Source organism: Pyrus communis, chromosome 10 (assembly GCF_041283825.1).
Source record: "Pyrus communis isolate YQ-2024b chromosome 10, ASM4128382v1, whole genome shotgun sequence".
NCBI lineage: Eukaryota > Viridiplantae > Streptophyta > Magnoliopsida > Rosales > Rosaceae > Pyrus > Pyrus communis.
In genome coordinates, this window is record NC_142574.1 from 22,846,141 (window position 1) to 22,918,229 (window position 72,089).

Sequence of the window (72,089 nt, forward strand, 5' to 3'; positions counted from 1 at the left end):
CATTAATCAATTAATTGATCATCTGTATATAAGAAAATGAATATAAACGTGATTATTATAGCCTGTTGATCCAAACTGGTGTAGAAAAGTCTTATGGAAAAATATTATTTTGTCCTAATTCACATGGAATTGGACTTAGTACGTAAATGGGTTTCACCGTTTATAATTTGATAAGGAGAATATTTTGGTGTTTTATGTGAATTCTAATAGGAGAATCATCTGGAATGTTTTGTATATATAATCACAAAAAATATTGGTTATTATTGGACCTAGGCCTATTGTAAGTCGAGCATATTGTTTCTGCAAGAGCTAAGAAGCTTACTATTGAAGCTGACTATGACTTCATCTTCTTTGTTTGTTAAAGGTTAGATTCATTTCTTTCATGCAGTATCAGAGCCTATGTTGAAAACTTTAATGATTTTATACACAAGCGTGCACATGTTTGTGCCACTTCAAGATTTTGGCTTTGTTTTTGAAGTGCGACACAATATGTAATAACGCCCATGAGTTGAGTCAAAGCATGAGCATCAAAGGAATTGACGGGAGCCCGCACAAACGGTGGAGCATGTGGTTTGATACGATGCAAAGCAAAGAACCTTACCAGGGCTTGACATGCTACGATTCCTCTTCAAAGAGAGGGGTGCCTCTAGGAGCGCATACATAGGTGGTGCATGGCTGTCTTTAGCTCGTGCTGTAGGGTGTTGGGTTAAGTATGACAACGAGTGAAACCCTTGTGTTTAGTTGCCACCATTGAGTTTGGAACCCTGAGTAGATTTTCTGTGATAAGCCAGAGGAAGTTAAGGATGACGTCAAGTCATCATGCCTCTTATGTCCTGGGCGACACACGTGCTACAATGGTTGGGACAAAGGGTCGTGATCCCATGAGGGTGAGCTAACTCCAAAAACCTGTCCTTAGTTCGGATTGTAGGTTTGACATGTATTGAAAAGGAATAGAACTCAATTATGTGCTTGTGTGAGTCTAGGCAGTTAAGTGCGATCAGATGTTGCTAACTATTATGTGTATTCATTCGATTCGATGACCAAAAATTAAAAATGTGTGTAAAAGATAAGAAGAGGTGTGTGGGTAGCATCACCCAATAGTTATAGCTGTTCTGTAATCTTAGAATCACAATGTTGATTATGCAAATTAGATATCAGTGATCTTAGAATCCGTTATGTATTATGTTTGCATCAATGGTTCTTTGATTCTACATTTTGAAATCTATTGCGTGAAGCCCCGTATTTTAAATTATATTTATTTACATTCAAGTTTTAATTGAAAAGTTTTACTAGTATATTTTAGGGGTTTTTGAACTTTAATCCTTCAAGAAGATTAAAATTTAATAAAAACCTGGTGTTAGATTGAATATTGATTTTAGTCACTTAATGTGTACTTAATTCAACTTCATATTATATTTTTGTTTTAATATTTAATAGATATCTTATTTAATGTCATTACATTAAATTTTAAATTTATTATTATACACATTTTAATTCATTAATTTTATTTAACTTCTTCTAATTAGTAGACCCAAACGTCCGTATCATAATATATTTTACTAATTTAGTGTACCGAAATGTCCGTACCTAAATATATTGTAGTGAATTGGTGGCACATAAGAAAATATGCAAAAACATAAGTGTACTAAAATGTTGGTACTTAAATATATTATACTAAACTAGTGTGCCAAAATGTTCGTACCTAAACATATTATACCAACCCAATGTACCGAAATGTTCGTACCTAAATATATTATAATGAATTAGTGGCACATAAAAAAATATGCAAAAACACAAGTATACCCAAAAATCTCTATGAAAATATTTTCTTATATAGGATACTCACGATAATGAGAATTAAAATTTATAATATTTTCATAAAATGTAATTTATGAACACCAATTATAAATAAAAAAGAAAGACCAGCTCCAACAACATGTGAATATTTACCAGTTAAGGTTTATCAATTTATTTCATTCCTGTTAATTATAGTGTTTATCTCTAGTTGCTTATGTGTTATCTTCCACTTGTCAACTTAGCTATCATCACTTTTCATTCCTTATTTTATAAAACGCCACCATGTCGCCTCAGTATTCACAGCTTCATATGTGTGTGGCCATGACCGCTTGGAGTTGGAAGTCTACTTGGATGAGGTGTTAGCTGGAGGTACGACGGTTTGAGAGCTCTTAAGCTGCTCATCACATATATATTTTGACACATCCGCATATGTATTCAAATGCTCAGCTATATCTACAAAGTTAATATTCATTCAAAAATATTTTATTGTTTGGCAAGACAAGGGATAGACGTGCTGAGTTTGTATTAAACGAGGATTTTAAAAATTTTATTATTTTTTATTTGCGCCTGGGCATGTGATTAATTATTTTCCATTGATCTTGGTCCAGGGTGTGACACATTGGCAGATTGTTTGTGATGATAAACTCTTTTGATGAAAAAGACTTAGTGATCACTTCTGTTATAATTTGAAAGTTGTTCTAGAAACATGGTTCATATTGAAAATAAATATGAAAATTATTGTTATAGCTAGTTGGTTCAAATTGGTGCAAAAAATATGAAAAGAGGATTATTTTGTCCTAATTTATATGAAATTGGACTTAGTATGTAAATTGGTTTTTACCACTTACAATTTGATAAGGAGATTATTTTGGTATTTTATGTGAACAACAATAGAAGAATCATATAGATTATTTGTCTATATAAATAGTAGTCACAACTTTCAATGAAAAATTGGCTCATTGTTGGACTTTAACATATTATCAATCAAAATATAAAGAAGTTTACTATTAAAGTCAGAGTATGACTTCGGCTTTTTCGCTTGTTAAAGATTAAATTTATTTCTTACACTATCTAATTAAGAAAAGATGTGTTGTCAAGTCACACCAAAGTAATGATCTAGAGTTAATCGATTCTCAAACAATGTTAGAATAACCTCTCATCGTTAATCCCTCTCTAGCCGTCGTAACTTTTGCCTAAAAACGTGAGCATGTGTGATCAAATCTTACCACTACACCAGCCAAAAACTGGCGCTTGCGAATCACAACACCAACACCAGGAAGCTCCATCTACAATATTCATCTTTAGGCTCCCCCTTGGCAGCTCGTAGATTTTAATTAACCTGTGAAAGGGGAGAAACAACTTGTAGAAATTCATGTAGCCTACTCATTTCTTTGATCTTTTAACATTAATGGTACTCTCATATTTTACCAATCTTACCATTGTTAAAAGAATACAATTTGCTCACTACTCTGAAATTTTTTTGCATGTCTTACGCGCACAATATGTGTGCAAATTTCTGATAGAGAGATTATGTCACACACCCCAAATTATTTTCCCCATTCTTTTAATTTTTTTAATATTTTCTACACACCACTAATGCTTGATAGAAGAATATTAAAAAATTAAAAGCGTGTGGGGAAAGTAAGTTGGGGCCGTAGGGATGCAATTTAACCCGTCAAATCCGATCCCCGCAAGTAATTGGTTCGGTTTCGTGCATAAAATTTCAGCTATTTTACGGTTATGGGTAACCGTAGGGTAAATTTTTCGATTTCGGGTTCAGTTATGGTTATTGGGGTATCCGCCCCAAACTCATACCCGAAACCGAACCATTTCATCTATGAATAAAAAAATATAAATATTTATTATATGAAAGGTTTGTTAATAATCATGCATTATTAAATATGAAATTAATTATTTACTTTTATATCATTAATAATAGAAATTATATGCATATAATTTTCAAGACTGTAAATGTTTTCTTAGTAATATAAAATTTTAATATTACTTATTAGATGCATCGTATCATTTGTATTAATAATATAAATAAATATATAAATATCATAATGGGGAAAACCATTCCCTGATCCCCGATCCCCGATCAAAAAATCTGTCACCCGATGGGTTTGGTTATGGAGAAAACCAGTTCGGGGATTCTATGGGTTCGGGTTCAGGAAAAATAAATGGGTTCGGATATGGGGATGGCACATCCAATCTCAATCCGCCCCGTTGCCATCCCTAGGGATGTGTGAATATAATCTCCTTTTCTGATATCGTATGATTGTTCTTTCTATACTTAGCACATTAATTACTGTGGTTGTCGGAAAATTATGCTTTAAAGTTTAAAAAATCCCAATATTTTCCTAATTCCTTTTTCTCAATTCTTTCGAAAGAGGTAGAACTTAATATTGGCCAACTCATTGTTGAGTGACTACAGTCCACTCAGTATTAACTATTAGGAGCATTTTTGTTCACCACCATAAACTTTGGTATATGCTCATTATACACCTAATTATTTGTTACATGTCATTTCATTTAAAGGAAAACTAATAAAAATAGCTTGAAAACTTTGAGTTTTAATGATAAGGACAAAATAAAGGGTAAAGTGAATAGTACTAGGACTGACTTTTTAATGTAAAAATGTAGTTTTTCGTTAAAGTGAACAGTACCGAGAGCTTTTCATTAAAGTACCCTTCATTTAATCTTGGTTAATATTTTACAAAATTGAAAATGTAACTTTTAATTTGAAAGTTAACTAAAGTTAAGTAAAAAGACACATGGGCAAATGATTAGTTGTATGGTAAGCATACACTATAATTACGGTGGTGAGAAAAAAAATGCTATGTTAACTATTATTAACTAGTATATATATTCTCTTTTAGTGACATTTAGATCTGGGTTCATAAAATTAACATGCTATTAGGTTAAGTTCAGTATTACATTTTCTTCGCTTTTATATTTTTATACTCATTACAATTTTGTTTTTGAACAAATACTCATTACATTTTTTAAATAGTAGATAACTAAAACCTTGTAATTTCATGCATTTTTTGTTTGCATTTTTTAATTTTGAATATTTGAATATTGGTTTTTTTTAATCTACCTAATATCTTCTAACAAAAAAAATAATACACTAACATAAGCCACCTGCATAATATACGACCTAACTCAAGGATCACATACATGAATGAATAATATACCTATAAGCGAGATATGAAACTCAACTAAAAGGTACAAAAACATAATATACCCATAAGCGAGACACATTAATTTGTGATACACGTTGATTATAAAGAATAATTTGTCATATAGGTAGATAAATACAATTAACCTTTAATATTAATGAGGTCTGGTCTCTATAGGAGGAAGAAGAAGAACAAATAACAAAAAAGAAAAAGAAATAGGAAATAAATTAAAGAAATAATTAGAAAGAGATTCTATTAGTAAATTTTATTATCAAAGAGATAATTATTGATAATAAAATAAATCCAAACTCAAATGGTCGAACTTGTTTTAATTAAATGGATATTCGTAAAATTGGCTAATTTTTTTTTCCTTGTATTAAGTTTTTTTAATACATTAATATATTTATACTAAGTAACGAGGATGAATAAATTGATATCGAACTTATCATTCATAAGATTGACACTAAGATTTTTCATTTATAAGTGAAAAAAAATATCACTAAATTGTAGTTAAGTGAAAAATTAAAGTGTGACATATATAGGGGTGTGTGTGTGTGTATCGTAAAGGAGCCCATTAACTTATGGAAGTAAATCTGAGTAAAAAGACAGTATGAAAGAGGGGGCCAAGGAAGTATTGGGGGCCAGAGAGGAATATCAAGCCGTCACTCATTCTCCAACATTATCCTCACCTAACAAAATTCCCTCATTGGAAATAAACCCTAACTCTAAAACTCACAATCATTTGTATTATCTTTCCTTGGATTTTTGGATGGATATTCATCATCATATATAATTCTTTTAAATAATCTTACACGTCACCCTCCTCATGACGTGTACCTCTGGTATGCGATTTCACATGTCTTCCGGATTCTCCCGTTAATTTAGGTCTAAGGTCATGATTAAGATTAAAATTAATTGCACTCGATATTTAGGATTTAACTAAATCAATTCCATCAGTCTACGTTTTGAGCAAGAAATGTCAGGTACCCAGCTTGACCCATCATTATCCTCTTTTTATTTATTTTTATTCCTACAAATATTGATCTTGATACCCTCTAAATATAATAATTTTCCACAAATTAACCCGTCCCTTGATCAAATAAATATAATATATTACAAAGTAAAACTCTTGACATTAAAAAAAAAAAGAAAAAAAAAAGAAAAGTAAAACTCAACATTAGTTTCTGTATTATTTCTTTTTATCAAAAAATGAATTTATTAATTTCGAATTGAAATGTTTACATACTTAGATAAGATATTGAAAAGAAACTCTGAGCCAATATGATCCCAGCTAAACTATCCTCCTTATTTTTCAATAAACACAACCACATAATATTATGGAGTGCATTTTTGCTCACCACCATTTAGTGTGGTGTATGCTCACCACCTTATTTATTACCGTTAGATGATTTTGAATTTTGAGATTTGTGCCTATCTACTACACGAATCTCAAAATTCAAACTCATCTAACGGTGATAAATAGAGTGATGAGCATACACCACACTAAATGATGGTGAGCAAAAATACTTCCTAATGTTATGCTTGGTTACCTTCCCTACAAGAGTAAACTCGAACGAAACAATCCCCACATCGTATACAAAAGCCCAGATGTAATGCACAATACTCTCCAATGAAGCCTCCACGCTAATCTCCTTTCTCCTTGTTCAACATCTGGATCACAGCAATCGCATCAGATATTATTCTTAATTATGTTGAATATAGTTTTAGCAACGGGTGATGTTATTTTGACATACAAGGATAGCGCACTCTCTAATACATTTGAACTCACATGCTGAAAAACATTTATTAGAAAGTGTTTTAACAAACATAAAAATTTTGTATGTCTAAATAATTTTATTGTAATTAATCACTATCTTCCCCCGACATGATCACAAATTTAAACACCGTTTTGGTGACTGTCAGCATCGTCTGTGCTTCCATGCCACATATGTGGGCAGAATATGACATATCATCTGCAGAGGTCCCATTTTCATGAGCAATATTATTTTTCTGCTATGGAATTTCAAACGGTACAATTGTCCCTTTAATTAACATAAATGTTCGATCCTAAGGTTTTTCAATCACGCTCACATTACAAAATTTGTAGTTCCATTATCCTTATTTGGACGTCATTGTGCTGGATAAAAAATCATATATATGTACATATGCTGATTGGTGACCCTAGTCCAGTCATCATCTTCAATATTATTAGCAGAACAATTATAATTAGAATGATACATGACAAAAACCCTTTTGTCCACACAAATTATTATTGGCTCTTTATACACTACTCACCCGAAGCAAAAATAACAAATCAAATTAATGGATTAAGATAAGCATAACTGCGTGTCAAATGGGCTATGTCCAGTAGCGGAGCTAACTTGGGATCAACGGCTAATTATGACCTCAACAGCTTCCTAATCTCATAGATATTTATTAGTAGATTTATCTTTGACTCCAATTAAGGAAAGAGTTAACAACATTGAACTATAACCTATTATTACTTCTTCTTTCTTTCCCGTGTCTTCCTTCTCTTTTTTCTTGTGTGCAACCCAATGGTGGGTACCGCATGCTCGACGTATGTAATGCTTCGCTCAAAAAGACTTGGCAGGCAAGTCTTGCCAGTCTGTTAGCCTAGACACACCTTTGCAGATGTAGATCAAAGAACACAACAACTAACCATAGATGTCATCACAAGCTTTCGGCGAATGTTGGTAGATTTTGATAGGTCTCTCCACCAAATACTCGACGAAATGGTACAATGAATTTTTTTGTTTGGTCGAATCATGACCCATTATTGTAAAATTCTTGCTCCGTCACTGCCTATGTCGGTCATAGATCATTTGATGGGTCCCACATCAAGGACAATCTTGTGACCCTACAATCACATGCATCCAAAAATATTCTTCTGTGACCGAAAATTGAACAGATGGAACTCTTCTGAGTTCATGATTCATGTAGTACAATATTATTCAATTTAAATTTTGTTTCCACTAGTTAATTAATCATATTTTCTCTTGATATGTCTATTTTCGATCCCTTATGAATGAAAGTGTTCACGTGCCTTCGGTAATTCGATTGGGGTTTAGCTGATTTGATCAAGAATTATATGTCACGTTATTATCAAAACTAGGTATAAATCCTAGTTGCATGGCCGGACCATTTTATTAATATTAGTTACCGTGATTATGATCAAACACTTGTTTCATATAAGATTATTAATAGTTAATGATAGTTCAATCATAGTAAGGCATGTTGTCCACAAACGTCACTAGCATTATACAATGCAGAAAAGCTTCATATTATATGCTTGTTACTAAGGAGGCATACAATAATGAAATGCTCTTGAACTTCAAGACTTAGAAGAGCTTGAATTTCCTACAAAATGAATTACTCAACTATCCCAAATTACTCAATTATTTCAAATTTAGCATTTTCAAATCGAGAAAATCACATACTCCTTACATATTATAGACCACATCTCTAACGAAAATTATCAGGTTTGCGGCAAACCTCTGTTTTATTTTATAACTAAAAAGTTAATTACAATGTTCTTTTAGACAAATATGTAGACAATTAACCCCATTTTATAATAAAAATAAAAAGGGGGATTTTGGAGGGTTTCGTATGAAATTGTTTGGCTCTTGGTCCATATATGTGGCATCTTGCTATAGTAACCTTGATCCCCCCACAACAAGATTTCTTGTAACTTTGGTGTTTCTTGAAACGTCTTACTATAACTAACTAGTTACAAAAGCATGACCTTTGCTATATAGGATGGTATTGTATTAAGAAATTCTAACCGGCAACAGAGACATCATCATCCTTATTAACCATATAAATATTTAGCCAACCTTTGGCCCTCTATAAATTAAATATTTCCAACAAGGGAATCAAAAGCCTCTTTTAAATTCCATCTCCCCACCACACATAACCTAATTTTTTCTTCCAAAGATCCAAGTATACTTCAATAGTTCAGAGAAGAACTAGTGCTTCTTTTCTGTTGCTAGCTACGAACCCAAATTATCCTTTATCTACAGATTTGAGCTCTCTCCTTATTAGTTAAAAAGGATTAATTTTATTTAATATGGGGCTGAGAGACATTGGAGCTACACTGCCTCCTGGGTTTCGGTTTTACCCCAGCGATGAGGAGCTGGTCTGCCATTATTTGTACAAAAAGATCACGAATGAAGAAGCTTTGAAGGGTACTTTGGTTGAAATTGACTTGCATACCTGCGAGCCATGGCAGCTTCCCGGTACATATATATTTCTTTGATTAATTACTATTTCTATATGTAATCACTTTACTAATCTCCTTGGTTTTTTCTTCTTCGTTTCTTGAATCTTTTCACTTCTCCTTCTTTATCTTTTCGCCCATCAAGATTCAAGTTGATGAGGACTGTCATGGTTTTTTAGTACTTTTCGGAAAAATAACATTGACCATTAAAAAGATCGATGAAATTAATCTTTTATTCCAATACAAAGATTTGTTTTCTTTTCCGGGTCGGAAATCGCAAAGATTTGTTTAAGTTGTGGTGTTTTTGTGTCATGGTGGATGACATGATGAATTTCGAAAAAGATCAGAGAGAAAGTTGATGACTGACTTTCGAAAAAGATCAGTGAGAAAAGAGACAACGGAATTTTCTTTCTTTCTATATTTTTATTTCCTTCAGTTCTTTTTATTGATTTCATTCTATATACATATGTATAGCCAACTTTTTTTTTTCCATAACATGGCCTTCAATTCATTACTAATTATACATAATTGCAAAAAAAAAAAAAAAAAAAAAGAGGGACTTGAATCCATAATATTTTCATCTTCAAACTTAAGCATATACCATGTGTGATTTTACTTCGATAAGGTTTTGCAGATGCCGCTTCGGTTTTATGTAAGTAATTATGTTTTTTTGAGTAATGAAATCCTACTTTGACCTAAAAAGAAGTTAATAACATCATACCATTACATGATCTCATCAATATTGAGACTAAACTAGAGTTCACAATTAAGGCATTTACATGTCTATACTTTTACAAATAATATGTATGAATTAAAAATATTATGTATACGTGTGTGTGTGTGTCAGTCAGGCCATGGCTGGGTAGATGCAACTTTTGAGGAAGAATGACTCCTGAAATATGTATGGCATCTCTAGCTATACCAGATGACATAGGGATTCCTACCTTTTCAACCAAGAGAATAATTAATTAATTACTAATACCTTTTTTCACATCTCTTCGATTTGCCACAAACAGTAAGCACTATGCATGCTTGTTTCATCCCTTGGTTTACTATAATTCAAGTTTTTATTATAAAAATAGCAGATATAGTTTCCATGTACGTAAGTATTCCGTATACCCTCCCTCTCTCTCTCTCTCTCCCCCCCCCCCCCCCCTGGCACACACACACACAGCTGTTTTCATGCAAATCGTGTGGCTATAATTGGATCATTTGATGCCTGCTGTCATGTGCAACAATCGTCCCCAGTTGCCCATACATATCGAAACCGTCCATTTGAAGTGGGACCTTTGCTTTGTTTATAAACGGGCCAGATGTTTTCATGACTAGCAAGCTAGATGTGATCGATCTTCTGTGCTTAGTGTATCATTAATAGCTACTAATTATAATTATCCTTATCCTTGTTATTTCACATAGGAATCACCCGTATGTCCCAATTATTGTCATATGGTTAATTTCCTTGGCCTGATCTGACAGGGTCTTCTAAACTATGTATTAATTGTGAGATACCTTGAATAGTAATTAGTTTTCTTTATCTTCAACCATCAGATAAGAAGGAATTAAATAGAAACTTTACGTTATTCTTAGGAGCAAATCTGCTTAATTTATAGCCTTTGTATATCCTTTCAGTCCATCCGTGTGTAATATAAGAGAGAGACACAAATAAATATATAACCAAAAATTGGTAGAAATTTCTTTTAACTTCTGAGCCAGAAATTTAAAGACAATCTATAGGTTACTTTAAATTTTATTTTAATTTTTTTAATAAACTAAATGGTTACTCATGGTTTTGCCTACAGTGAAAATATGACACGTGGCGTGCATTATAGTACTTCCCAATTCCTTTTTTTTTTTTTTTTTTTTTTTTTTTCAAGGCATGCATCACTTCAACACACAACTATTCATAAAAAATATCATCAAAGTTTCCATGTTCAGATAATCAGATTGATTTGTGCCTTTGAACCCTAATGGATATGGTCCTTATCTGTCACTCATCTCTTAGTCTCATCTTAGTTTCCTTAGACATAACTCGATCGTATGAAGATGATCTTGACTTGCCAACACATTTGGTAACTGAAAACAATAAGTTTATTGATCTTTTACGTGAAAAAAGAAGAAGATAAAATGAAGCAATGTTACTAACAAATGTCACTTTTCTTACTTTTGACCAATTTTCAGACCCTACTATTCTTTGATAGGACTTTCCTAAGTACTTTTTGTTTGGCCAGAAGTTAACTTCAATGACAAGAATATTGATGATGCTATATACCAAAATTCCTATTTAGCTAATTAGCATTGCATGCATATATATATATATATATATATATGTATGTATGTATGTATGTATGTATGTATAGCAAATGATGTAAGATTAATGATAATGGTGATTGTGAAACTTTTGTGATTCTATTTTGGTTACCGTAGAGGTGGCAAAGCTGAATGCCAATGAGTGGTACTTCTTCAGCTTCCGCGACCGTAAGTATGCGACGGGGTTCCGGACCAATCGGGCGACGACATCTGGATACTGGAAAGCCACGGGGAAAGATCGGATGGTGATGGAGCCAGGAACTGGGGAGATCGTAGGGATGAGAAAGACTTTGGTGTTCTATCGGAATAGAGCTCCTAATGGAATCAAAACTGGTTGGATTATGCATGAGTTCCGGCTGGAGACGCCACAGATGCCTCCTAAGGTAAATTCATTCCTAATACTGTTCATATATTATCTAATTTCCATATAATATAACTAATATATATATATATATATATATATGTGTATGTGTGTGTGTGTGTGTGTGTGTGTTATATCTTACATGCACACGCCACAAATATTCTTCACCTTAAGCTATAAAGTTTAATATTCAGTCACATGAAATTCATATCTGCACGTGAGAACAGACCCATCGTTTTATTGTTACACCAATGCAACATTCACTCCAGTGAACTGTCTTTGAGTGAGAGATCATCAATCACAGGAAACCGGAAGGACAGTATGGGGTTCATGCATCAGCATCATGCATGGAAAATTTTGTAACAGTCCAAAATTTGGTGGGAAAGTATGAGTTGATGTATCATGTATCTATAACTCATCATAGTAACATTCACACGATGTACGATATCTATTTCGTGCATGCATCTAATACACCACGTTGCATGTTAACATGATGCATCAATTAACTCAAGTTATATCACTTCTACATATACTAATTAATGAAACTGAGTTATAATCATTCACATATCGCAACTATATGTTGTAGCATTCTATATATTTCATTAAACATATGTATATTTGTTAATAATGTTTTTACATGTTTTAACTGCATTTTTGCGAATTGAGCTCACTATTATGTTGTTCTTTTGTTTCACAGGAAGACTGGGTTTTGTGCAGAGTTTTCCACAAAGGCAAGGGAGCAGAGAACAGCACTAAACTCAGCCCCCATGATCTTATGTTGGAGACCACACCATGCACTGTTCCTCTAAATTTAGCTCCATCTCCTCCAACTCATGACCAAACAATGCCTTGTGTGTGCAACCACAACCAAAGCAACTCTTTCCTGAATCTCCTACAGCTTTCTCATCAGGAGAAATACACCAACTCCTCCATCCCCGAATTAAACGCGAAAAACAACTGCGACTATGGGTTTCTATGGGACATGAATTTAGAAGACGGCAGCTTCGACAATGAGGTGGCCCCAAATTTGGACGAGATGAGATTTGAGGTGGATGAGAACAGTATGGTTTTGCTCTAAATGAAGAAACAGACATATTCCATACCTAATATTAGACAGCTACCCAATTTGTTGATTTGTGACATATATTTATATTTGTGGTCTATATATATGTATATGGCTTGATTGGAAACAGGTTTATGCATGCTTAGTCTTTGTGTCTAGGGTTTTTTTCTTTCTTTTCCTCTTGTATACAGTCCTGCAGCCATTTGTATAAAATATCATCAATAATATTATTCTTTATTTAGTGTCAGACACATTTATACTTCCAATATATCCTTTAAACAAGTGATAATGAAGCTCCATTTTAAACTGTCGTAGGCTTTGCAAGATCTATTCTTTGATTTTTAAAAAAATTAAGGTTCCACACTATAAAATTAATTGACACTAAGAGGAGTAACCAAAATTCTATGAACATGCAAATTAAATCCTTTAATTTCCCGACATATATAGAATTTACGTTCTCAACATTCTCTGATGACACGTGATACTGAAATCATATATCTTCATCAGTCCTTGCTGTATGCAGTAGTACATTATTCTTAATTCCTGGCACCATGGACCATAGCTGTATTGTCTGTTTATAATTATTGTTCGAAAACTTAAACCAATTTCCTTCTTTGTTCTATTGATTTTGACAGGACAATCATGAGTGTAGTCTACACAACGAAAGGTTTTATACCAAAATATACAAACAGATCATAAGTGGTAGGACAATGAAGAATACGTTTTATTTAAAAATTTATACATACTTGAAATCATGCATGTAATAAAAATAACTTTGAAGTGTAAACTATTGTTTCTTCTAATTTGGTATTGCTTTTTCCTTGGTGGTTAGCGTTCATTTTAGTCAAATTACATAGACATTATTCAATTATATGTATACAATATTATTAAGAATAATGATGAATTAATTAATCTGCTTACACGTAAATATATAGAAAGAAGAAAACCAGATTGAAGATGCATTGCAAATGACAAAAAATCCTAATGTCCGATATGACAAGGGGGATTAATCGTATGACTACCATGTAATGAATGTGTCCATCTTTGTTAAACCCTCAAGATTTCAGATTAACATACATATTTTCAACATTACACGTACACCAACAAATAATTATACATGATAGAACACCTTGTTTATCCCTTTGTATGATGTTAAGAAGGTTGATATGATTATACGCGTCACTTGTGCATTATGATAAGACTCACATCCAACGAGCAAGAATAAATTCTACGCACTCTCATGTACAACTAACCCTAGTAAATAATGTCAAAGAACGTTGTATCAAAATTTATAAAAGCATATATATATATATATATATATATTAGTTAGGCTAGTTGTCACATCCCGGTCCGGGGCAGAACCACTTTCCGGGCTCGCTCCACCACCGTAGCACGATATTGTCCACTTTGGGCTTACCATTCCCTCACGGTTTTGTTTTTTGGGAACTCACGAGCAACTTCCTAGTGGGTCACCCATCATGGGATTGCTCTAGCCCCCTTCTCGCTTAACTTCGGAGTTCCTACGGAATCCGAAGCCAGTGAGCTCCCAAAAGGCCTCGTGCTAGGTAGGGATGGGAATATACATTTAAGGATCACACCCCTGGGCGATGTGGGATGTCACACTAGTTGTTAAGACAATGTCCGTCCTCTTGCACATAAATTAATATGAATTCGCTGTATGGAGATTAGAATAGTTTAGGAAAGACCCATGACTTCAACATCGGTTGAGTTGAATTTACGTTACGTACAAGCCTATTAGAAAACTCGACAATTACAAGACTCTCATATAACGTGGCTATGTTAAAATTTAGATTGAACTAAGAGGGTTTTTTATAAATACATTCGATATTATCTACATTGGGGTGAGGGAGTGGGCTCAACTTCACAATGGGCTAGCCATAATACTTTTGTTCGAATTAGCCTTTAGCGAGAACCAAACTTAAGATCTCTTATTTACACGTAAAAAAGAATATCACTAAACCGTAACCGTAAAACTAAGTGACGGTTGAATTTAGAGTTACCCATACAGCCTTAGGTATACGGCCGTCCTCTTGGAATATTGATTTGTTAAAAGAATTCATAGAGAAAAGAAAAAGAAAAAAAAAAAAAAAAAAAAGTGAACAAACCCATCAGTCTTTATTTGGGCCACCAAAGAGTTAAACATGGTGTACTAAAATGATGAAAAGCCCATCGTGGAGCTACAAGATCCCGCATTGTGTGATCCAATTCAAGATCAGACGGCCATTCGGACTCGAGCACGTTTTCCTTTTCCATGGTCGTCTTCCTTTCGAGTTCATTTGCCCAGCCATAAAAAGAACCTGGATTTCAACAGAAGGACGAACAAATCCCGCCAATTTCAGCTTCTGGGTAAGCATTAATTTCAGCTCCCTGCAAAAAGTAGGAGTATTTTTTTTTTCTTGTTTTATTTTTCTTCCTTTTTTGGTGTATTTTGTGATGATACTGATGAAGAACTGCTGGGTGGTGCTAAGTGATTCTTTAAACTTCTGGGTTTTTAATTTTTATCAAATTGGAATAAACCCAATTTATATTTTTGCTGAGTGGTTTCATGGGTAGGGAAGATTTGTTCGCATGGATGGATGGGATTGATGATTCTGAATTGTTTGATTTTTCAGTCTAATTACATTTTTTGTTCTATTATCTGTTCAGTTTTATTCACTTTTTTTTCTCTCTATTTGTATATTTTTTACATTTTCCGCCGCACTTGTATATATTACTGAGCTAGATAACATTCAATTGTACCAATTAAATTACCACTTTTTAATTCTAATATATAAAAAAAATGCTAGTGAAAACAAAAGCATCACTGGAAATAAAAAAAGAGATGATGTAATCACAGGTTGTAATTGTAAACCGCAATCTCCTTATTTGTATGATTAGATCAATGCCTGTTTTCAGTTTTTGTCGTTGTGTTGTTGGATATCTTGAGATAATATGTTCTTGTTAGTTAGTTATCCTTTAGAATAGAACATGAGCAGCTTATGTGAACTGTTGAACAATGGTTACCACTTCGATGTTTTCTCAATACGCTGTTTTAGATTGTGAATAAATATATTCATCAATCATTTTCATTAGTGTGTGATTTTGTTTCAAGTGTTTTTTTTCATTTTTCACTTTTCTTTGCAGTACCGTTGGTTGTAGAATGCAACGACTTATCTACATTGTGAGAATATGGCACATAATTCAGTTCCGCCTGGTTTTGTGTGTCGTACATCCTTTGTGCTGAAGAGAGTAAAAACTGTTGAAGAAACCAAGAATGCTTTTGTTGATGCTTCTAATGAAGAGCCAGTCCAGATGGATACCATGTCTGACCTGACTGACATGGATAAGTTGAAAAGACAAAGGCCATGGATACTTTTCGACCAAAGTGATCTCAACTCAGAGGAGTCTGACTGTGAACAGTTTAATACGGTCTATTCCTCTCTTCCTGCTTTGTGTGTGTGCGTGTGTGCGCGCGTGTGAATATTTATTGGCTGCAGTTAAACCATATTACTGCCTCACACTTGAGTCTTAACTTGGTTATGTATGCTGATTAAGAGCTTGTATATATGTGTAGGGGGTAATAACTCCAGGTTACATGGTTCATCACCATCTTAACTACATAATAGAGTATTTATATGCTTTATATGATGATACCGAGACTTTTTTTTGGAATAAAAAAAGGACGAGATTTTAGTGCTTAGAAAAACGGAATATTATCTAAAGTGGAGAAGTTGTATGTACCTTCGTAGTATTTGTTCTTATACTGTTGAGTAGGTTTAAGTTTATGGCTAACATTTTCAAAGGGGTAATCAATGTTCTCAAATATGTACTTGAAAATATCGAGGTCTTTGAGCCTTATAACCTCCTTTCCGTTTAGGAATAGTGGTGAAGGGTGGGATTCAGTGCTCAATCCCCTGCTGGTGCATGTATTGTGTACTTATCAATTGTCAAAAGGAAAAATGTTGAGAGCTACTGTACGACAATTTCACTACGGTTTTATTCTAATCATTTCCTGAAGTTACATACATTTTCATTTTCAGGAACCCGCTACAAAATATTGCCTTCCGAAAGGTGTTACTTACGGATGTCCAGATTGCAGTGGCTGCCTGAAGGTTGATTTTCATTCACTAAGTTGATTCTCTTCCCTTTGAATTGTGTAGTTATTAGGTACTAGTTTCAACCTTTGCATTCGCCTTTGTTTTTTAAAAAATGTTTGTGAATTCTTGAAATAGGTGACTGGAAGGTGGCGGCCTGAAGATGCAAGAACAGATGTCCTTGAAGAAGCACCTCTTTTCTACCCTACAGAAGAGGTGATCCTTTTTCTGACTTTTACGACATTTTCATTTGTTTTGGGACTGACATATTCGCTGAATCCTTTGTTTTAAAATTTTAATGCTCAATTTTTTGCTTATAAAATTTCAATCCTTCAATTTCTAAAGGAGTTTGATTTTGTCCGGCAGGAATTTAAAGACACTCTTAAGTATGTTGCAAATATACGTGCAAGAGCAGAGCAATATGGTATCTGTCGTATTATTCCTCCTCCTTCCTGGAAACCTCCATGTCTTATTGAAGGAAACAAAATATGGAAAAGTTCTACATTTTCTACCCAAATTCAGCGAATTGATGGGATACGAAATCAGTATTCACCGAGTAAAATGGTTGGCTTAAATGAAAGCCCAAAAAAGAAGAGGAGAAGAATCTTGACAGTGGGATTGGACTGTGGATCTACCTCAAGTCCAGGTGAAACTGAACATTCTTATATCAAAGGTTTTGAAACAGAACCTGGACAAGAATTCACTCTTGAGAATTTTAAGAGTTATGCAGCTGATTTCAAGCGTCAGTATTTCCGCAAAAGTGAAGTCACTGGTGGTCAAGAGAAGTGGGTGCCATCGCTGGAGAATATTGACGCTGAATATAAACGTATAGCTGAAAACCCAACTGAAGAAATTGAGGTGCGTTCAGAAATTGGGACAATCGTTTTGTTACCTTCTGCTTTTCTATTGTGGAAGCTTGCTGTTAATTGTCATCTTGGTGTATTTTGAAGGTGCTTTTTGGTGATAATTTGGAGACTAAAGCTCTTGGAAGCGGATTTCCAACAGTATCCAGTGATTCCAATCCTTTGGAAAAGTCAGATTACCCTGAATATTTAGCTTCAGGTTGGAACCTAAATAATCTACCCAGATTACCCGGTTCTCTTCTTTCTTTTGAAAGCCATGACACTTGCCATATTTTGGCGCCTCGTACTCGTGTAGGAATGTGCTTTTCATCTTTTCATTGGGTAAGATTTGATAATTTCTATGGCTAATGTTGCATCTGTTGCTGAAACTGTTATCTTTTTAAAAAAAAGTAGGATAAAGTTTTCTTTTGGAACTTTATAGATAACGTAAGTGGTTGCCTTGTGTTGTTTTTAGTTTGTTGATCATGTTTTGAAATATAATCTATGAATTTTTAAACAGAAAGTTGAAGAGCACCGCTTATACTCACTGTCTTACTTGCATCTGGGTGCTCCTAAAATTTGGTATGGTGTCCCTGGTAAATACTATGTTAATTTCGAGGCAACCGTGAGGAGCTCCTTTCCAGATTCATCCAAACTAGAACACCCTGAATTGCATCATATGCTGGTGAGCTACTAGGATTATGATTCCCCCCTCCCATTTTTGTCAAAGTTCAACATTCAAAGTATCCAGTATTTTACAAGAGATGTTAACTTCTCTGTTGTTTTCTATTAGTATGTAGAGACCTTTCATGTCATGTAATTTTTGGTACAGGTTAAACAAATATCCCCGTCTGCATTGAAATCACAGGGCGTACCAGTCTTCCGTTGCATTCAGTCTCCCGGGGAGTTTGTTCTTGTCCTTCCAAGGGCTTATCATTCAGGATTTGATTCCGGTTTTAATTTTTCCGAGACAGCATGTGTTGCACCCTTGGACTGGTTGCCTCATGGACAGGATGCCGTTGAACTATACTGTGAACAGGGGAGGAGAACATCTATATCACATGATAAGCTGCTGCTCGGAGCAGCTAGAGAGGCTGTGAGGGCACAATGGGATTCACTGTTCAGGAAGAACGCTGCGGATAATATATTCTGGAAAGATGTCTGTGGAAAGGATGGGATCTTAACACATGCATTCAAGGTAATTCCTCAGATTCTATCGCATCATATTATAGTCAACTGCTGATCCTGAATGTATCCTACATATCCTACATGATTTTGAACATTATCGAACTGACACTATACAATCATGTCAGTTTTGCTTTTTGATTAAAGGGATTGTATTTTTAGGTCTTATACCTTTCCTTTTCTTTATCTGGTTTATATTTTACACCTAGTGAGACACGTTATGTGTCTCCAAACTTGATTCGATGACCTGATTTTGTTTTATCTGTAGTCGCGCCTCAAGTCTGAAGGCAGTAGAAGGAAATATCTCTTCAACTCTGCAAAATCAGAGAGGATGAAATCAAATTTTAATGTTACGAGAAAAAGGGAATGCAGCATTTGTCTCTGTGATCTGCATTTTTCTGCAGTGGTTTGTTCTTGTTGTGAAGGCAGATATTCGTGTCTGCTACACGCAAAGCAGCTCTGTTCTTGTGCTTGGAGTGACAAGATTTTCCTCTACCGTCATGAGATCTGTGATTTACAGCTACTTGTTGAAGCTTTGGAAGAAAAGTTTGACGCAGTCTACAAATGGGGCAAAGATGATCTCGGATTGACACTGCACGCGCATATTCCCAAGAACAGTCAAAATTCACCGGGGCATGTGGAGGGTGACTCTGACGCCAATAAACAGAAAGAGTCCATTTCTCGAATCAGGGAAGAAGTGAAGGCACGGATTCTGCGATCTACAACCTCAAACAAATCAAATTCAAATGATCACCGAACAGGATCCCTTGACTCTGCAACAGCCACTGGAAACGGTAAGAGTTCAGTCTCTAGCATCATGGATAAGGTGAAGGCGCATGCATTCCTCCGATCAACAATCTTCAATGAACTGAAAACAAAGGAGAATATAGTAGGACCTGCCATCGGCACAAACACAACAGGAAGCAATGCTACTCTTACGCCGAAAGGGGCTGCAGAGGGAACAACGAATAATGCTTCTCTTCTACCGAAAGAGGCGATAGACATGATGGAGGGGACATCCGATGTTTCATCTGCAAGTACAAGTGAAACAAGCTCCTCAGACTCCGACGATGTAATACCAGATCTTAACGTTCTTCTGCGCGGAAGACAAAAAGTTCCCTCACCTCCGGTGAAAAGCAGTGTTCCTCAAAAGCTACCGAATGGTGGTCGTCCGGCCGACAATTACAAGGCATCTTCTTCGAGCCATTTGGCTTCCAAGAATCAAACTCCGAGACAACCATGTCCTCAGAGTCCAATTCTTATTAGTGATGACAGCGATGGTTAGTTATGCAAATGGTGCTGAAATTGTACTTTGTATTGATAACATGTCGATGTGTTTTTTTCTGTTAATATGTTATTGACCATGATACAGTTTATCGATGCCATATTAACAATCTGCTTTGCAACGAAGAACGGGCGTTATTTCTAGAGAAGAACCTATAATCGTCACATTAAATCGTAGTACAAATGTAGTATACAAAGAATTATTAATTAATGCGTAATAACGAATTACAACGTGAAATAAAAATATCAAAAAAAATAAAAATTCACATCTTTCAGAGGCCAGCTGAAACTAATCCATGCAGAGTGACGATCCCAATCACTTGATTCTGGTCATTGATGACCGGCAAGAACTGAACCGGCGACGGCGGCGCTTCCATCTTCTGCATGGCCTCGACCGCCATAGCGTCGGGACCTATTGTTCTGGGACGTCTGTTGCACATTTCACCGACCGTGAGCTTGAAGATAGCTTCCCCACTGGCCTTGAGAGTCCGCCGCAGATCTCCGTCAGTGAACGTGCCGATCAGGCGGTGCTCGGCGTCGATCACAAGCAGGCAACCACATCCCTTGCTCGTCAGCTCCACCAGCTGCTCCATTATCAGGTCCCCTTCCTTGCAGACCGGAAGCTCGTCTTCCTTTTTCATCACGTCTTTCACCTGCAATTTTAGAAAATTAGGAGAAAAGAAAAACCCTAGAATTGGATTGAAGATGATTGAAATTGGAGCAAAGCAAGATCGGACCTTGAAGATGAGGGATTTGCCGATCCTGCCGGCGGGGTGATTGGCGGCGTATTGTTCCTTGGTGAGATTTTTGGCGCCCATGAGCGCGATCGCGACGGTGTCGCCGAAGACCATTTGGATGGCAGTGGAGGTGACCGGAGCCAAATCGAAGGGGCAGAGCTCTCGCTGCAAGGGCAAATGCACGTTCATGTCGCAGACGGAGGCGAGGGCATTGCCGTCAACGGAGGTGACGGAGATGAGGAAGGCACCTTTGGCCTTGGCACAGGGGACGAGGCGGAGGAGCTCCTCGGTGGTCCCGGACTTGCTGAAGAGGACCAAAACGTCGGTTTTGGAGAGTGCGCCGATGTCGCCGTGGAGGGCGTCGAGAGGGGAGAGGAAGCCTGAGCGGATGCCGAGGGAGACAAGAGTCTGGGAGATCTTGTGGGCGACGAAGCCGGACTTGCCGACACCTGAGAAAAATATAGTGGCGCCGACGGAAGATTGGAGAAGGAGGGTTTGGGTGAAAGCCAGTGTGCGGGGCAGGTCCAGGTGCTGGAAGAAGAAGTTGAGGTGGCTCTGTTGGGATTTGAACAGGTTTAGGAGGGTAGTTTCGTCCATGCAGGAGGGGGAGGCGGCGGAGGAGGACAATTGGGTTGTGGTGGTGGTTTTGGTATTGGGAGGAGAATGCGGATTGATGAAGTCTGCGGAAAAAGGTGGCAGAGAACCCATGATTCCTGCACTGCTCTTGCTTCTACAGAGAGGGAGGCGAAGGGAGGCGAAGGGAGAGAGATCTACGCGCCGTGTCGGTGGCGCTGAAATCTGAATAAATCAAGGGTAGCTCCTTCACACACTCATCTTTCAAATGTGACGCTCTTTTTAATTTCTGACGTGGAATGGATTAAAAAAATTAAAAGTGTGAGAAATAAAAATAAATGTGAAAACCACATCCTAATTCAATCAATCAATTTTCATATGGTCTTGGCCCGTCTATTAAAAATCAACATCAATTAATAATTTAACCCACAAAGTTTGAAGTAGAAAAAATATATTGGATTAAATCCTAAATTTTTTGTATTTTTTAAGTTTTAACTCAAGCGTTGTAGATGATTTTAAGGGATGTAGTTAATTTGAATTTTAGATTTAATAATTTTTTTTAAGTGACGAATTTCAAAAGATTTTAATAGCCTCTAGAATTTTATATAGAAATATTTTTCTATCAAGTGTTAGTGGTGTGTATAAAATATTAAAAATTAAAAGAGGGTGAGAGAAGTAATTTGAAGTGCGTGAATATAATCTTTTTTAATTTATAATAGCATGGTCATCAGTGAAGGAAATTTTGAGCTAGAATACGTTTATAAAATAAGCAAACGTATAGTTCAAAATACATAAACATTAACATACTTCAGCCAAGCTATATATTAGATAAAAGCACTAATCCGTTAGTATTATGAATGATATGTAAAAGTTTGTATATTAAACTCCTTGTATTATGCAATAGAATGCTTCATTTCAAATAGCATAAAAGTATGGTTGTTGTTTTGGGAAAATAGTAATCTCCAACCGAATTCCATTTGTCAAACCAATTTATAAAAGATAGTATCCCAACAATTGGTAAATTGATATCATATGTGCAGCCTTTTGAATATCATCTTTTATAACAAAATATATATAGCCAGTAGGAAACAATACCCAAATAAGCATACCGGTTCTTACGTGCTAAAATAGGGTTTAAGCATATGCATATTTTGGTTCTTCATATAAAATTGGTTTTGCACAAATAAACACAGCTGCATACGAAGCTTGCATATAAAGTAGTTTTGGATAATAGTAGCTAATCCAAGACAACAATAAGAAAGGAAACAACTATGGAGAGGATAAATGAAGTATGGAAATCGTTTACCCATACACAACGGGATACAGGTTGAGTCGAATGGACTCCACAGCCCTCTCTAAGTTCCAGTTTCTGGTTTATCTCTCCTTCTCTCTCTCTCTCTCTCTCACCACTTTCTCTAGCCCTTACTCGGTACACAGACTGCACCGCTCTACAGCCCTGGGTTTCTATTTATAGCTATACAAATTCGGCTAATTCTTCGATAGGAATGATGTAAAAGCCTTTTAATTGGCTATGGTTTTGGTCCAATTAGAATATAACAAACTGCTTAATAAAATAATGTAAAAGGGAAGAAAATGAATAATATGAACATATAGTTCAAATACTACCGTAATGGTGTACTGAACTTATTTGATTCAAAATAATAGTAAATTAGAGTATAAAAAAATGAAATAAAGGAATTAACGATTAAATAAGAAGTAATACAAAACTTTCTGAAATTAATAAGTATATACAACACATAATTATTAATTATATATAATTATTTTTGAAAATACAGGTCCTTACAGACCAATCGACCCCGATCGCAAATGCAAAAAGAATTGGAGATCCGTGCGTGTTCAGTTAGGGAGAAATATACCTCAGGGGCGTCGATGCCAGAAAAGTGAGTGAGGTCGAGATTGACTCGAGCGAGCGAAAGTGCGAGCCATGAGCTTCCCTTTCCGAGAGCCACAAGGGTGTAACTATAAAAGAAAGTTGAGGCTGGGGGCAGACAGTAATTTTGTAAAAAAGGAGGAAGAGTACGAAGGTGAAGTGACGCCAAGGACACTACAACAGCAGCCAACATTTTTTCCACTGGTGCCGAGTCCTCTGTATTTAATTTAGAATTTTGGTTTTGTGAGTTCACTAATCATGGAAAACGGATTTTATTTAAGAATTAGGGATTAGAACTTGCCAAAACCTAATAGTTGTTTGCGATTAGAATTTGAAAAAAAAAAAAAAAAAAAATCCATGATGGATGAGGATGAAGAAGATGTAGTCAAAGAGGACGATGAGATATGTTCCCAAGATAAGGAAGGTATAGATGAAGATGAAGGGGTTGGAAGGTAGGATTCTTGATAGCATATGGTATATATACCATTCACCTTCAAATTCATGAAAATCCCTCATCCATTAAAATCTTACCAAATTTTTTGCATTCTCACTGCTCCTAGATTTATATGTATTCTTTAAAATGTTAATCGACTAGTACCCCTATATTTAGATGTATTTTTAAAAATTCTCTTAAATTCTAATTTGACAACAACATGATTTCAAAATCTTTTCAAATCCTAATTTACTACGCCTTGATTTTAAAGTCTATTAAAGTTCTATCAAATCCTAATTTAGCTACATTGCCTAAGTTCAGTTTTTATTTGGCTCTTGGACAAGCCATTAAAACCAAATGAGAAATTTCATGGGAAAGTTTATTTGACTCATATAATCTATTTCTACACCCAACTAAGACTTTGAATGTGAAATGTCTTTATTAACATTTTGCATAACTACCATCAAGTATACGATAAAATTAACAATAAAAATAAAATTTATCAATAAACCCAAACCCTAATCATCACATAATTTTTTTCCTATGTTCTATGTTGATAAAAACCTAAGACGACCTTATAAAGAAAAACAAGCTCTTTTGATGGATGGATAGTGATATTGAAGTTTTGGCTAGCTCGCAATCAAATGTTGAATTTGGCTTCAGAAAATAGTAGCGACCTGAATTGGTTTTGCACACCGGTCATAATGCAACTTGGCTGGTCAATTAAACAGGTGGTGTGCCCATTAAGAGCAAATTCAGGAAACAAAACTCATCATTTATCTACTTGCAAGTGAAGGTTTTTTGGTTCCCTTCTTTGAGTACAAAATGAATTGATTTTTCTGCGTTTCTAAATTATTGAGTTTGAAGTCCTTTTCTAAGTGTAGTTTTTTTTGAAATCTTATGTGTGAAAAAAAAAAAAAAAAAAAAAAATCTTATATGGAGTTAAGGCATATTTTTGGCATCGCCCTGAGTCTCAAAAATATCAGAACTGGCCCTGCAAATAGAGCAGTTTTCATATCATTAGGACTTTGGAGGTTGCAATCAGTGCAGATAGAGCAGCTATGGAGTTCCTCCATGTGAGTAGAATCCCTTAATCTTTCGATGCTTAAATGATGATCTCTCCTTTGTTGGCGGAGATGAGAGCCATCCGGGATGAGTTGGTGCTTGCAAAGTCGTTGAGTGTGGAGGGTCTTCCCTATTTGGTCTTGGATCTGCCGTGAAGCACATTGGACCGCTGATTGCCTGACTAAGCTTGCCAGTAAGAACTTCTCTTGTGTTTGTCCTCTCATGAGCAAGGAGAGATTTTCAATGTGCCCAGAATATAGGTCAGTACGTCATACGTTATTATGCAAGTGGAGGAAATTTTTTTTTTCAAGTGTCATTCCACTCACTAAATGAAATTTCGCGTATGTGTTCGTATTTTGGACACATTGAAAATCTCTCTCATGCAAGGTCCTAATGACACTAGGCGCTGGTCGAGTGATAGACATAGGCCTAGCACGTAGGCAGGGTATAGGCGGTTTTTTCAGTTTTAATTAAATTTATTATACAACATATAAATAAATGTTTGCGTAAATTACAAAATAAATTTTTAATACATAATTGTATTAGATACATAAATTACAAAATAAAATGACATGTAGATTATAAAGTATTGGAGCATCTCCAAAGAAAATGTCAAATTTTGAACATAAAATTTAAAGTTGAAAGCTTATGCGGTGCTTTGATTTTTCTTAAAGTTATGTTTTCCACCCGATATATAAAATTGAACTATTATTTATTACATTATGTACTTTCCATAATGTGATAAATATTTTAGAACAAAAAACAATAGTAAAAATGATAATAAGCATTTATTAATCAATTAAAAATGGTTTGAAGTTGTCAAATTTAAGAGCAACCACTTTTGTTGCCACTCCATGTCATGTCACATAATTATTGACATTTCAATTGGAAACACTAATGTTGTCTTTTTTACTGTTATTGCTGATGTAGATCTTTTAACATTTTCTTTAAAGATGCTCTTAGAACATATTGAAAACATGAAGAACAAACATATAATGAGTATTCATCCAAGTATTTAACATGTCTCTTACAACTTATTGAAAAATAAAATGCAAAGTGAAAATTATATATTTTCTGACTAAGTGAAAGTCTTGACCTAAACATGTCTTGTCGGGTTAGGCAGACGCTTCGGCAATTATAGGGACCATTTCTTAATTTTGAAACGTCTAAAGATTAATTGAGAAGATGACTAATCGCATAAATGGACTAAACGGCGCTAGACGAAGATTTTTAAAACACTGCTTGCATGCCCACCCTTGGAAGTTACGCATGATGTTTTCTGCTGTTAGGTTTGCTGGCGACTATCCCATGTTGGGTGTGTCTTTCCAGTGTGTTTTCCATTCGGCCTTGCTGCCTGGTTTTGCCTTGCAGTATTGTTTGTGCCTTTGGGCTTTTATGAAAGTTCTTTTCTGACCAGAAAAAGTGAGGTAGCAGCCCGAGCAATCTAGTCCAAAGCGTCCGAAGCCTCTAAGCCGTTACAGAGGAGATTGAACTTGTACCCAGCTTTATCAAATCAACGTGTGGCTGAGGCCACTTGGCGGAATTGGACAACTTTATCACTTTCAGCCTTAATAATTTCTAGCAAACTGATGCTTTCCTGGAAAAAAAAAAATGATTTTGAAAAGGACAGGAGTAGGATGGCAAACAGCCCTTTTTGTTCGGTTTCCAGCGGAGGCCCAACCCTAATTGGAGCGGTGAGGAGGAGTGTAAACGGATACGGAGCTGGTTTGGGGATTCTTTAGAAAACTAGAGTCAGATATGTAGCGGTGATGATATGTTAGCATTTGACCTGAACCTGACCCGATAGAAGGTTTCTATGTTATAGCATGGAATGATAAAACATTCAACAGATTGAAGGTTGCTATGCTACTACAATTGTGTGAATTTTTTTTTAATGTTGTAACCATTTTATTAGCTTTTCTTGTTTACATACTTATATTAATTGATTACTTTATTCGAAGATCATCCTTGCAAAAAAATTAGTCAAATCAAATAACAATTAATCGTGTAACTATAGCAAAACAAATGGCAAAAACGATATGTCCTATAACTAATGAAAATTTTCACAAGAAAAATCAAACGGTAAAACGATTGCCAACTTGACTAATTTTTGGTAAGGATGATTTTGATGATGATCTTTAATAAGAGTGCAAGTTTGATTGGGTCTTCGATTTCTGATAGTAAAATTTTCGAATATGAATTTGAATATTTTCCAAAAATTTGAAACGGAAGTCTGAATGCATTTAGCAATTTCATAATTACGAATTTTTCCATAGTGTTCTGAACTTAATCCAAAAAAAAAAAAAAAAAAACTTTCAAAATATTCCAATTTCTATGGCTATTTACTTAAATTATGTAATTTGTTATCAACTTTCATATTTTATTACTAGTTTTGGATATATTTTGTTTATTGTTTTTATATTAAACATACTTCTATACCATAAAATGGATAACCATACTAGTATACCACAAAATTACTTGAATCTTTACATAAACATATACCGTATGTTTAGAAAGAACAATAAATTACATGTAAAAAAAAAATTGAGAATATTCAAAAACTTATAAAATATATGAGTTCCGAATTATGTTATGAAATTTCCAAGAGTATCCAAAATTTGAAAATTATGAAAATTTTTGAATTTGAAAATTGTGTCCCGCTCCGATCCTTCCGGAAAACACTCTTAAACATAAATTGAGTTTCCTACACTAATTAATCTTTGTACCGATGCAGTGAGAATTGTACACACACACACACACACACGTAAAGGCTAGACAACAAAACTTCTAGAGTGCTATAGAGTATTATTCTCCGAGTGTTTTTAACGTTAAATCTTAATTTTTGTATTTTTAAACTAAGCGGTTAAAACATTCAAAATATCTCATGCTCCAAAGTACCGTAAAAAATTATGAATATGACACTTCCTAACCCAGATATCCTAGTGATACCTGGATGACACGTGCTGGTTGACACTCAAGAGTGACGAAAGCCATAAATATATACATACGCAAGAATGTAAGAGAACCTATAATTCAAAAGTCATATAACAAAAACGATGATTTCTGAATATACGAATACTAGGAGACAATAATAAGATCCCGAATTAAACATGAGTGCAACGGAAGGTCCAATGATTACAAATCCGAAACAAAAGATGCACATATATGTCTAGAGCACACTACTACACGAAAGTACGAGTGCAAATAAGAAATCAAATTACAATTATCATAAGAGAATCATACACAAATGGAAGGTCGCAAAGTCACTGGTAGGGAAATGCCTCAATGCTCGGGTCGTACTCCTTGGTACTATGTCCTTAGGGGGAGCAAAACAAAAAAGGTGAGTGGACCATAATTTATATTAATACTAATAATATTCAAAACCCGAATTCTTTCTGAATATAATAACCTCCTGTTTTGAAAACATGTATAATACTACGTATAGGTTTTTCTAAAACTCTAGCATGCAAGAAATGTTCGTAGCCGTAAAATCATCTCTAAAAATGATATCGAAACGCCTGAAGGCAAATCCATAAATCTCATCAATACTATACTCTCTTGGGGTATCATAGTCGCCCGAAGGCAGTACCTGTCCATCACCCGAAGGTGAAGCTGTATGACACTGGGTTACGCCAATAAAGAAACATGGTAGGCCCCATCACTCGAAGGTGAAGTTGTACGACTCTGGGTTACGCTAGATAAAGAATATATCTATATATAACATAACACACCGACATTGGTTTCACCAGTGAAGCTGGGGGTATAACATAAGTATCCTCAACTGTGTCCTATGACCATAGACTAAATACATGTGTTGTGTGTCTGATAACCCACTAGATATTTACCGAAAACATATCTCAAAAACTCATGCCAAAACAACAGAGCTCAAAAGCTAAACACCTTGTCAAATAAATCCATGCTAATTCATATTCGTAAGTCCACCAAATTTCATACGTATAAAACCAATAGTTCATAACCTTCAGTAGAAGTAATTTCGATAAATCATTAATATAGAAATCCATAAAGCATAATATAAAACATGTTCAAATCCTGAAATATGAAATGCATGCTAGACTGATAGTTATAAAATATTCAATTTGACAAGGGGTCCACTCACGAATACTTCGCTCTTGGGGAGCTGCTTGAACTAGGGAGGACTGGATCACTTCCAATTGGTGCACCAATTTGAGGGTTGACCGAGGTTGGAGTTGGCCGTAAATTGTCTCGCGGGAAAATTTGGGTTTTGAGTTTCGAAGCTTGAAACTCTCGGCTCCAACGGTGGATCACTCAAATGGTGCTCCGATGATGCATGCAAGGATATATTCGAGTTCCTTGAGTCTCAGGGATTCCAAATATATGATTTTGGGGCTGGGTTTCTGAGAGAATCGAAGTGAGAGCAAGAGTGAAGCTCTCGGAGCTTAGAGAGAGAGAGAGAGAGAGAATGAGAGAATTTGAGAGTTAGAGAGAGGGAAGTTTGCAGAAGTAAGGAAGGAGAGATAGTTGTCACGTGTGAGGGAAAAACAAAAGAAAACTGTGGGCCGAGTTTTGGGTTTGAAAGTCACACGCCCAAAGATTTGGGCCGGAATGACAAAGCTTAACACGAGGGCATAATCGTAATTTGCTACTATTTTTAGAACGGGTTGTTACTGACTAGATAGATCCTCTCGACAGACGGACAACGAATCACACGTATAAGATAAAAAGTACTACTACTACTACTACTACTACATAGCAGAGGATCTTAATTCCAACGCGATCTAAATAATTTCGTTGTGATGGGTCTAGCTATATTAGCTAGCGACGAACTATACCTCTCTATGCGACAGAGGGAAAACCTAGCTAGAAATATATTTGACAATGCAAGCGTGGTGTCCTTTCGTCAAACTAGATCTCTGCATGCTTATATATGTCCAGTGACCTGAAGACCAAATTAATAGTTGGGTGGGGTTCGATCATGGAATGGATGCATGGTGGTCCTGATAAGCTGAGGTCATTTTAATGACTTCATTACTCTTTTATTATATTTATTATCTAGTCTTCGAGTATTGCAGAATTCAAAAAATCAATGGACAAAAATAAAAGAAGTACAAAAAGGAGAAAATGGGTGTGTAAAATACCTTCTTTTCTTATTATATCTTAAATTATCCAGTACATACGCATCGAAATAATAAAGAATTATTTATTTTAGTTTAAATACAGAATTGTTATATGTTGTGAAGATGTGAAGAATTGTCTTTACATTGGAAGTTTACCAAACCTTACATTTTCTTACAAAGAAGTTTGATTTCTTCCCATATTGCTAATTAGTTTACAGTGGAATCTCAACTTCCTTCGATTATTACTCTAAAACAATATTCATACATGGACATGTAATTTCAGTCGAATAAAAGTTCCAACAAATTAAATTTTGATCCACCAGGGCTTACGTGACGCACATCATGGATCTTAAGAATTGCACACATGACATATGACTCATTAAAACTAAATGAGTTATCAAAAGTGACACATGCCAGCATATGAAACCTCTGTCAAACAAATCAAATCAAGTACATAATGGGACACATTAATCATAATTTGATCACATTATATGAATTAGGGTTTAGTTCCTAATTAAAGATTCTGATTTAATTGGAGCTGAATTAAATAATTAGCTCAAATACGATCAAATCTAAAAATCAATCTCACAAATCACGGGATTCAAATTGGGGATTCTAAACGAAGACGTAACCTCTTGCCTATAAATTCTAGGCTCATTTTCAATAGATGAACCAGAAAGCTCTATGGCCAAAGCAAACACAAAACATCTTATGTTCTTCATCAAGCTCGTGGAGTATTAACAAGCTCAACAAACATGTGCTGATTCATGCGCCACTAGAGTTGAAGACCACCCACCACGTGAAACTCATGATGGTACAATTTCATTCAAGATGAAGCCTCAACGACATTTGAAGAAACCTCAAGCCCGGTTCAAGATCAAGTATTCATCACCCTTGAATCGAATACTATATTGGAGATCGAATCAGAGGAATATTAGAATAAACCACAAAGATTGTAACCCTAAACACTCATTAACACAAAATCATAATTTTGTACATGTATTCTTATTTCATTCATTGTAGGAATTTTATTGTTTACAATACTTTAGAACTTTCTTTATTTCAATGGGAATAACTGCATAATGACATGATAGAGTAGCAATAAAATTCAATTCATTTCCTCCCGTCAAGATTAAAGCCAAAGCACCCAAACTTTTTAAGGATAAATCATTTGTCCCCGAAAAAAAGAAAACTAAACACAATGAAATTCTTTTTATTCAAAAGCGCGTGTATACATTTCTTTAAATTCAAGCCTTTGTTGAAAAACTAGTACGTACGATGGCAACGGATTGAAGCTAAAGCACCAGAGCAGAGCTATGTGTGGGTTCACAGTTCACAGCTTTATCATAGCGATTTTGAACAAAAAGAAACTATACGAAGCATATAGAGGACACGACGGGCCCCCCCTCTCCTCTCTCAACGCATATCCCTGCAACTCCTTATTTACCATGGACATGGATTCTCTTTGTGGGAATCTAAAATCAATCGTGTTTATTTATCGTATATTATACGGCTAGTTTTCATTAGGTATCATTTATATTTAATTTTAAATAATTTCTAATCGTACGATGTATAATAAATTGACACGATTGATTGATCATCCAGAATAGGATCCGGAGAGGATCCTATTCCAAAAATGCAGCAAAGTATTTGATCAACTGCACTTAATATATTGATGACCAAGTCAATGTCAAATATAAAATCTTTAGTCAATTCAGTAATTATGTCCTACACATGTGGTATATGCACAGGCAAATAGCTAGGACGGCTAGATGAAATCGGTTAGTATCCGGATCCTATTCCAAAAATGCAGCAAAGTATTTGATCAACTGCACTTAATATATTGATGACCAAGTCAATGTCAAATATAAAATCTTTAGCCAATTCAGTAATTATGTCCTACACATGTGGTATATGCACAGGCAAATAGCTAGGACGGCTAGATGAAATCGGTTAGTATGTACCCATATATATACATGGGTATAAGATTTCACGTTTTGGAACTGTTTACAATATTTACATGTATTTATTACAATTATTATTTGACTGTTAAGATGATCATTGTATTAAATACATGTCAGCATTGTAGCTAAATCTCTAAGATTTTAGGTTATTTGCAATAATTGTGTTTAAATTACTCTATTCCTTTTCATATATTTCTTCTATTATTTTGTTGGTTTGAACTTGCAGTCCATCATATTCTTTATCTTTGTTCTTAATTTGTACATAGCCTCTCGAATTCTAATCAGACTAAGGGCTAGTTTGGTATTGTTGTGCTTTGAAAAAAACTGCTTAGTTGTGTTGTGAGAATAAGCTCATTTTTGCTATTTCACGTTTTTCAGCTTTTTTTTTTTTGTCATCCAAAACTATGAAAATAAGTTGTTTTTAAATGTTTACCAAACACTTTTTTTAGCTCAGTTTTTTTTATATCCACTTTTTATAAAAGCACCTCAGTACCAAACCAATACTAAGTAATGATCTAGAGATTACGGTTTTCAATCTTTCTCTTTCTGATTTAAGACTGTAGGATTTAACAAAACTGCATGCCCCCTATAGTGATCCAGTGATGTATGATATCATTTTAGGAATAGCGCAGACTGTTGCAGAATCAGAAAATCAGTTTTCAATATTGTTAGAGATGGTTAGAATAGTTAACTGTTCTCTTTCTCAATAACTATGTAATTTAATGAATAGAAAATATATATAATCAATCTATAGGACACCATGGTACATATTATTAGTTATTATATTTGAGTGTATATATGGTGTTGGGCTATAAATAAAGGCATGTGCTATCTACACACTTTAAATTATTTCTCACACATCCCTTGTTAATTTTTGTCCGTTGATTTTCTTTAATTCATCCGATCCGAAGGCCAAAAATTAGAAGGGTGTGTGAGAAGTAAAATAGGGTGTGTGGATATTACACCCCTAAATAAAAATAAGATCTGCTATGGGGTTTATGTATTTTTATTTACGCAAAAGTCCCACGACATTACCCCTATCAACTTCGAAACTCAAATCAGGGCTCGGACTACTATCTCATTTTTTTTTAACCTGTACGAGGGCTTGGACACGATTCTTTCCGAGGCGCGTTTGCCACGCAGACAATCGTAGCCCGGGAATATCTTGCTCCCTTAAATTCATACGTACTCATTAGCCGACATGCTGAGGTCACTACCGTTATTGTGAAATAATTACATTTTGTTTCTCGTTTGTGCAAGTTTGTAATCTTGACTCTACCATGAAATGATTACATTTTCTATGTAATTTTAGTTTCTATTTCGCTTTTTTTTTACTTTTTAGGAAGACATACATAGTTACATTGAATTTTAAGTCCTTGTTCACTCCAAGCACATAAAATAAATTAATTGAACCAACATCCCATGGGATGCACAATCATTTAGTTAAGATGCCAGATTTTCACGAAACTTTCACACACACTTGAATACAAACACTGTATGTTGGCAGCCTTGTTAGGTACCTCCAACGATGGCAAGCCTATTCTCTCTTTCTCTTAAGTCATCTTGTGGCGCTGAGACCGAAAGCAACACTCGAAAAAAACATGTGCTGAATCCAGTCCAAATTCCGTCCGAGTTTTGAAACCAACATATATAACATAAAATTTTAATTCTCTCACTGAATTCTCTATCTCCTCGCATTTACCTTTAACGTAACTTAGGAGATAAGGGCATAACTGAGGAAATAAAGTATACATGCATTTGTTATATACATTGTGCATGTAAGTCTCTCTCGACGAGGAGGTGTGCTCCAACCAGTGGTGGATCCAGGATTTCAAGATCAGGGGGTCCCAAGATAAAAGTTCAAAAAAAAAAAAAAACATATTAGACTAGTTTTGTTCCATATCACTATTTTTTTATTGAATTTGGTTCATTGAATAATCAAAATTAATCAACCACATTAAGTGGCCAAGTGGTAAGGGTGTGGATTTCAGCTCTCAAAATACAAAAAACAGGGAGGTCCAGGGTTCAAGGCTCCAAGCTGGTGAGTCTGTTTGATTGTGGCCAGAAGAAAGCTGAAATGCCCCCATGAGTCTTGCTGACCCCTAAAAGGGGTGGATAACCATGGCTTGCCACTAATTGTCCCTTTTTTTTTTTTTTATAAAAATAATAATAATCAAGATTTATCTCCAAGGTAATAAAACTAACAAATTCTTCTCAGCAATAGAACGCATCAATTAATGACTCTACAAAGATGAATTTGTTAATGTAACATATTTGGAAGAAATAACTTACATGAATTTGGAAGAAATAAAATTAGGCAACTAGAGGTGGTGGAACGGAAAATGGTGTTGGGGGATGGGGTAACTTGAGTTTAAAGTTGGGAGGTTGCGACGATTGGGGGTTGGGAGTTTTTAAATACAATTTGGGAATACTGGAAAAGACCGGGGTTCTCGGGCTTTGTATAAAAATAGAGATATTTTAGTTTTTAAATCTTTTATAATTACCTTGCTAAAAAACGCTATCGTTTCGGCTAGGTCTTTTAAAACAAAAATTAGAAACCTCTTCTTATTTGTTATAAGCACTGGCATGCACATCCATGGAGGCAACAATCCTCTCCACTGCATCTGCCCAAATTGTTAGAGGGTCCCAAAGTTCGATCACAAGTGTTTCTTCGGGTTTCCGGAGGGTCCCGTGACCTCCTGGGTCCCTATATGAATCCGCTCATGGCTCCAACAATATTTAAACTTCAAAGATTTTGGATAGTCACACTTATTTTACTTCCACACACCCTCGTTAATAATTTATTAATCTAACGACCAAAAAATAAAAAAAGTGTGAGAAATAAAAATATGTCTTTGATATCACTAATCCAAGATTTTTCATGATGTTAGAGAGTGTAATCAAATATTTACAAAGGCAGAATATCCGGTGTTTGCAGATACTGCAGTTACTTACTTCAACGCGACATGACATGTCTACCGAGTATCCGTACGCTGGAAAAGTCCAACACCACCGCTGGAAAAGAGAAGGAGGCCGTGGGACCCACAGTTGGGATTTTTGACTGATTGGGGCCCAACGGAACGCCAATAAACTTGTGATGGGGACGCGACAACAATCTCGTACAGTTCGCGGATCGAGGAAAGAGCGAACGAAGGGACCAGATGACGGCACGTCCTGCGTTCGGAGTGTGATTTGCGGTGGAGATCTAGGGTTTAGAAGAGGCGAAAACGAAGTACCATAAATGTCAGTAAAGCCAACATAAAAGACAGGTGCGCACATGACTTTGCACGGTTGGGCTGTCCTGATTGGGTGCCCTTTTTTGCGCAGAGTTCGAACGTCCAGTCAGAATTGACCGTAAATGCGGGATTCTCGTACTCAAAGAGTTCAGTCATATATGATCGTTTTCTTACCTCTCAAATTCATGAATTGTTTCTATATTTGATCGCCTTGATCATACTTGTTGCGTGTTTTAGATAAGTTGATCGATTTTACACTTGATTAGTTGGTTCAATAATGATAATTTCTTTTTTGCTGGAGATTTTAAATTTTACTCGCTTGAATACAATTGTTCGAAATTAATAACTGATGATTATGATCACGCTCGTCACATTATTAATAGACTAATAGTGTTTTTAGAAAGAGAGATTAGAGAATATGGTTATTAGTGGTTGTTCTGTACGAGATCTATTTAAATTCTCTATTACATTGTATGTGCAATCAAGTTCATATATACACTCTCAACGAAATCTCTCTCTCTCTCTCTCTCTCTCTCTCTCTCTCTCTCTCTCTCTCTCTCTCTCTCTCTCTCGTTTAACAAAGAACAATATATTTGTATAACAAGTCCGATATTACGTTGTGGTATATTTTGGCTTGTTGTAGATCGATTAACAACTCAATGTAGAATTTTTTTTTGTAATTGTCCTATCTTTTGTATATAAAAGGAAGACAACAATCGATTTTAAAGAGAAGACCTAATTGGATTAATAGTCCCCGTGGTGATAGGGTAGTTGGAAGATAGCTCATGTAGTGAAAAAACTAGGATTTAAGCCCCTGTGTTAAAGTCTATTAGGATTTATGCACTAAATTAAAAATTTTGTCAATTTTTTGTTAATTACTAGCACATGAGCCACACATACTACGCTAAAACAGAACTCTCCATACACATATTAGGCTAAAACGGACCTCTCCATTAATTGTTAACGCGTGGGGCTAGCTCACATGCTAATAATTAACAGAAAGTTGACGAAATTTTCAATTTTAGGCATAAATCTTAACAAACTTTACCACATTGGCTTAAATCCTAGTTTTTTTTTACTACATGAGCCATCTTCTAACTACCCTATCACTATGGGGACTATTAATCTTTTAAATGGAATATTTTTCTTGTTGTTACAGTGCATGCGTATCAATTGATATTTGCTTCACAATGTGACAACAATTCATAATTTTGAATTTAAAAATTACAAATAAGTCACAAGTTTGAAAAATCGAAAATCCACGTAAGGGAAGATTCCATGCAGATCGATGCAGATCAAATGAATTTGAGAGGAAGAGATCCAAATGCTTCACAATTATTATACTGTTTAGTTCCTGCCAAGTCAGTTCAACTTGATCAGCCGGAAATAATGCCCCGTAACATACGAGCCTATATTCTGCATGTTGAGAGGATAACGTGTGTAGGGGTGCAAGGGGTTAGTAATTTGAGTGGTTTTTAAATCATGCAATGGGAAGCTGAGAGGTACTGTTTGAACATTGGTGCATGAACTAGCTAGTTGTACTGCCTAATCCTTTCTCCATTGGAGGAGCTTTTTACTTTTCTCGAGTGAATTGGAATGGATATATCGATCACAGTGGCTTAAATTATGCAATGCATAGCAAGTTCTTGGGAAGGTAAATTTTTGGGCAGCCTTAGCTTTCTGCCAGAATTTTGGCCTCTATTGCCCGATTTGTTGGCGCCCAATGGCACACTTCTCTACCACTTCACAGTAAAATTACTTCAACTCAAAAACACAGATTACATCAAGTTTGCCAATGATTACTTAGATTAGGATGACTACAACCATTTGCGAGCATAAGTCCTTCCTATATATAACAGTCGTCGTGAACAGGCATCATAAGTAATATCCAATAAATCGACAAATATTTTATTGAGATTCTAGTTTAAATAACAAATTTAAAAAAAAAGAAAGAAAGTAAAATACATATTTTTAGTTTAGGTACTAGTTGAAAAGTCGAATTAAATTGGTGAACTTTTGTTTTAACAAACGATATTATTTATGCTAAGAGAGGTGAGTGGGTTTAGCCTCACAATGTGCTACAAGAATGTGATTCAATTTGCCTTTGGCGAGAATAGAACCTAAGATCTCTCATAAGTAATACCACTAGACCGTAGTACTAAATGACAATTTGGTAGTTAAAATAACAGTAATGCCCATACCATCATAAGGCATAGCCATCAATCTTCCCAATGAGTTGTGACTAACATGCATACGTACTACTTATTTTAGTGAAAAATAGTAATTTCACTATGTTAATCGCTTAGGGCGTAGGGCCCAAATTTGAAAGTTCATAAGTCGCTGCAATTGCTATTTCATTCCCTTCGCTTTGATCGTAAACACTCTTCTTGCCTTGACGTTGTTCTAAGACCTACACCATAAGCCCTAAGCTCCTCCCAAGAACATTCTAAAACCCTCAACCCAAAATGATCAACCCCAAATATTAATGACCTTCTAAAACCCTAAATCTTCAAAGCCATCCCCGACTCTAAAAGGACCTTATAAAACTGTAAAGGAAATAGGTCTGAGGACAAGATGGCAATCTCACATGTATTGATTTCGCCACAATTCATTGTGAAGGTATTTTTCCTAAAATATATAGTTGATCTTGGTATTTTTTCTAAGTATTGTATTTTTCTTTAAAACACATGCCCAACTTGATATTTAATATGAATTTATCTTATTTTTACGTAGTGCTAATCACACACTCATTTTTACTTTTCTCCAGGGCTGGCCCTAAAATATTGATGGCCCTAAGTGAGCTTTTGAGAAGGGGGCCCAAAGTTTCCAAGTCCTTCAATGTGTCACACAATCATATAGGTTTTTTCATTTTTTTTAAACAAACAAAATAAAGAGAAAAAGCCTCTAAACATCTAGTACACAAGAAGTATCGAGTTAAATTAAACAATTTGATGAGTACAAGTTGGTCATAAGAAAAATATAAAACATCAAACAAAATACATAATCAACACCAGAACTTATAACTGCATCAAAACATCACACAACCAAGTTTCTTTCCTACCTTTTTTCAATAAATAACATAACTATGACAATGCATCTCTATGGAAAGCATTACACTATTTGATTAATTTCAAATAAAAATTAAATTCATAGTCTGAAAATTAGATTACCTCAAATTACAATCTTCTAAACCCCTTGAGATAATTAATGTGCAAATATAGTGATATAGTGAAATAGTGATAGGGAGATGGAGCTATAGGGGAAGGGATTTGGATCCGCTCCAGACCTTAATGTGTCTAGAGCCTCCTCATCCATTAATCTGGGCTGGACAAATTGAATCCAACGATCTCCTTTAATTCATTTTCCTGGCCCATCACACACAACCAATGGCCCTGATTTGACTTGCACACCAATAAACGGCCCTGATTTGTGGATGAAGAGGCTTCAGACACAAAGGTCCGGAGTGGATCCAAATCCTAGGGGAAGGCTCAAAGAATTACAAAACCCTAGGCTAGGGCTTGAATGGAATATTTAACCAAAAAAAAAAAAAAAAAAAAAAAGCTCCAATAGAATAGCTTACTTTCTTAATTTTTTTTGGTTAAATGATGAAAGGATTAGAATGGATGGACTAAAAAACGGATGAAAAAGAAATAGAAAATAAGGAGAGAGAAATGCTTTTGGTGGGATCAAACTCCCACCCACGAAATAGGTTAGCCTCTAGTTTCATCACGCGGTAACCATCAATTTGGTTAAAGTTCTTGATTTTTTAATATTTATGACAAAAGAAATTTCGGGGCCCCTGCCGCTTGGGGGCTAGGCGGCCATCTCTTCTGGCTACCCTCAAGACCGGCCTTGCTTTTCTCACACCTCTTTCAGTTTTTGGTCCCGAATCGAATGAATTGAAGAAAATCAATGATGAAAAATTAACAAGCATGTATGAAAGGCAAAAATAAATGTGTGAATATCATTATTCTATTTTTATTGGGTTCAAATGAGAAATTCAAATTTTCAATTTGAGACTGCACACGTAAAGAGAAGGATATATATGGAGAGAGGGATATACAGAAAGATGTAAACCAAAGTAAATTGAGGTTTTAGAGTAGAGAGAGGTGTTCTTAGAGAGAGAGAGAGGGCTTTCTTGTGTATTAAGAAATGATTCACTTTCATTAATCTTGAGTAAATGATACAACCATTACAAATGACATATACTAATCTGTGTTAGCTTATATACTTATCTATGTTAGCTTACAAGCTAAGTTAACATTCTAACAACTTGCTACTTAGTACTACGGTCTAGAAGTATTCTTCTTTACTGGTAAGGGAGAGGCTTTAGATTCAATTCTCGCTGAAGACGAATCTAAACCACATTATTGTTAGCCTATTATGAAACTTAGCCTACTTTTCTATTCTTTTAATATAAATAATATCGTTTATTAAAAAAAAAAAACATTCTAACGACTTGTAACTAACTTCCTAATCTATTGACACTTGTCAACATCTTAACAACACATTCTTATACTCCTAACAGAAGATGGAGTGGTAGTTAAATTTATTATTTGAGTAATTTTCGTAGCTGGATTACTTTCCTTAGCAGAAAGAGAAGAAAATATTAATGAAGAACGGAACTACTTTTGAAACAGGCACATTATTGATTCACATCAAAATAATTAATAAGTTGCAGGTGCAGGAACATAATTCATGCATCTAAAATAATTACGATGTTTGTCCTTATGTCCACTACCTTTTTGCATACTTTTTACCTTCATGTGGCTGAAAAGAACTGTTTGTTCCATTTTATAATCTCACTTAAACATAATTGTTTTACCACTGTATTATCCCAGTTAACGAATCGTGGATAATTAGTAGTGCTAAACACTGATTATGTTAAATCAAATCAGAATTTAGAAAATTATTAAGTACTCAACAAAGTTTTAGTACGTACATTTCAATACACTATGTACTACCTCGTCTATGAAGACAGATATCTCTTTATGATAGTCATATCAGCCTAAGTTGTTAGAATGTTTGTTAGGTGGTTAGGTGATTTGTTAGTTAGTTAATTAGTTACTTTGTGCTTAAGTAAGCATGTACTGTTCAATATATAAGGTGCTTCAACTTACAAATGTAGTTGGTTAATCATTGTTAAAAATACAGAAATATATCTCTCTTTTCTCTCTGAAGGTTCTCTCTAATTCTTCATCTTTCTCAATTCTTCATTGTCCTTTGATTCTTTCACAATGTAGTTAACAGTCTAGAGGTAATTGTATCTGTCTACTTGGCTGGATCAGGTGTCGACTAACATAAATCTATATATGACATACATTTGTGAGTAGTATATATCTAGTTAAGGTTAATAATATTGTATGTGTACATAACTTGTTGTGGGTGCCTCGATCCGTTGTGAAAAACATCACATATATTAAGAAAAAAAGAAAGAAGAGATAGCGCATAAAGAGAGAAGAGTGTAAAATAAATTTAGAAATTTAGATTTTAATCCTTAAATAAGATGAAATTTAGAAAAATGTCTTATACAAGATTAAAAATTGATTTTAGTCCCTAGATTGTATTTAATGTCCGCCTATGTATTCAATGTCTCTCTTTTTTATTTATAATTTTATGGTGTTTATAAATTAAATTTTATGAAAATATTATAAATTTTAGTTCTCATTATGACAAGTATCTTATATAAGAAAACATCTTCCTAGAGATTTTTCGGTACACTTATGTTTTTGCATATTTTCTTATGTGTCACTAATTCATTACAATATATTTAGGTACGAATGTTTCAGTACACTAGGTTAGTATAATATGTTTAGGTATGGACATTTTAGTACACTAGTTTAATATAATATATTCAGGTACCGACATTTTAGTGCACTAGTTTAATATCATATATTTAGGTATGGAATTTTTCGGTACACTTATGTTTTTGCATATTTTCTTAGGTGCCACTAATTCACTACAATATATTTAGGTACGGACATTTCGGTACCCTAATTTAGTAAAATATATTATATATTATAATACGGACGTTTAGGTACCCTAATTAGAGGAAGTAAAATAAGACTAATGAATTAAAATGTGTATAATAATAAATTTAAATTTAATGTAATGACATTATGACACACCCCGACCGAGATCAGGGCGTGCTGGCCGTCACACGAAGGTGACGTAACCATGTGCGCGTGCGGAAGCTATTAAGATAGTAATATAAAAGTACGAATAATTAAAAACCTAATAGCATACATAATACTAGTGTATGTGAGACACAATTCAGAGCAGGTCTACAACAGTCCCAAAAAGAAAAGATACGACATATGTACACCCGAAGGTGACCCTACAATGGTGAGTGTCTGTCAGAATTGCCGGGACGCCCTCTGGGATAAACCACTGAATCTGCTAGACCACTAGAACCTGGAGGGGCGCAAAAACAAAAGCGTGAGTGGGCAAAAACAAAGCTCTTTGAAAACTCTTTAACAAAATACATTCTAACCCCTCGCCGTAAAACCTGTATACTTCCCAGAAAATGAACATATATACGTATGTATAGGTATGTCAATCATGCTCCACATATGCCATTTATGCTCACAATATGCCATTCATGCTTGAGAATATGACACAACAGAATCTCATAATCAAATGTAAATGCTCAAGCGTAATTCACATCAATCACATATAAACTGGCAGCCGGGAGTCACCTAACGTGACATGTACCGCTGCATATAGAGCTCCAATCTCAACTCAACATCTGAATCTGCACACAAGTCGGAACCACCTAATGTAGTCTGTCCGACAGGACTGGGTGTAATATATACGCTCTAGTGCTACGATCACGTGAAGACTGTGCGAATAATCGCGGGTCACCTACGAGTCGGAACCACCTAATGTAGTCTGTCCGACAAGGCTTGCACCTAACTTGGATCCAAGGCGAGCGTGTGGTGCTGGTGAACATCACGTGAAGGACTGTGCCCTGGCCCTGGGCGGGAGCACTAACACCGGGGGTGCAGATTATGAGCTCTCTAAACATCTCAAATTACTATTGCATAACAACATGAATACCGCTTACCTGGCACTTACCTGTGCGTCCACAGTACCAAATACACATTTATTTATATGTATGCCGCTACTAATGCATGTGATGATGCATAAGTAATAATAATAAAGTGCATGGCATAAATCAATTACTCTTTTTAATCTGTTTCTGGGAATTTAAATGTATATAGGTATATACGGAAAACAAAAGCCCACTCACTGGTAATTAGAAGGGTCGTAGCCCCCCTGCCTCGAATGTGAACGTTCGTCCTCGGGAAACGAATCACCTATACGCAACAAAGTTACGAAAACATTAATTTAAAAGCACCTAAGCAACTTCTCGTAATAACTTCTCATACATTGCTCAAAATGGACAATTGAATATACCAATGTGATCTACACAACCTCAGGATCACACCCATATTTTTAAAATAATTTTTGGACCACGCATGCGCCCCCACGCGCCTGAACAGTCACTGACCCACGCGCCCCCACGCGCAGTCACGTGCACTGCACACTGACGGTGTCAATAGACGCCGTCAGGAATATTCCGTTAACCTGACGGAATATTCCGTTAACCTTAACTGACGCCGTTAACTGACGCCGTCACTGCCGTTAGGAATATTCCGTTAAACTTAACGGAATATTCTCCTTTCTTCTCCGGTCAGTCGCCGTCGCCGGCGCCGTCGCCGGAAAACTGGGAAATTTTCAAACCTTGTTTTCTCCTTCGTTTTTCAACCAAATTTCACGTTCTTTATACCAAAATGAAGCCTAGGACTAGTAGAACAACGTTAGACTAGTTTTAAGGCCTAAAAACCATGAAATCTCACCTACAACAACGATCCAAGTTCGGCCAACTTTGCACAGGACAATCCCGACGTCCAAATTCACCCAACGAACCACTCCCAAGCTCCTTGGGACCTCACAAACACATCTACAAGCTTAGAAATTCCAAAAACACACTAGTTTAGGTTTGCATGAACAGTGCAATAATCGGACCTCGTTGAAACTACGTGAAAACGTTCGAATTCTTACCTGGAATTGGTATGGTTGTGCTCCTCACAACCTCACGAGTTCAATGGTGTAATTGGTTCCTGGATTGGTGAAGGTTTGAGTATATGTGTGTGTTGTCTGTGTGTAGAAGAAGAAGAAGAAATGGGCTCGGGGGAGAGAGAGAGAGAGAGACAGAGAAAGACAGAGTGAGGGAATGAGGGAGGGAATCCCGGGAGAAAAGAGAGTGCATGAGTGTGTGTGGTCCCACCACACCACACAACACACACTTATGGGATAAAAACGAACTAGGGGTATAATCGTAATTCTCCAAGTACGTTAAAATGAAATTTGGGACGGGATGTTACAACCTACCCACCTTAATAGAATTTCGTCCCGAAATTCAAAATAACTAATTACACCCCTAACGGTCAAAGAATAATCTAGGATACAAATCCCTCATTCGTTCTTCTGTCTCCCAAGTAGCTTCTTCAACTGAGTGATTCCTCCACAAAACTTTCACCAAATTCACCGTCTTGTTCCTCAGAACCTTTTCTTTCCAATCCAAAATCGTTAACGGTTCCTCGTCATACGTCAAATCTGGATTTATCTCTAACGGTTGAGGAGGTATCACATGCAACGGATCGGCAACATAATGTCGGAGCATAGACACGTGAAAAACGTTATGCACTTTAGCCAACTCCGGAGGCAACTCCAACCTGTAAGCTACCTCACCAACTCGTTCTGTGACCGTGTACGGTCCAATGTACCTGGGACTCAACTTCCCTTTCTTTCCAAACCGCACAACACCTCTCCACGGTGAAAGCTTCAGAAATACCCAATCTCCGACCTTATACGTTCTGTCCGTAGCATGTCGATCTGCTAAACTTTTCTGCCTGTCTTGAGCTGCTTTCAGGTTAGACCTAATTACCTGAATATTTTGAGTAGTCTCCTCGACAATCTCCGGACCTACCAAGACTCTTTCGCCAACCTCTGACCAACACAACGGAGTGCGACAAGATCTACCATACAAGGCTTCAAATGGCGCCATGCCAATGCTCGAATGGAAACTGTTGTTGTAAGCAAATTCCATCAAATCCAACCGCTGGTGCCAAGCATCACTGAACTGTAACACCGATGCTCGTAGCATATCTTCCAAAGTCTGAATAGTTCTCTCGGACTGTCCATCCGTCTGTGGATGATACGCCGTACTGTAAAGTAGTCTCGTACCCAAAGCTTCTTGAAAAGCTACCCAAAACTTCGATGTGAATCGTGGATCACGATCCGAGACAATACTTACAGGGACACCATGGTATTTTACAACCCTTGAGATAAACAATTCTGCTAACCGGCTCAAAGAATATTTTTCTCTCACTGGAATGAAATGTGCCGACTTAGTGAGCCGATCAACGATCACCCAAATGCCATCAAAGCCATTATGTGTACGCGGCAACTTGTACACAAAATCCATAGTGATATTTTCCCACTTCCACTCTGGAACGGGAAGCGGCTGCAACAATCCAAACGGCTTCTTTCTTTCTGCTTTAACCTGCTGACAAACAGCACAACTGCTCACATACTCAGCTATCTCCCTTTTTATACCCGGCCAATAGTAAAATGGTCGAATGGAATGATACATTTTAGTTGCCCCTGGGTGCATGGCATAAGCCGAGATATGTGCTTCATCGAGAATTTCCTTCTTCAAATCCACATTACTAGGCACGAACATTCTACCCTCTAACATCAACATGCCATCAGAATCACGAACTCTGAGGTCTCGCCTCCTTCCTTGATCTCGAGCTCGAATTAGTTCTTGAGTCTGTTCATCAGCTACTTGAGCTTCAAGCACCCGATCAACTAAGATTGGCCTAACTTGAAAATTAGCAAGTAATGCCACTTCTCGATCTTCTGCTTCTAACCTTACTCCCGTAGCACGCAAGTCCACCAAAAGAGGAATACGACTAGCGTACAACGCATTAATACGGCCATGTGACTTCCTGCTAAGTGCATCGGCTACTACGTTCGCACGACCTGGGTGATAGTCAATCGTGCAATCGTAATCGCTGAGCAACTCCAACCACCTCCGTTGACGAAGATTTAGTTCCTTCTGGGTGAAGAGATACTGAAGACTCTTGTGATCTGTGAAGATCCTACACTTCTCTCCGTAAAGATAATGTCTCCACAACTTCAACGCAAAGATGATAGCAGCCAACTCCAAATCATGTGTAGGGTAATTCGTCTCATGGGTTTTCAACTGCCGCGAAGCATAAGCAATCACCCTACCATGCTGCATCAATACACATCCCAGACCATTCAAGGAAGCATCACTATAAACCTCGAAATCACCACTATCGTCCGGAAGTGTCAAAACAGGTGCATTAGTAAGACAATGCTTCAACTGCTGAAAACTTTGCTCACACTTATCATTCCACTCAAACTTAACGTCTTTCCTTGTTAACCTCGTCAGTGGCAAGGCAATCACCGAAAAATCCTTAACGAATCTCCGATAATATCCCGCCAAACCAATGAAACTTCTCACCTCAGTGACGGTTCGTGGTTGCTCCCAACTCTCCACAGCTGCAACCTTTTGAGGATCAACAAGAATACCTTGAGCAGAAATGATGTGCCCCAAAAATGCGACTTGATCTAACCAGAACTGGCACTTGCTAAACTTAGCATACAATTGGTGTTCCCTCAACCTCTTCAACACCAAAGTAAGATGTCGAACATGCTCCGCTTTGGACTTAGAATACACCAGAATATCGTCAATGAAGACAATGACAAATCTATCCAGGTAAGGCTGGAATACCCGGTTCATCAAATCCATAAAAGCTGCTGGTGCATTCGTCAACCCAAATGGCATAACCAGAAACTCGTAATGACCGTAACGAGTCCTGAACGCCGTCTTAGGAACATCATCCCTACTGATCTTCAGTTGATAGTACCCAGACCTCAAATCTATCTTAGAAAATACACAAGCACCTCTCAGCTGATCAAACAAATCGTCGATACGAGGCAATGGATAACGGTTTTTAATCGTTACCCGATTCAATTGTCTGTAGTCGATACACAGCCTCAAAGTTCCATCTTTCTTTCTCACAAACAACACTGGAGCGCCCCAAGGTGAAGTACTAGGCTGAATAAATCCCTTATCCACTAATTCCTGTAATTGCACTTTTAATTCCCTTAACTCAGCAGGAGCCATACGATAAGGAGTTAAAGAAATAGGATTGGTACCTGGAAGCAACTCAATATTGAACTCCACATCTCGATCCGGGGGTAAACCCGGTAAATCCTCAGGAAAAACATCAGGGAAGTGTCTAACCACTCTCACATCCTCAATTCTGCTAGGAACGGTCTCCTCTAGCACCACATGAGCTAGATACCCCTGACAACCTTTAGACAACATCTTCTTCGCTCGCAAAGCCGATATAACGCCATGTCTTACCCTACTCTGCTCACCCACAAAAGTAACCTCAGGTAATCCAGGACGGTGAAACGTAACTACTTTCCCGTAACAATCAATGTTGGCACGATAGAAGTGCAACCAATCTGTGCCCAATATCACATCAAAATCGACAATATCTAACGGGATAAGATCAGCGGGCATAACAACACCTTCTACTATCACTGGACATCCTGGGTACATACAATCTACGACACATCTCTCTCCTCTAGGCATAGCGAATTCTAAATCGTACCCTAGAGGTGTGGGGCGAGGTTGCGTTACTTGAGCAAATGTATGAGAAACAATGGAATGTGTAGCTCCACAATCAATTAAGACTCTAGCAAAATAACCAAGAATATTTAACGTACCCATAATCAAGTCTGGGTTGTTCTGAGCATCCTGCAGGGAAATATTGTGAATACGCCCCTGGCCCTGCTGTCGTCCTCCACGACCTCTGCTCGCATGAACACCGCGACCTTGAGCTCCACGCCCCTGACTGGGCTGACCCATCTGTCTCGAAGATCCTGCACTACTAGTGGCATTCTCACTCTGTTGATATTGTCCTCCTTGGTACCACTGAGAACCACCAACTGGAGCTGGAGGATACGGCATGTAGTTGCTGGGATATGGGGGATAACCACCTTGTGAATACGGGTCCTGGGGGTATTGATACGGTCCCGGGGCATAGGGAACAGCATCACCCTGATAATGATAGGCACCACCTCTACCTGCTTGACCATAATTACTCGGACCTTGGATTTGCCGAATCGGTGCAGGTGGCGGCATAAAGGTCTGCTGCGGCTTCTGCTGCTGACCCTGGGGACAATTCACAGCTATATGTCCCATCTGCCCACACGTGAAACAAGCACCGTTGCCACGCCTACATTCGCCGAAATGTCGGTTATTACATCTACGGCAAAATGGGAGTCGGTTTCGGCCACCATCACTTTGTCTCTGGCCTCGAGCACCTCCATAAAACCTACCTCCACGTCCTTGTCCAGAGGTACTGAAACCACCACTAGACGAACTTGAACTTGCACCACCCCTTTTAAAGTTCTGAGTTTGGCGAGGCCCCAACGATGTTTGACCTTTTCCTTTGTCGTCTTTCTTCTGATTGCCGTTTTTCTCTTCGTCACTATCACTTGACATATTCTCTGAGTCCTCAACCCTCAATAGTATTTCGTAGAACTCCTGGTAGGACTCACAATGAGTAGTAGTCACCATAGAACGCCATTTCTTCTTTGTGCCCAAGCGAAAACGACGAAGCATCTCCGCCGGATTACCAGCGACATCAGGATAGTAACGAGACAAATCAGTGAACTTACGATAATACTCGTTAGCCGTCATCTTTCGCTGTTTCAACTCAGTAAATTCCTGTTTCTTACGGTCGATATACTCAGGGGGTACAAATCTCCTTTGAAACACGTCCTTGAAAACATTCCAATCGGTCCTCTGAGCTGGAGTCAACATACGAAGTTCTTGCTCCCACCAAGCTGCAGACTCCATCTCCAGAAACCAAGAGGTTGTCTCAACCCACCTTTCCATAGGAAGGTTCCCCTGGTTATGTAACACACGAAAAGTCTTCTCTATGTGTTCCAACCAACGTTCTGCGCCTTCATGACCCTCGTTACCTTTAAACTTATCCAACTTCAGGTTATACATAGTCTCCAGAGGAGTCCTCTGGGGAGGGCGCATCACTGTTTGAAGGGCTGTAGCAATCACTTCCCCCAACTGAGTAAGATCAGGGAAACTAGGCTCATCTGAGCGACGTGGTTCCCGACGAGGCGGCATGATTCTGACAGAAGACACCAACTATTAGAATACTCACAAAGACACAGGACTGCCAAACCTAGGCTCTGATACCAAGCTGACACACCCCGACCGAGATCAGGGCGTGCTGGCCGTCACACGAAGGTGACGTAACCATGTGCGCGTGCGGAAGCTATTAAGATAGTAATATAAAAGTACGAATAATTAAAAACCTAATAGCATACATAATACTAGTGTATGTGAGACACAATTCAGAGCAGGTCTACAACAGTCCCAAAAAGAAAAGATACGACATATGTACACCCGAAGGTGACCCTACAATGGTGAGTGTCTGTCAGAATTGCCGGGACGCCCTCTGGGATAAACCACTGAATCTGCTAGACCACTAGAACCTGGAGGGGCGCAAAAACAAAAGCGTGAGTGGGAAAAAACAAAGCTCTTTGAAAACTCTTTAACAAAATACATTCTAACCCCTCGCCGTAAAACCTGTATACTTCCCAGAAAATGAACATATATACGTATGTATAGGTATGTCAATCATGCTCCACATATGCCATTTATGCTCACAATATGCCATTCATGCTTGAGAATATGACACAACAGAATCTCATAATCAAATGTAAATGCTCAAGCGTAATTCACATCAATCACATATAAACTGGCAGCCGGGAGTCACCTAACGTGACATGTACCGCTGCATATAGAGCTCCAATCTCAACTCAACATCTGAATCTGCACACAAGTCGGAACCACCTAATGTAGTCTGTCCGACAGGACTGGGTGTAATATATACGCTCTAGTGCTACGATCACGTGAAGACTGTGCGAATAATCGCGGGTCACCTACGAGTCGGAACCACCTAATGTAGTCTGTCCGACAAGGCTTGCACCTAACTTGGATCCAAGGCGAGCGTGTGGTGCTGGTGAACATCACGTGAAGGACTGTGCCCTGGCCCTGGGCGGGAGCACTAACACCGGGGGTGCAGATTATGAGCTCTCTAAACATCTCAAATTACTATTGCATAACAACATGAATACCGCTTACCTGGCACTTACCTGTGCGTCCACAGTACCAAATACACATTTATTTATATGTATGCCGCTACTAATGCATGTGATGATGCATAAGTAATAATAATAAAGTGCATGGCATAAATCAATTACTCTTTTTAATCTGTTTCTGGGAATTTAAATGTATATAGGTATATACGGAAAACAAAAGCCCACTCACTGGTAATTAGAAGGGTCGTAGCCCCCCTGCCTCGAATGTGAACGTTCGTCCTCGGGAAACGAATCACCTATACGCAACAAAGTTACGAAAACATTAATTTAAAAGCACCTAAGCAACTTCTCGTAATAACTTCTCATACATTGCTCAAAATGGACAATTGAATATACCAATGTGATCTACACAACCTCAGGATCACACCCATATTTTTAAAATAATTTTTGGACCACGCACGCGCCCCCACGCGCCTGAACAGTCACTGACCCACGCGCCCCCACGCGCAGTCACGTGCACTGCACACTGACGGTGTCAATAGACGCCGTCAGGAATATTCCGTTAACCTGACGGAATATTCCGTTAACCTTAACTGACGCCGTTAACTGACGCCGTCACTGCCATTAGGAATATTCCGTTAAACTTAACGGAATATTCTCCTTTCTTCTCCGGTCAGTCGCCGTCGCCGGCGCCGTCGCCGGAAAACTGGGAATTTTTCAAACCTTGTTTTCTCCTTCGTTTTTCAACCAAATTTCACGTTCTTTATACCAAAATGAAGCCTAGGACTAGTAGAACAACTTTAGACTAGTTTTAAGGCCTAAAAACCATGAAATCTCACCTACAACAACGATCCAAGTTCGGCCAACTTTGCACAGGACAATCCCGACGTCCAAATTCACCCAACGAACCACTCCCAAGCTCCTTGGGACCTCACAAACACATCTACAAGCTTAGAAATTCCAAAAACACACTAGTTTAGGTTTGCATGAACAGTGCAATAATCGGACCTCGTTGAAACTACGTGAAAACGTTCGAATTCTTACCTGGAATTGGTATGGTTGTGCTCCTCACAACCTCACGAGTTCAATGGTGTAATTGGTTCCTGGATTGGTGAAGGTTTGAGTATATGTGTGTGTTGTCTGTGTGTAGAAGAAGAAGAAGAAATGGGCTCGGGGGAGAGAGAGAGAGAGAGACAGAGAAAGACAGAGTGAGGGAATGAGGGAGGGAATCCCGGGAGAAAAGAGAGTGCATGAGTGTGTGTGGTCCCACCACACCACACAACACACACTTATGGGATAAAAACGAACTAGGGGTATAATCGTAATTCTCCAAGTACGTTAAAATGAAATTTGGGACGGGATGTTACACATTAAATAAGATATCTATTAAATATTGAAACAAAAATATAATATGAATTTGAATTAAGTACACATTAGAGGACTAAATTCAATATTCAATCTAACACTAGATTTTTCTTGAATTTTAATCTTCTTCAAAGATTAAAGTTCAAAAACCCCTAATAAATTCCCTTTTAGCTAGCCATTAGTCCAAACACATTTCATTCCAAATGATTTAGGCTAAGTTTAGTTCAACTCAATTATAATATGATACAACATTAATTCTTGGTTTCAGTTCAACAGTGTGTAATACCTTCATAAACTTCAAGCACCACACCACTTCATAGTGAAATTGGGGCACACGCAACGACTTCACTAATTATTTAGGCAATTATTTCATCCACAAACTAGTGACCTATTTGGTCGTCATTGACTATAACATCAATAATCTCCATTCGGTGAGAAAGATCCTTTGGGATACTGTCTTCACAACCATTGAAAAACTCGGTCCATCTAGAAGTTCTTGTCGGATGACTTTCCATAGATAACATGCATGGTGGTGATGGTGATGGTGATGGTGATGGTGATGGTGATGATGTTAAGAGGGAAATTCGCGTTAAAAATTAAGAGATTTTGCATGTATTTATATTAAGTTGGAATATTTTTCATATTGTCAATAGTTTATATGGTGCAACCGTACAACCACAACTTCTTTCATAGTATTAGAACAGATTGTGTTGCTAATGTATTATGGTTAAATGCCACTATAACACGAATTGTCATAATTAGCAAGAGTTAAATGTTGTCAAAAAATTACCGTTGGAAAAACTTTTTCATGTGCTTATTGTAAACCTTAAAACCACGAACTTGATCAAGTTACAATAATCACAACCAAGCAAAATAAAAAACCTAAATCTATAGAAGTATTGCAATTCACTGACCTGAAGAACTTGCACCATAGGAAGCCATGAAAGCAGGGAACAAGGCTTGCAGACTGATTCTTCTCCTCTCTATCAGATTGCCTTATGCTCAAACTAAGAATATGACTTAGAACCAATATGAGTGTTGATTTTGCTCTCACATATTAATGCTCATATTGGTACTAAGTCCTATTCTTAGTTTTGAGCATAAGGCCTCCCTATTAGCTAGAATTCATATAGAAAACAACTTGTATTTTTCTATCTTATATCAGTTTCAATATAAAACTGAATCCTTCATCAACAGGAATTAGTCTATTAATTCTTATAAGGTTTATTTTTTATTTTTTTTAATTTTATTTATTTTATGCCAATTGGACTTAATCCACCGATGTCAAAATATCCAGTCTCATGTTCATATTCTTACATTTATAATTTAGAGTGTGAAGTCCATATCGGAGGATTAAGAGACTTTATATATACTTATAAGAAGCTGGTTTATTTCTCATATTGACAATTAGTTTTATAATAAAAAAATGTGAACTTTTTTCAAACAGTAAAAAATTTATAGCTCTAGCTAAACCCTAGACTTGAGGATGGAAGGCAGGCCAAAAAAATATTCACAAGTTTTTTCTTCTTTGAAATATAATCACAAGTAGAGGGCCATACAAGTTTTGTGCTTTGACTATATGGAAGTGTGTTTCTGGAAAGGGATCCTCTTTAGATCCCTTCCTCTTAATCTACCAAGTTCAAGGATCCGGACCATTGAAATTTGATTCAACGGCTACAAACAGGGGCTCACTTTAAATGCTATAATAACTTTAGCTGTTGGATCAAATTTCAGTGGCCTGGATCCCCGAACTTTGTGGATTAGGTGGATTTCTGTGTTTCTGTATTCTACCAAAAACAAAAATAGAAAGGAAAATGAGAAAACTGATAAACAAGCATTGCAGTATATTTGAGAATGTGGTGACAAAGTCCGATGACATCGGTGAGGGGTGAATTCATGCAAGGACTTATTAGGAGTTGACTACTCCTATTGTCAATTGATTGAAACCTCAACTGTCTTTATAGTGTCAGAGCAGATTGGTCATGTGTGAAACACATCACAAGTGCTACACGTCATGTCACTCAATATGTATTGTTCACGTATTAGGTTTAAAAACTCATCACACATGGGGGGCGTGTGAGAATGAGTCTCACATAGAGGAAATGAGGGACTTTATATTTGCTTATAAATAGTTAGGCTACTCCTATAGTGTCAATTGATTTTATAGTGGAACCTCATTTTTCTTCATGTATCAGAGTAGGTTGGCTCACATGTCAATCCCAACGGCCACTTGTGCTCCACGTCGCCCAATTCGTGTTGTCCACGTGTTTGGCTTGAAAATTTGCCATACATGATTGGGCATGTTGAGAGTGAATCTCACATTGATGAGAGCAGGGACCTTCCATATACTTATAAATAAGTTGAGCTACTCCTCATAATGCCAATTTTAGGACTTGGATTGTCTGCCCTCCCCATTCCATGCCCTCCCCATGCCCTCCTATATTCTGTGGTCACGGTTAAGCCACCTCAACATTTTATATTGATTTTTTTTTTATAGAAATAATAAGACAAAAGCAATAGAAATATAAAATGTTGACGTGGCTTAATCGTGACCACAGAAATAGAAGGGCATGGGGAGGGCATGGAATGGGGAGGGCAAACAATCCAAGTCCATTTGTTTTATGATGTAATCTCAACTTTTTTTTATCACCGTAGTCGGGAAAAGATAGAAAAAAGTGTATCAAATTTTTATATGTGACCATGTGTTGTTTTGTTTTACTTATTTTATGTTTAGTTTGTTTTTTCTCATCCCTCAGTAATTGGCATGTGTTCCAACTATTGATTGACACTTTCCTGTTAATATATCATAATGTTTCTATTTTGAGGAAGTATACACATTTGAGTAATTGATAGCAGCTACTCGTTATCTTTTGAGGATGGTGTGGACATCACGCCGGTGAAGAGAGAAGTCTTCTAAAAGCTTATAAGTGTGTTGGGTTACTTTCAAACTGCCAATTGGTTGTATGGAAATCTTAATTTTCTTCAAAGAATCATATCAGGTTGGTCTATGTGTAAAGTCCAATAGCCACACGTGCTCTATGTCACCCAATTTGTGTTGTTTACGTGTTTGACTTAAAGATTCAATACACACGAGGTGGCATGTGAGAATGTGAAGACAAAATTCCACATCAGTGAGGAACCAAACCATGCACGGGCTTATAAAAATTTGGGCTACTCTCCGTATTGCTAATTAATTTTATAGTGGAACCTTAATTTTCTTCATTATAATCTCATACTATAGTTAAGTAAATTGTCTAATATAATTAAACGGGGCATATTTATCTAATTTTGTTACACTTCTATTGTCGCACGAATGTTTATATTGTCGCACAGTGAATTCAGTTCACATGCTCAAGCAAAAACTACTTGCTTAATTGTTGAAATTCAGCCTAGTTAAAGAACAATTCTCATATAACGCACTAACCTAATAACTTAAGTTGTTGAGTTGGATACTTCAATTAAATGTACGTACGTATACCCTAAGTTATACGCATAAGAATACCCTATCACTCTAGAGAAGAATCACTTGTAACCATGTATGGTCATTCAAAAGAAAGGAACCCTTTTTCTTTTGTAGTAGGTTATACATCGTACAGGTTTTAACTTTTGGATTGGATATAATATTTCAATACCATCCATGCATTGACACTGATTAGACAAAACTAACAATCATCCTCATTAATATGAGGTCGATTTTATTGAGTGACACGTGACAAATGCATATATGAGTGCATTTTGCTTTTTTAAATTAAAATAAATTATTATTAGCACTCTAAAATCTTAATTATGCACTTCTCATAAAAGTATTATTCTTTCTAAATATAAAAATATTAGAATACACAATTAGATTTTTTTAGTGTCAATTATAATTTCCAATCTAAATATCTGACATGTTTTGATTTAGTGACAAGTAGCATCATCTAGTGCATCGTTCATAGAATTATTAGGGTTGGTTAAGCAGTTTATTAGTAGTTAAGTAGTCTCTCAGTCACTGCTGTGCTGTTGAATAAATAGCCTTTGTGCTATCTGTTCTATTTTGAATGGTCATCCAATACAGAAATGCACGTTCATTTCTCTATCATTTTGTTTCATGTCTTCCTTCTGCTGCCCACTGTTATGAGATCTAAACGCCTTAAAATCCTAGCTAATGAGGCCGCAAGAAGGCCAATGGATATGTACGTACGTTATTACTGCAAAGGGCAGGAATGGACACTTGGCAATAGTAAAATTTCAAATTTTCACTTCTTCCCCAACACCAAATATTTCAAAAAAGCTAAATATTTAGATGAATTATTGAAGTTGAAAGACAAATAAACTTCTGAACTTAATTCATGATTTAATTGGACTAAAAAAGACGGAGACAGTCCGTTTCTAGTTAAAATGAAAAGCTGATTACTCATGCATGTGACCGTTATTTTTTTTAGAACCAGCGTGCATGCTTAAGTTTAGAAAACCATCAATTATCTAACATAAAATGAGGTCTGATGAATATTATATCGAACAAAACTGTAGTTTCGTTTGACGCTTAAGATTGGATTGGATTTGATATTTTCATAAAATTCAAAGTATGTCAATTTTTTATTTTGCAGTGATTAAAAGGGGATCTAGATATGAAAAACACATCCCTCTCTCTCTTAATTTTACTATTTTGGGGGGATCAGAAGGGATAAGTTTTTTGAATGCGTAATCCATCTTTTACATGCAAGTCGGATAATTTTTTCATCTCTTTCAATCGTGAATATCGTCATCTCATCCAATCCAATCCTACTTAACAAACAAGCTATATGAATTAACAAGCCAAATCTGATGAAAGTATGAAATGAACAGAATTATAAAAAAAAAAAAAAACAAAAAAAAAAAAAAACATGAAGATGCATGTATAAGATTAGAGATCCTATCCGTATATATGAATTAAGGAGCTCTACTCTTTTTACGGAAAATATTTGCAAAATATGGATGACGTTCTACAATATGTATATATACGTTCTACAAGAGTACGTACACATGAAAATTAAATATATCCTATTTACATAAGTTTAATTAGATTCAGATATTGGATTTTTTTGCTCGACTCTTATTCTACCCGTGTATAAGAAATTCAAGAGTTTGAGCAAATGAGAAACTGAGAAAATTGAATCAGAACCATGAAAAGAATTTGTAATACAGGCTGGATTGAAACAAGCAAAAACAAGATGATCAAATGAAAACAAGCAGAGAATTCAGATTCAACTTTTTGGTGACAAGAGCTTTGGTTCTACAATAGATAATCACTAGATTCTAATAAAGGCCTTTATACAATAAGTTACCAATACATACATACGTATACAGTATATATACATATATACAATTCAAGCTTATAATCACCACATGAATAAAACCGAGGTATTGAATGATTGTAAATTAGAAACAATTTCCAGTTGCATCCATGAAATAATTGATCTTGTCAAAATGAAAATAATATTTATATGCAATTCTACAATTGTAATGCTAGGGGGGCTAAATTTATAAACAAAATTGTGTAAGCTAAATAACATGGAAGTTTATGATTCGATCATTACTCAAGTGTTGATAAACGTGTTCATTTATATTGATGACATGTTATTTAGTTTGCAACGTTTGTTTACAAATTTAGCCTAGCATTATACATATACATACATATATATAGACCCTTTATGCAAAGGGATCCCCATTTTTTCCAAAAAATAGGAACTAGGTGTGGGGCCTACTCCACATTGAACTTCAACGATCCGAACCATCTAGCTTGTAATCTCGATTCATAGATCATCTTTGCAAAAATTCAATTCAATCCAAAATCATTTGCCTATTTAATCATCACGATAAAATTTCATAGTTTCTTATATAACAAAGTATACATTATTGAATCCAATTAGATGTCTTAAATATTTCCAATTTGGCCAATACTTTGCAAGGATGATATTTGAGATACAACTTGAAAAATAAACGGTTCGGGTTGTTAAAATTCGATGTCGTGTGGACCCCTTAACTAATCCCTATTTTTATAAAAAAAAAAAAAAAATGGAGATCCCTTCCCTTAAAGGCTTTATATATATATATTTATATGAGATGATGACATCATAAAGTTCATGCTTTTGATTTTCCTATATGATGATGACATCATAAAGTTCATGCTTTTGATTTTCCTTATTTTACTAGTAGTAGAGGCTTTTCACAGAATCTAAATCAGACCATAAATAAGGTCATCTCCAATCGATTCAGCCAGAGGGTTATAGGGCTAAAAATAGCCCAAATGACATGAAAACCGTCTATAACCTAGGGCTTGTGAGCCCCATCGGGCCAAAATTGTGCAATCAGGCCAACCGCCTGGCCCGAACTAACCAACCAGCCAGCCCGACGGCGGCCCAATGGTTCAAATCCAATGATTACCTAGCATCATCAACAACTAACTGATGTCATGCCGACACTAAGTTACCGTTGGATTTGATTTTTTTTTTTTTTTGGGGACAAAATTTAAAAAAATAATTTTTTTTTTTTTGTTCTTCCTATAACTACCTAAGCCATTAAACAACATTAAACAATATTAAACAACATTAAATAACGTTAAACTTAAACAACATTAAATAACATTAAACTTAAACAACATTAAAGAACACAATCTCCACCCTAGTACTACTTGGGGAAGTTATTCAAACTTAAACAACATTAAAAAAAAAAAAACATTTAACAACATAAAACTTAAATGCCTACTTCATGCTTCTTTTGGCCTAAAGACGTGCATCAAGATGCTGTTGTAAGTACTTATTTGTGGCACGCAAACGTATCATCCTTTGGTGCCTCATGTACTCATTTAAAAAGATATTACCAGTTCTTACACTACTAGAAATTTGGCTATAAGCCACCCTTTTCATTTAGTGGCTATTGTCAAGTGTTGCCACTCACATTGGTGGCAAACCTCTATGGCCACCAAGCACCCACTAAACTAAAGAGTGTGGCCTATGTATAGGACTCTATTGTAACAATGGCTACCAATATTGCATTGGTGCATTTCCTGCAGTGCCACCCTTATTCACATCGGTAGCAAAATTGCAAAATAATATTAAAAAAAAAAGATGCCCTGTGTGGGCACCCAGATTTGAATAGGAATATTTCCTTTTATTTTATTTTTTTATTTTTTGGTGAGGAAACAAAATTGTAAGATCTTTGATATAAGAATATACTACAAATTTGCAAAACTGATCTTTAATACAATTTTGAACAAATTTTGGGATTCAAACTTTGAGAAGTGTTTGAACACTCTGTTTCCAAAGAGCTTAATCATGTCATGCCAATCTCTCTTTGGCGATCAAACCATTGTCTCTCCAGGTGGGTTGTTTGAGCTAGGTTTCTTCAAACCAAGTCAGCTTTCAAACTACTATATAAGTAAATGGTACTCCAAGCAAGTAGTATCTGAAAGGACTGTTGTTTGGGCAGCAAATAGGGAAATACCAGTCAAAGGCAGCAGCAGCAAGAGCAGATGATGATGATGATGATGCTGCGATGGGAGTTCAAACTAAACAACAAAAAATTAGAGAGAATTGAAGCAAAGAGATACCCCAAAAAATTACATTCACATATCCCAAAACAATATAAAAAAAAAGAACAGAAATCTGGAAGAAGATGAAAAAATCGATGCAAAACTCTGCTGCACTGAATAAAATCAAAGGCAAGTCCTGATCGTCAAATTTCGAGCACAAAGAGCTGATCGCTAGAAAAAAATACAAAAACACATTGTTACTGAAGTTTTACTTGTAGCTCATTAGCATAGGACCATGCAGATGACTCTAGATTTTTACACAAATCTGGAGGGCACCAAGACTACCAACCATATGCTTAAAGGAACTTTAATTTGTTTGCATAACTACCTGCTAACCAAATCTTGAGCATATTGATAAACCAGAAATTTAAACACATAAGCGGCCAGATTGCAAGCACGAGACTAATTCCATACCTCAAACCGAAGGCTACGTGCTGTCTAGCAGTCCAAACCTTGATCCTTGATAAATTGAACTTCCTTCTTTGATCTAGCAATCCAAAAATAGATAAATTAGGCAACATGTCATATCAATATAACACACCTATACGTACACACACATATCAAAACAGCCTACATTCAGATTTGCATCATATCCTTGTTTCTAACTCTCTGGGGAATTTTCACAAACACCCAATAGGCAAGATTTGCTTCAATATAAAAGAAATCTGATTTAGTCAGTGATCTCAATTGCTTGTATATCTGAACGACCATGCTTGTTAGTCAGTCATGTTATAGGATGTATTTAACACTTACCAAGCGGTTCTAAAACAACATCCTACATACATATTATGTTGCCAAACTATGAATCAAGATAGAACTTTCCTACTTTGGTAATGTAATCTCCTAGTCTAGTTACGATTTGGTTCCTGTATTTTGACTTGAAAACAATTTTGGTCCCCTAGAAGTTGTCGATGGCTCCCGAATTGTAACTAGAAAAAAACTCAACACAGCTATGAAAAATTAAAACTCGAGGCACCAAAGCGTGAGAAAAAAGAAACCAAAATAGTTAAATTTACCCTTTTATATCATACATACCATTAAAATTTTGTTTAGAGATAAAAATGGTAGTCATAGTAGAGAATCCAACTTGACCAAAGAAAGTGGATTTCCTCACTTTCTAGTGCTAATATATTTACCATGCTTGAGACTACAAAAGCTTTATAAAAGCAGTTGCTTCTTTTTTAATTGTCCATCAAAATATTGCAACTGCAGATCCTAGGAATTTTAAAAAAAATTCCAAGCAAGAGATAAAATGTGATAGTTGTGGTTAAGGAGAAAATCACCCTGTTCACCTTAATTTTTTTAGAAGAACCCTCTTCACCTTAGTTTCACCCACACCCTTCCAAGGCTTCCATTCTTCTCGGCCCAGGTTGAAACCAACCTTGATTCACCTTCCTTATCCCCAATCTTCGACATGCATACAGAAAATGGAATTAAATTTGAAATCTAGAATCGATCCAAAAAAAATCACTTACACTAGGGAACAACCATGAGGAGAGGATCATTTTTACCTCTTGGTTGAGGTCCAATTCAGGCAGACTTCGCCGGAAATTGGCCGGAATACCTATGGTCACCGTTTCTTAGATCTAAAATTGAGAAAATTCGGCTACAAATTTAGAGAAACTAACTAGAGGGTTGGAAATAGGAACGGAAGAGGATTCTGAAGGTATAGTTTGACGCTCGTTGGTGATCGGAAGACGGAGCCGCTACTGCATGAAAGAGAAGAGTATACGGGAGGGAGGAGAGAGAGAATGAAAGGGGAAGCGAGCGGAGGGAATGAAGGGGAGGAGTTGGACTTTTGTGAAGGGAAGAGAGGTTTAATGGTTTTTTTATTTGTTTTATTGGTGTTCAATAAATTGTATTGGTGCCCAGTTAATCACAAATGCACAAAAAAGTATTTTTAAGAAATAAAGTTAGTTAACATACATCAAAATTGGTGGCTGATTTTTTTAGGCCATTGATATCAATGGCATCCCACTGTAAAGCCACCAAAAAATAGTAAGAGTAGCAACTTTATATCTATGGCCACCAATTGCAAATGGTGGGCAAAAAATGGTATGTAATGAGCATAATTCTAGTAGTGTTAGATCCAAAGGCAAATTAGGCCCATCATATATTTTTACACGAGCCCTCCTTGACCTATTTAGATCATCTTAGTCGTCATCAGACTCTCCATCAATATAGCCATCTCGCTCATCCTCCACAATCATGTTGTGTAATATGATGCACAACATCATGATGGAGTTCAATTTATCTCGACTCCACCCTCTTATCGATTCCTTAATGATTTTTCACCGTGCTTGTAGAATATAGAAAACTCTCTCTAACATCTTTTTGATATGCCTTTTGGTGTAAGGTAAACCACCTTTGGGCGTCATCCACAGGGTTTGCAATTGCTTGGACAAGTATCGCCTACTTTTGGTAGATGTTATCTGCCAAGTAATACCCCATATTGTACTGACGCTCGTTAATGTAGTAGTCAAGTTAAGGTGATTTACCCTCCGTCAGGTTTTTGAAAAGGGGTGAATGCCCAAGTACTGTAATGTCATTTTGGGATCCTGGGACTCCAAAGAAAGCATGCCAGATCCATATGTCAAACGAGGCAACCGCCCCTAACACAATAGTTGGCTTTTTTGATCTTTCGCTAAAGCTTCCTTGTCATCTGGTGGGACAGTTCTTCCACCGCCAATGCATGCAATCTAATGACCCTATCATGCTCGGAAAGCTACAATCTTTAACTTTGTGAAGAAACTGATCCAAATCTGCTTCATTTGGTTCACGGAGGTACTCCTCTTTGTAAATCTAAACAACCATGTGATAGAATTCAGCAAGATTATCAAGGCATGTAGACTTAGACATACCATATGCATCATTCATCGCATCAGCTGGGGAGGCATAGATCAGCATTCGGAGTGCAATAGCAACATTTTGATTAGGTGAAAAACCAAGGCAGCCTACTATGTCCTGCTTCTGTCGAAAGTATGGATTGACATGTTGGACATCATGAAGTAAACGCCCGAAGACATGACACCTCATCCGGAAGTGACGTCTAAAATCGTCTTCTGTGTACACCAAGTGGGGGTTGAAGTAGTTGTTCATCAGAGTCTCATACACCATCTCTCTATTTTGTGGTTTGTAAGAGCGACCAGCAACAGAGCCACCCCATTGAGGTTGTTCTTCATTTGGCTCACACGCCATGACCCCGGCCATTGTTGGCATATATCTTGTGTTGCGCCATGCTTCATCTTCTTCATCGGACTCCTCATCTTCTCATCTCATATGAGCCCATTTATCTTCCAATTTGGAATTGGATGAGGACCCCCAGTTGGAATGCAAAAAGGATCCAAAGTTGGAATTCATTGCAAACTTGAATTGAAAGAGATATTGGAAAGGGCAAACATGGTGTGAATTATAGCCCAATATCCACCATATTTATGGACATTGGAAGTTGAAGATAAGAAGTGCCACCCATATAAAAATCCTATCTAAAATTCGTACAACCAATTACATCTCAACACGTGGCACTCGAAATCCTATTCAAAAAATTATTGAGATTACATATCAACAAGAAATCTGGAGAGTTACTCACATATCGACTTGTGTCACTCGAAATCCTATTTGAAAAATTATTGAGATTACATATCCAAAAAAAATATGGAGAATTACTCACATATCGACACGTGGCACTCGAAATCATATCCGATAAATTATTGAGAATACATATCAACAAGAAATCTGGAGAGTTACTCATTTAAGCGACACGTGTCACTCGAAATCCTATCCGAAAAATTATTGAGATTACATCTCGAAAAATTATTAAGGTAGTTTAATTTAAGTAACCATATTAATTCAATTAAAGTAATAAATTATGTTTGGCCTATGATTTTTTGGCCCCCTCGGTTAGAGATGATTTTTTTTATCACAGAATTATGTTTAGCCTATGGTCCTTTGACCCCTTCTGTTGGAAATAGTAAAAAATATAACTTGACACTGTTTATTAAAATATTAGTTACTTGAATAACCATAAGGCTAAGGGGAGCCATTTGGTCCAGATGGCCTAATAATCCTACGTTGGACCGAAATGATTAGCAGAATGAATAGATCCTCTAAGAGTTAAAAGTGGCTTCACGTACCCATCCTCTAAGAGTTAAAAGTGGCTTCACATACCCCACTACTTCACTGAAAGGAAAAAGAAGGTTTTCTCCTACGGCTTATTTCTTCTCCCAAATAATGATCAACAGCACTTTAATTATACAAAAATTTGAAGACATGTTTAATCAAGTTGACTAAAATAATGTGATTCTCCCTCTCTATACACCCAAATTCAAATCGTCTTTCCAGTAATTGTCATTTGTATCTGGCAAAAGTTTCTACCGTTTGAGAGAAAAATTAAATTCTTAAATCATTTATTTATAATAGAATCCTAGAGGAGACACAACGTCATCCAATCACAGACAAGGTGTCGGCCAGATTGAATAATTTAAGCAAGATTTCCCTCGATTTTTATAGCTAATTTGCACTTTTAACTATGAATTACTAGCAGACATGTTTTCCTAACTAACTACAGCATCAAAATATGGTAAGTAAATGCGAAGATTTTGCCATATGGCCAATAAATTAAATGTTTCTTTAGGTAATTAACCATGTTTCACGAAATTGGAAGTCTCACTAGATTCCACAATATACGTTCACAGCTTTTTTTGCTGCAGACTCTTTGCGGTATTCCACTATTTCTGTTTGGTTCAGCAACATCTGACTATCTGATACTGATTTGACAAATACGGAAAGTCGCATATGAAGTTTTACAAGCAAGAATATATTATTTTATATTCGTCACTAAAGGGTGCATCAAACCGATAGTGACGCCAGTTCCCTAAATGACACGCATGACATGCACCAAAGTAAATACCTCTCACATTTATCTCACAAGTAAATAACTAGAGTGCTAAGTAGAAGAGTGACTGATTTAGGCATGGTTGACAGAAATTCTGGAGAAAATTTCACTCGGAGGAATGATTGTGTACCTTGTTTAATTGGATTTTTCTTGAAGAACATCACTATGCTTAAAAACTCCGAAATATTGTAAATTAGCATATGTTGTGAGCTAGTGAAGGGTAGAATATGCCTTATGATCGATCGAAGGTGAAGGTCCTGTGCCACTTGAACTCAAATATGTTGAAAAAGTTGTGTTTCTCTTAAATTTTTCCGTAAGAAGAACATACATATCAATACCCCTAAACAGTAAAGTAGGAAAATGTGGTAGCATAGAGAAGGGGAAGCAAAGGAAGTCAGAGATAAAAGAGACTTGTCCCAATTGACAACACACAAGCCTTGAAGAAAGTATAAATGTAGTGCTCGACATATATATATCTGACATGTTTATATGATCCTTGTGTAAAGTCCTGTCAATAAGCTATGTATATTTACACCAAAAAAGAAAGAAAGAAGGGAAGGTCGTTGCAAGAAACGAAGTAAACTGAGTTAACTTGGAGTTTCCAGTCACATCTTTCGAGAAATTTGTACTTGTACCTCAGAGAAAGAGCAAGTGCAGAAAGAAAAAAAGGAAAAGGAAAAAAAAGTATTTCCAAACCAAGATCAACAATATTCTGTAATTTGTTTGATAGAAACCAGCATTCACCACTAGGCATCCAAATATTACTTAGATTAGTGTATTTTCTCTCTGCACTCAAGTATAAATAATATTTTTTATAATCTAAATGATTTTATTGTTGAATACCACTGATATATATCCGAAATAAGCACAACAGTAATACTGTTTTTGCATAAAAAAGCTGACTCAATCAGAATAATTTCCCACAGAGATGATAGATCTAATTAGTGAAATCAAAGTGATACACAGATAAGAAGACCAGAATTATTTCATGAAACACAGGTCTTTTTAGCTAGCATAGCAGTAGTGGCTACCAACAACCACATATGATAAATTAACTAAAACCCTAATTTGACAACATCCAAAATTAAATACCGCATAAGTCTTAAAAGATTTAAGAAAAAAGAAATATAATACCGGCCCTCACTTCCGTTGATGATAATAATAACAGCTAGCTTTGCCTTATTGTTGACTGGGATAATGGTGATGATGATCTGGCGGCGGCAGAGGCGGTGGAGGCAGCTGTTGAGGCAGAGGCGGTCTCTTCCGCTTTTTCTTCTCGTAGCTGATGCCTCTTGCTTTGGACTGCAAATCACGAACCTCACGAAGGTAAAGCCTCACGGCTCGAGCACCAAAGGGGTTGGCTTCAGGCTTGCCTCCGTTTTCTTCGAAGGCGGCGCGGAGGCGGCCGATGAGGGCGTCGAGGCTTCCCCACGCCTGGCGCAGCGGGCAGGGGCAGGGAGCTGGAGGGTTTGGATGGCCGTAAAAGGGGCAGATTGGGGTGTGGACTTTGGTCTTGCCAAACTGGTCAAGGTACCGGAGGAATTCGAGAACGTGAGCCCCACTGCACCAGGCGAGAGAGAGCGGAGGGCGGTGGTTCTTGAGGTACTGTCCGAAGGTGTTCCAGTCACGCCGCTTTTGGTTCTCGTAGCGGCTGCTGGAACCAGGAGATGATGACGAGGAAGGAGAAGATGAGCTTCCAGCAGCCGCTACCAGATTACCAGTGGTAGTACTACTAGCAGTAGCAGCACTGCTGTTCATCGTTGTGGACGTGTTGATAATTAGGTTATGGCTCGATGCCATGGTGATCTCATGGTGGTGAGAGCTCGAACTTCCATCCATATCTTGGATTGAATCCATGGAATTAGGGTTTCTAAAGGTTTTGTTTTAAGTACTCTTGATCTGTTGTTCTAGGGTTTCTTCTGAAGGAAAAAAAGAGTGTTTTATAATAATGAAAGCTTAGTAAACCACACTGATGAAGAAGGGGAGGTAAAAGAAGACAAAAGGTCTGGCAATTGATTGATATTACAGAATTTCCATTTTCTGAAAAGAGGTGGAGAGAGGGAGGAAGAAAGAGAAGAGAGAGAGATAGAGAGGGGAAGGGAGCTGGAAATGGTGAAGCAAAAGAAGATTTTTTGTGCTGAGTTAAGAGGGAAGTGAAGAGATTGATGGGAGAGTACAAGCAAGCATGTGAGAGGACTACTGTTGCCCTTGACTACTCTATCTCTCTCTCTCTCTCTCTCTCTTTTGTTGTGGTGTTTTTGTTTGGTTTGATTGAGCAATATTACTATACAGAAGAGATTGGAAGAGTGATGGACGGATAATTGGTGCAGCTTTCAGCTTCGGTTTTCTTAAATGTTAAGGGACTGGTTGTTTCCTAAAAAGGGTGGAGCAAACTCAACTCTTAATAGTAGATGATTACAAGTATTCTCCTCTCTTCTTAAGAGAGAGGAAGGGAGAGGAATTTTGATTTTAGGGTTTTTTTTTGTGAAAATAAAAAGGGATTTGGACAGTAAGTTGCAATGGAGACAGGAAAAAAGTTTCTAGGAGGTAAAAATTAAGGGAATAACATGATTCTGTTTCTTTCCCCCTCTTGTATGTTGAATTGAATGACAGTTCGTATGATGAAATGGCCATAATACCCTTTGTCAAATTAATTTTCTTTCCCATTTTTTATTTTTCTTTTCCTAAATTCAAAGCTATAATTTCTGACACGTGAATTTGGCCCCATGCCGCCTTTAAAACACTTGAAAGTTGAAACAGTGGCGTACCGCCTATGTATGGAATCCGGCCCCGTGCATGGGTTCTGATTTTCCACAACCCCTCAATGGGAATTTTGAGAGAAAATGATAGCAATTTTATTATAACGTTAAGAAAATTTACGAACTTATTTCTTATTTATTTTTGAAATTATTTTCTTAGATTAATGACTCGAAATTTAAGATATTAATGTTAACTTTGATCAATCTAAAAGCTACTATATTGGCATATTTGTGAGTGTGACAAGTATGAAAAGTAATAAAGAAACGCAATCAAATCTTAATGTCATCATTCACCAAGCTCAACAGAGAAGAAACACTTTGGTAGCACTTTCACCTGTTTGAAATATTTGCAATGTTTTAAAAATACAACACAACAAAAATGTATGAAAAGTGATCTATACATTATACTCTTTACCCTATGCATTTATCAAATTTAAATCAAAAGATAATTAATCGACAAATATAAGAAAGAAAAAATGTGAACGTGAAAGTAAGAAAGGATTGACAAATATAAGGTGCCTTATGTATTCGTTTTCTTCTTCCTCTTCACTCTCTCGTTCCTCATCTTTTTTATCTCATCTCCCTCTAGTCTTTCCTTTTTGAGTCTTGAACCAAATGTAAAATGAGCATTTGAAGTTATTAAATTGCTCTTACTTCTTTAAGATGCCTTATGTAGCGAATGTTATAACACCTCCTTCATTAAGTTCGAAACTCATCCAAAATGAAAGTCCTACAAAATTTTAACGAGTCCATAGAAAAAATGAGTTCTTAGTCTCAGTTCACTTTAGTTAAACATAATAAGAATAGGTTTGATTGATGTTATTGTCAATATAATTAATAATGAAAGTGATGGAAATAAGACTATTATCTCAAACGTTAACACTATATCTACACCTCTAGTATATTTGTGCAAAACAGTATATACATATGTAGACGTATTTTTCAAGAATATCCCATATAAGTAGGGTTTTCCTAGAATTTGACCTAAAATATATAAGTGAAAAAAAAATGTGGTCTACGTATGTCTGTAATTACATAAAATATAAGGTGTGCTATGCACACCCTTTTTTACTTCTTACACACCTTTTTAATTTTTGACTGTCGATCAGATAAATTGAAGAAAATCAAATAACAGATATTAACAAGGGGTGTATGGATAGTACACCCTAAAATATATATCTCTCGACATTAAATTTTTTTTCTTTCCTCTTTGTTTCCCATTGTTAATCCTAAATTTAGAAATCTATTGAGATATGATTCTGTATTTTTCACATTCAAGTGATCATAAAATAGGGTCGAATGGTAAATTGAAAATGTCATGCCCTATCAAAACATGCATTGCAACTGCTACTGGAGTACTATCTAAGGTCTTCTCTAACTAAAGGATCCAGAGGGTCGAAAATAGCCCGAAAACCGTCTCTAGCCGAGGGCTAGGCCAGAGGGCTCGTGGGCCCCACGGAATCTGAAAGGGCCAAAGAGCCAACCAATTGGCCTAATCCAGCCAGCCCCGGGTTGGGCCAGAAGTTCTAGCATTCATGTCGGAATATTCCTGTCGGTTATATCCGACAGGAATTCTAGGCCAAATTTCAAATGCAACGGCTAGCTGACTTCAGCTAGCCATTATTATTTTTTTTTTTTTTTTTTTTTTACAGTTTTTTTTCGACTTCACCCTCATGTCGGTTCGCTGATGATCTTCCACCGTGCTTGTAGAATATTGAAAGCTCTCTCAACATCTTTACGGTATGCCTTTTGGTGTAAGGTAAACAACTTTTCCGCGTCATTCCTAGGGTTTGGAATTGCTTGGACAAGTGTCGCCCACTTTGGGTAGATGCCATCTGCTAAGTAATACTCCATATTGTATTAACGGTCGTTGATGTAGTAGTCAAGTTGAGGTGCTTTAGCTTCCGTCAGGCGATTGAAAAAGGGTGAACGCCCAAGAATTGTAATGTTATTTTGGGATCCAGGGAGTCCGAAGAAAGCATGCCAGATCCATGTGTCTCTAACATAACAGTTGGCTTTCTCGACCTTCCGCAAAAGCCTCATTGTTATCCAGTGGGATAATTCTTCCAATCCCAATGCATGCAATCTAATGACCCTATCATGCCTAGAAAGCCACGATCTTCAGCTTTGTGAAGGAGCCGATTCAGATCTTCTTGATTTGGCTCGCGGAGGTACTTGTCTTTGTAAACCTAAACAATTGTGTCACAGAATTGTTCAAGAGTATCAAGGCATGTAGACTCAAACATACCAAGGCATGTAGACTCAGACATACCATGGATTTCATCCATTGAATCAACTGGGAAGCCATAAGCCATCATTTGGAGTGCAATAGTAACCTTCTGATGAGGTGACAAACCAGGACGGCTTGCTCTGTCATGCTTTTATCGAAATTATGGATTGATCTACTAGACGTCACGAAGTAAACGCTCGAAGACATAACGCATCATCTGGAAGCGACGTCTGAAATCCTCTTCTGTGTACACCGAGTTGGGGTTAAAGTAGTTGTTCATCAGATTGGCATGTGTCATCGCTCTGTTTCGTGGTTTGTAAAAGCTACTAGCAACAGAGCCACCTCATTGAGGTTGTTCCTTGGTTGGCTGACACACCATGGCCGCAGCCATGGCTGCTGCTCTGTTTTGTTTGTTACGCCTTACTTAAACTTCTTCATCAGACTCCTCATCTTCTCGTCTCATTTGCACCTATTTTTCTTCCAATTTGGAATTGGATGAGGACCCCCAGTTAGAATCCGAAGAGGATCCAAAGTTGGAATTCATTGCAAACTTGAATTGAAAGAGATTGAATTGAAGAAGATTAAACTGAAATAGATTGAATTCAAACTTGTGTGAATTATAGCCTAACATCCACCCTATTTATGGCAAAAAAAAAATTCAAATCCAATGGCTAGCTGACGTCACTTAGCCGTTGGATTTGAATTTAAGTTGTAGTTTTTAAATAATGAATTATGTTTGGCCCTATGGCCCTTTGGTCCTTGGTTGGAGACTGTTTTTTGTGATAAGGCTAAAACGAGCCCTATGGCCCTTGGGCCATCGATTGAAGATGGAGGTAAATATGGCCATGTACTGTTCATTAAAATATTAATATTTTGAAGGGCTTAAAGGCTAAAACAAGCCATTTGGCCAGCCTTCGATTGGAGATGGCCTAATATTGTTGGATTTTGTTTCTTAATTTTGTTAGCACTAGGGTAGCAGTTGCAATGCATGTTCTGAACTGCAAGAGAGATTCTTAGCTCCACAAAGTTTTCGAGGAGTTTCTGCAAAAAACCAGTTTGTTTTTTATTTACGAAATTTTCCACTTATGATGAAAATCGTTCATATTATAATTCTTTATGTAAGATTATCTCTTAAACAAATCAATAAAATATAAAATTATTTAGTCATCAATCTATATAATAACATATGGTCGGAATTAATAAAAGTATTACAAACCATTTATCTATTTGTTGCAGTTCATTAACTAAACAACCTTAATTAATTTTAATTGATTTCTTTCAGAAATGATCTTTACAAACTATGTAATAATATGAAAGATTCTGATCATAAGTAAAAAATATTGTGAGTAGGAATTCCTCCATAATCTTGTGGGGCCTATATCTCTCTATTATCAGGGCTTGGACACAAATCCAGCATTGTTTTTTTATTCATTGGAAGTAAATGAGAGAATAACATTACAAAATAATAGCTTGTCTAGTAAAGATGTAGATTAAATGTATAGGTTTGGCCCTTTGGGAAGCTGTACATTACTTGTAAGACGAGAAATGAGGAAGGAAGAAGAGTTAGTGAAAAATAACAAGAGAGATGTTGAATAATGTATCCAGTAAAACATACAAAATGAAAACTAAAAATAAAAAATAAAGAATTATTTAAAGTAGTTTTCACCTTTACGGTTTTGTTTTTATGCATTCATTTTTATTTATTTCTTCCCCTCTTTCCATTGCCCTTCTTTATCTCTAATTTTCCTCATCTATTTTTCTCACATCTCAAGCATAACAAGTGTAAATAAAAACTAAAAACGAAATAATTATCAAACGAGTCAGAGGTCATAAACTAGCATTAATTTGTTACCCTTAGGGTTCTGTAGGCATCCTTTGAGATCTAAATCTGATTTCAAGTAGTTTGCATGCATGGTTTTCTATATGATATACAATACAACAATTCCCCTTATATGACTTTGTAATGCTTACATGAGAAATTTCTAATCATTCCAATTAACATGTTGTGATTCATTTCTTAATAGCATAAACATCAATCTCTTAGGGTTTGAACATATTCTCCCACATAAACATAGTAAGGAACTGGAAATATTATATACTAATTAATTTGTAAAGTTCACTTGCACCCTCTAAAAAGTTAAGCTAAACATTGTCTTCTGCTCACTTAAACATTGATAAACGTGCTCATTTCTATTGGTGACACATTATTTAGTTTACAAATTTTGTCTACAAATTTAGTCTTCCTAACATTACCCATATCGAAAAGCAGGAGGCAATGCTTAGCTTAACTTTTTAAAAGGTGCATGTAACATCCCACATCGCCCAGAGGAGTGGATCCTATAAGCCTTATATATATATTCCCATCTCTACCTAGCACGAGGCCTTTTGGGAGCTCACTGGCTTAGTTAAGCGAGTTCGCGCGAGAGCAATCCCAGGATGGGTGACTCACTGGGAAGTTCTCGTGTGAGTTCCCAGAAACAAAACCGTGAGGGTGTGGTCGAGGCCCAAAGCGGACAATATCGTGCTATAGCGGAGTCGAGCCTGGAATGTGGTGGGGGCCTGAGCCGAGATGTGACGCCTGAGCCGGGATGTGACAGTGCAAGTGAACCTTACAAATTAATTAGTATATAATATTTCCAGTTCCTTGCTATGTTTATGTGGGAGAATATGTTCAAACCCTAAGAGATTGATGTTTAAGCTATTAAGAAATGAATCACAAAATGTTAATTGGAATGATTAGAAACTTTCTCATGTGAGCATTACAAATTCATATAAAAGGAATTGTTGTACAAAATCAACTTGATTCACTGTATAATACCATAGGCTTTGTCTCCAATGCCTCCCCCCTGCTTCTAGGATCTAGGATTTATGAAGAAGACGCGTAAAGAAAGAAGGCTAGGCTTCATTATTTAAATAAACTGGTCCATTATTACTGTTAATGACTTTCTTAATCGAGGTGCTCATCAATTTTATATTATACAATAATCTTGTCATACCTGTTTTCTAGGTGAGAGGTATGATGGTATCCCCATTTCACTATGGACAAGGATTGTCTGCCCTCTTACTTCCGGTGCACTCCTGTGTCTTTTTGTTTGTGTGGTCACGCTTAAACCACGTCAACATTTTATATTACTATTCATTTTTGTCTTATTATCTCTATCAAAAAATAATATAAAATGTTGATGTGGTTTAACCGTGACCACACAAAACAGAAGGGCACGGGAGGGCACCAGAAGTGGAAGGGCAGACAATCCTTGTCCTTTCACTAATAACAAGAAGGGCCCGCGATATTGATTCCAATTGATTTACAACAGTTTTGTTAAACCCGTCAGATATTGATTTGTATAAAATTTATCATGAAACTGACATTAATTAATAATTATCAATCATCTGCATGACAATTCAAACCAATGTATAGTTATAGTCATATATAACTCAAGTTCCTTAATACAATGCTAATGTGACCAATAATATACAATAAAATGTGATAAAATCATTATTTGACATGACATAGGTACACATTTCTTTGTCATGTGTTATATTCTCACTCTAAGACATCAGCGTGTCATATCCTGTTATATTCATCACTACAATCAAATGTCATAATAAATTCAAATTCATCAGATTTTTTTGGTGTTGATGATTTGTAAACGTAAACAGTGCAGCTCGTTATGGAAAATACAGAGTAGGCCCTATTAGGC

The 72,089-nt window shown here is 36.5% G+C and overlaps 5 protein-coding genes and 1 long non-coding RNA gene across 6 annotated transcripts; 2 read left to right on the plus strand and 4 right to left on the minus strand.

The window, feature by feature from the left end:
* Window positions 1-8,776: 8,776 nt before the first annotated feature.
* On the plus strand, window positions 8,777-13,194 carry LOC137730335 (NAC domain-containing protein 21/22-like). Its single transcript, XM_088677146.1, has 3 exons — window positions 8,777-9,235; window positions 11,641-11,906; window positions 12,582-13,194. The coding sequence occupies exons 1-3, from the start codon at window positions 9,067-9,069 to the stop codon at window positions 12,960-12,962; spliced, it is 816 nt and encodes a 271-aa protein (XP_088533272.1). The 5' UTR covers window positions 8,777-9,066; the 3' UTR covers window positions 12,963-13,194.
* A 1,916-nt stretch (window positions 13,195-15,110) lies between these two features.
* On the plus strand, window positions 15,111-20,478 carry LOC137729678 (putative lysine-specific demethylase JMJ16). The gene is made up of 9 exons (XM_068468682.2): window positions 15,111-15,314; window positions 16,092-16,376; window positions 16,988-17,059; window positions 17,180-17,257; window positions 17,408-17,899; window positions 17,992-18,225; window positions 18,404-18,568; window positions 18,716-19,081; window positions 19,337-20,478. Exons 2-9 carry the CDS (start codon window positions 16,137-16,139, stop codon window positions 20,351-20,353), a joined length of 2,664 nt encoding a protein of 887 aa, XP_068324783.2. The 5' UTR covers window positions 15,111-15,314; window positions 16,092-16,136; the 3' UTR covers window positions 20,354-20,478.
* A 63-nt stretch (window positions 20,479-20,541) lies between these two features.
* On the minus strand, window positions 20,542-23,613 carry LOC137729680 (putative arabinose 5-phosphate isomerase). The gene is made up of 3 exons (XM_068468684.2): window positions 23,540-23,613; window positions 21,090-21,951; window positions 20,542-21,005 (listed from the first exon to the last, which is right to left on the minus strand). The coding sequence occupies exons 2-3, from the start codon at window positions 21,795-21,797 to the stop codon at window positions 20,625-20,627; spliced, it is 1,089 nt and encodes a 362-aa protein (XP_068324785.2). The 5' UTR covers window positions 21,798-21,951; window positions 23,540-23,613; the 3' UTR covers window positions 20,542-20,624.
* Window positions 23,614-42,595: 18,982 nt separating this feature from the next.
* Window positions 42,596-48,620, minus strand: LOC148693738 (uncharacterized). The gene is made up of 2 exons (XM_088677195.1): window positions 47,186-48,620; window positions 42,596-42,666 (listed from the first exon to the last, which is right to left on the minus strand). The coding sequence occupies exons 1-2, from the start codon at window positions 48,606-48,608 to the stop codon at window positions 42,596-42,598; spliced, it is 1,494 nt and encodes a 497-aa protein (XP_088533321.1). The 5' UTR covers window positions 48,609-48,620.
* A 9,235-nt stretch (window positions 48,621-57,855) lies between these two features.
* Window positions 57,856-60,370, minus strand: LOC137736555 (uncharacterized). Its single transcript, XR_015952664.1, has 3 exons — window positions 59,798-60,370; window positions 58,920-58,992; window positions 57,856-58,481 (listed from the first exon to the last, which is right to left on the minus strand). It is a non-coding gene; the product is annotated as an uncharacterized LOC137736555 (long non-coding RNA).
* A 3,942-nt stretch (window positions 60,371-64,312) lies between these two features.
* LOC137729829 (protein LIGHT-DEPENDENT SHORT HYPOCOTYLS 4) lies at window positions 64,313-65,878 on the minus strand. Its single transcript, XM_068468873.2, has one exon. The coding sequence runs from the start codon at window positions 65,254-65,256 to the stop codon at window positions 64,579-64,581; it is 678 nt and encodes a 225-aa protein (XP_068324974.2). The 5' UTR covers window positions 65,257-65,878; the 3' UTR covers window positions 64,313-64,578.
* Between the last annotated feature and the right edge of the window lie 6,211 nt (window positions 65,879-72,089).

What these genes read in the sequence shown, in the direction of transcription:
- LOC137730335 (XM_088677146.1), top strand. Translation starts at nt 9,067, where the DNA reads ATGGGGCTGAGAGACATTGGAGCTACACTGCCTCCTGGGTTTCGGTTT. An exon ending in CGAGCCATGGCAGCTTCCCG is followed by an intron (nt 9,236 to 11,640) that starts GTACATATATAT and finishes TGGTTACCGTAG; the next exon opens with AGGTGGCAAAGCTGAATGCC. An exon ending in CGCCACAGATGCCTCCTAAG is followed by an intron (nt 11,907 to 12,581) that starts GTAAATTCATTC and finishes TTTGTTTCACAG; the next exon opens with GAAGACTGGGTTTTGTGCAG.
- LOC137729678 (XM_068468682.2), top strand. Translation starts at nt 16,137, where the DNA reads ATGGCACATAATTCAGTTCCGCCTGGTTTTGTGTGTCGTACATCCTTT. An exon ending in ACTGTGAACAGTTTAATACG is followed by an intron (nt 16,377 to 16,987) that starts GTCTATTCCTCT and finishes TTTCATTTTCAG; the next exon opens with GAACCCGCTACAAAATATTG. An exon ending in ATTGCAGTGGCTGCCTGAAG is followed by an intron (nt 17,060 to 17,179) that starts GTTGATTTTCAT and finishes TTCTTGAAATAG; the next exon opens with GTGACTGGAAGGTGGCGGCC.
- LOC137729680 (XM_068468684.2), bottom strand. Translation starts at nt 21,797, where the DNA reads ATGGGTTCTCTGCCACCTTTTTCCGCAGACTTCATCAATCCGCATTCT. An exon ending in GCAAATCCCTCATCTTCAAG is followed by an intron (nt 21,006 to 21,089) that starts GTCCGATCTTGC and finishes CTAAAATTGCAG; the next exon opens with GTGAAAGACGTGATGAAAAA.
- LOC148693738 (XM_088677195.1), bottom strand. Translation starts at nt 48,608, where the DNA reads ATGCCGCCTCGTCGGGAACCACGTCGCTCAGATGAGCCTAGTTTCCCT. An exon ending in CAACCCAGACTTGATTATGG is followed by an intron (nt 42,667 to 47,185) that starts GTACGTTAAATA and finishes TGTTGCGTATAG; the next exon opens with GTGATTCGTTTCCCGAGGAC.
- LOC137729829 (XM_068468873.2), bottom strand. Translation starts at nt 65,256, where the DNA reads ATGGATTCAATCCAAGATATGGATGGAAGTTCGAGCTCTCACCACCAT.